The sequence below is a fragment of the Sciurus carolinensis genome, chromosome 11, assembly GCF_902686445.1.
Source record: "Sciurus carolinensis chromosome 11, mSciCar1.2, whole genome shotgun sequence".
NCBI classification, from domain to species: domain Eukaryota; kingdom Metazoa; phylum Chordata; class Mammalia; order Rodentia; family Sciuridae; genus Sciurus; species Sciurus carolinensis.
The window spans coordinates 122,589,417-122,661,505 of record NC_062223.1 but is presented as its reverse complement, the minus strand read 5'-3'; the positions used below and the strand labels follow the sequence as shown (position 1 = coordinate 122,661,505).

General features: G+C 36.3%; 6 protein-coding genes and 1 pseudogene across 6 annotated transcripts; 4 read left to right on the top strand and 3 right to left on the bottom strand.

Annotated features, from left to right (window-relative positions):
• Positions 1–2,467: 2,467 nt before the first annotated feature.
• Positions 2,468–3,433, top strand: LOC124960158 (olfactory receptor 10G6). The gene has a single exon (XM_047518730.1). The coding sequence runs from the start codon at positions 2,498–2,500 to the stop codon at positions 3,431–3,433; it is 936 nt and encodes a 311-aa protein (XP_047374686.1). The 5' UTR covers positions 2,468–2,497.
• Positions 3,434–16,481: 13,048 nt separating this feature from the next.
• LOC124959677 (olfactory receptor 10S1) lies at positions 16,482–17,471 on the top strand. The gene has a single exon (XM_047518026.1). It carries the CDS (start codon positions 16,503–16,505, stop codon positions 17,469–17,471), a length of 969 nt encoding a protein of 322 aa, XP_047373982.1. The 5' UTR covers positions 16,482–16,502.
• Positions 17,472–32,691: 15,220 nt separating this feature from the next.
• LOC124958816 (olfactory receptor 147-like) lies at positions 32,692–33,624 on the bottom strand. Its single transcript, XM_047517304.1, has one exon. It carries the CDS (start codon positions 33,622–33,624, stop codon positions 32,692–32,694), a length of 933 nt encoding a protein of 310 aa, XP_047373260.1.
• Positions 33,625–46,435: 12,811 nt separating this feature from the next.
• On the top strand, positions 46,436–47,431 carry LOC124959676 (olfactory receptor 6T1). The gene has a single exon (XM_047518025.1). It carries the CDS (start codon positions 46,436–46,438, stop codon positions 47,429–47,431), a length of 996 nt encoding a protein of 331 aa, XP_047373981.1.
• A 4,976-nt stretch (positions 47,432–52,407) lies between these two features.
• On the bottom strand, positions 52,408–53,352 carry LOC124960278 (olfactory receptor 4D5). The gene has a single exon (XM_047518987.1). The coding sequence runs from the start codon at positions 53,350–53,352 to the stop codon at positions 52,408–52,410; it is 945 nt and encodes a 314-aa protein (XP_047374943.1).
• Positions 53,353–54,284: 932 nt separating this feature from the next.
• LOC124959675 (heterogeneous nuclear ribonucleoprotein H-like) lies at positions 54,285–68,133 on the top strand (annotated as a pseudogene).
• A 753-nt stretch (positions 68,134–68,886) lies between these two features.
• On the bottom strand, positions 68,887–69,822 carry LOC124959744 (olfactory receptor 8D4). Its single transcript, XM_047518094.1, has one exon. The coding sequence runs from the start codon at positions 69,820–69,822 to the stop codon at positions 68,887–68,889; it is 936 nt and encodes a 311-aa protein (XP_047374050.1).
• Positions 69,823–72,089: the final 2,267 nt, after the last annotated feature.

Below are 72,089 nucleotides of genomic sequence, written 5' to 3'. Positions count from 1 at the left end.
ATATTCACACAGAGGGAAACTCATTTGTTCAATACTATGTGTGGCTCTTTCTGTGAAATGTATGCCATGAAATTGAAATGAAAAGAAAAAATAAAACAAAGACCTTTTGCAACTTAAGGCCTAATGGGAAAATAGCCACACACGTGCAAGTTGAAACATGCTTTCTATAAGCCTGTTACAAACACGAACACTCAGTACCATGGTAAAATTGAATTTTATCATGTATGAACATATAGAAAAGAACATCGGGACGTAAGGTCTGGTGCCATGCACTATTCAGGCAGACACTGGAGGTTTTGGAACCCATGCCCCATGGATATGGGTAGGATACTGTATTTAGTTTGGGAGAAAGAAGGAAAGACCCATGCACAGAGCTTCCCAAATCGGAAAGAAGTAAAATCACACTAAACTTAAAATCAGTTAATGAAGAAATGTCTGTTCTGTTGATTTCTTTCAGTTTGATCTATGATTTGCATACCAGGCAGCTAGCTTACAGAACACAAGAGTTCAAATCAAATTTCCTAGTCTAAATGTGCCCAATGTGCAGAATATATATTGAACCTAATACATTTAGAATCTCTGACATTTTAGCTAGAAATATCTATTTTCAAAAGTTCTATATAAAAATGCTCATCTTATTTAAAATCATTCTTGATAGTGAAGCAGTATAAAATTCCAGCCCCAAAGCACCTGATTGTATTTTCATTATTTCTGAATTACTTCAGTCCATCTCTCCATCCACTATCCATCTATCTGTCTGTCTATCCACACAGTAGGGAAGTATACTGTGTCTTTACCACAGCATCTAAAGTCTTAGTGGGCTAAAAAAAATTCTACCCCTTCTACTTCTACTTGGAAATGCAAATTTCCCTTTTTGGTCTGTATCTACATTTGTATGTAGAACACTAATAGTGACTACTACTTCATAGGATTGTTGTGAGGATTAAATATTTACAGTAGTACTCAATAAACATAAAATATAATTTTCTATCAAATATGTGTTGCAGTCCTATATTATCAGGCAAATTCAGCCTTCACATGGGTGCCTCAACTTTTTTTTTTTTTCCGGGTACTAGGGATCGAACCCAGGGCCTTGTGCTTACAAGGCAAGCACTCTACCGACTGAGCTATCTCCCCAGCCCTTTGGGTGCCTCAATTCTGAAGTAAGTATCTGAAAAGTGGCAGAGCTCTGCACAGTGAGGGGTCATGTGGAGTATTCTTCCTAGTGCCATTTTCTCTCCTCCAATATTTGCTCTCATAGTCTCTTTACAAACTGGCAGCAAACATCCAAATGGCATGTCCCTTTCATAGAGGCTCCGAGGCAACTCAGAATCACTCAGAAGACTTCAAAGGGTGTGACATGATACAGGACTGGCCAACTGAACTGGCCAATGGAACCATGGTGGCAACCATGTCTACCATCTGGCTACTTTCTATCCTGCACCGTAGATCTCCATGGATCTCCATGAATCTGTCATTTTACCATCTCAATACTCTTTAGTGCCACAGAGACTACTTTTCTAGTGACAAGTTGACTAGGTAGGTTCTGAGTGATTTGGGGGACTTAGCACTTTCTGTGTTAAATTGAGATGAGGATGGTAAACAGAAACAGCTGATAACACTAAATAAGTGTTTACTGCAAAGAAATTGAATAATCTCCCAAAATATAGTTGTAAAATCCATTTTGAAACATGAGGTAATGCTTAGTGATTTCCTAGGTGCTTACTTGATTACCAACTTGCAATGGTACAACATTGCCCAAGTGGATAGTCCAAGCTTGCCAGCATGGCCTGTGGGAACAGAAGTCTTCAAATCTAATGTGACCTACTTTAGTAGTCTCTCAGAACTCCATTCCACAAACCAGGCTCTAATAAGATATGCCTCTACTACTTCCTAATACATCAGCATCTTTAATCTGGAATGGCCTATTTCTCTAATATCTAAAAAGTTCCTATTTATCATTCAGATGCCACTCAGCTGATGCCTGCTCAGTAAAGTTTTACTTTTCTTTTCCCCAGGTTGTCATTCTTTGCATGATAATAATATACCTTATAAATCATGAAGAACTGTTCTCCTCTCTTCCTTCCTCTCTCTCTCTCTCTCTCTCTCTCTCTCTCTCTCTCTCTCTCTATCTATCTCGATCTCTCTCTCTCTTTTCTCTCAAAAAAGTCAAGACAAATAAAATTTGGGGGCCATGGTTGACCATAACAGAAAATTTGAAAAGTGAAACTGTGGATAATGAGGTACTACTGTAAATAACTGTTCTCTGGAACCTAGCAAACACCCATAAACAAGAGCTGGGAGAGTGAGAGAAGGAAAAAAATGATGAAAAGCAAGGAAGCAAGAGGAAGAGCAAGAGCTAGCTAGAAAGAAAAGAGAGATTCTCTTGTGACTGTTTAAAAATGACACAGTGTAGATATGCCATGCTTAGAGATTTTACAGGAATATTAAGTCTTTCTTCCTGCTACTACTTTTGGCAGATGTGAACAGCAAAGAAATGCAAAGTGGAAACCAGACATCTGTGTTGCACTTCATTTTGGTGGGCCTGCACCACCCACCACACCTGGGGGTACCACTCTTCCTTGCTTTCCTTGTCATCTACATACTCACTGTGTCTGGCAATGGGCTCATCATCCTCACCGTCTTGGTGGATGTCCGGCTCCACCGCCCCATGTACTGGTTCCTATGTCACCTCTCCTTCTTGGACATGACCATTTCCTCTGCCATTGTCCCCAAGATGCTGGCTGGCTTTCTCTTGGATAGTAGGGCTATCTCCTTTGGGGGCTGCGTAATCCAACTCTTCTCTTTCCATTTCCTGGGCTGCACTGAATGCTTCCTTTACACACTCATGGCTTATGACAGGTTCCTGGCCATTTGCAAGCCTTTACACTATGCTACCATCATGACCCGGAGTGTCTGCAACTACCTGGCTTTTGGCACCTGGCTGGGAGGGACCATCCATTCACTTTTCCAAACAAGTTTCATATTCCGGCTGCCCTTCTGTGGCCCAAACCGAGTTGATTACTTCTTCTGTGACATCCCTGCCATGCTGCGTCTAGCCTGTGCTGACACCACCATCAATGAGCTGGTCACCTTTGTGGACATTGGCTTCCTGGCCCTCACATGCTTTATGCTTATTCTCACATCCTATGGCTACATTGTGGCTGCCATCCTGCGAATCCGGTCAGCAGACGGGCGTCTCAATGCCTTCTCCACCTGTGCCGCCCACCTCACTGTGGTCATTGTTTACTATGTGCCCTGCACCTTCATTTACCTGCGGCCTGGCTCACAGGAACCCCTGGATGGGGTGGTAGCTGTCTTCTACACAGTCATCACTCCCCTGCTCAACCCCATCATCTACACACTCCGCAACAAAGAGATGAAGGCGGCCTTACGGAGGCTGGGAGGCCTCAAGGAAATACAGCCTCACTGACTTCACCCAGCACAGACAGGGGCAGACACAGAAGCTCAAGGCAAGGATTAGACACCAAGTATTTGGGAAGATGTACAACAGAATGAGAAAGAAGGATCCATGCAGAGAGTAAAGGATGCCTAGGTAGGGAGGCGAAAGCTGGGAAGTTCCACATTGTGACCTGTTTTCAAACATGACTTTGTAAGTCTTCCTTCAGTATCACTGAAAACTAATTAAAGACACTTAGCAAAGGTAGCAGCTTGTAGGAAAGATCCAAGATAAGAAAACTTCAACACAAAAGCTCCATCTCTCTGTGGCATCCATCACCATGCACATGATTGCTTCTAATCCCTGTGTTGATACAAATAATCTCCATGCAAACCATTTGATTTGATCTTGACAACTCTGTGAAGTAGGTATTATTGTTCTACATTATTATTCTCATGAAACTGTGGGGAAATTGAAATTCAATGAAGTAAGTCAATTTTTCAGATTTTCTTCTCTCTTCCTTTTACCTTGTCATAGAAGATGAACATGGACTTGAACTTGAGGGAGCAATTTCACCTTAATATGAGGGAGTCTTTACGTGTGTACTGTGCCATGAACTGAGTACCTCTAATCTACTAAGCTTGAACAAAGCTCCACTGTGGTAAAATTGATATAGATATATCAAGGATAAACTTCCTTGCTCTGCAAATATAAACCAGGTCTCCCTGCACTTCCAGGGATGTTAATGAAGCAGATCATCTGAGATGGTAGGCTAGTATACATGCTGTCACACTCCTGCATTTTTTACACAGCTTTTGGGTACAAGTGCAAGGTGGGATGCCATGGGTTGCATATCTGGTTACAAGTAAATGATCAAACTCCTCTGAAGTTCACCTAGACTCCTTTCTTCTAAGAATGTTGTCAGCCTCTTAGTGTTAATCCTTCACTCCTACGACCCCCTAAGTGCTGGAGATGCTTTTGTTGATGTTCCAAAAGTTCATGGGCAAATACAGCCCAAGAGAATCACTATCTTCTCCAGACCCAATTTCATTTATTAAAAAACTGTAACAGAGGAGTACTGATTGCTATGCACCAGAAACTTTCTAAGAAGAAATGTGGATTGTTAGGAGTTCCCTTTCTGTCCATTTTAACAACAGAAATGCAAGTGTAACCAGAAAAATATTCAAGAACAGTCAATTCAACTCAACTTAGCACAAATGTATTCAGTATAACCCCAAATAAGTGACATTGTAGTACATTCCAAATAAATTTCTAATCTTAAGGGGGAAAAATGCATTTACATATGAAGCAAAGAGATGAAGTACAGAACCAAAAATTGAATAAGACTCTATTAGAATAAATAAGTGCCCAGTAAATATTGTTCTGGAAAAGAAAAGAGAGAAAGATATCATTAGGCCTGGAATTTATCATGCTGGTTACCTGGAAAAATGTAAGATAATAAATGAAAGACACTGTGTGGTTTGTAAGTCTTGTTAAGACCTTCACAGGAGACAAGCACATAGAATTCTTCAATTGATCAGAACATAAGCCTCTAGGGATAATCTTAAATGAATGCTCTAGAGAAGCCTAATTAACTGTCTTAGGAAGAGCAGCCCAAGACTATTAAAACTCTTTTTGACAAACATACACAACCACAGCACCACCGGCCCCTAAACACTCTGTGATACAAAGTGAGGCAGAATGTAGAGAGTAAAGCCCAGAGAGCCAGAACAGAGTCTGCCTGGAAGTCAGATACAAGAAAACATGAGAACCTCTCTTGTCATCAGAGCCAGTGACAGACACATCACACACAAAATGAAGTCACATAGAAAATTTCTTACTTGGTTGTTTTGTAGTCAACAAAAAAATTAAAATATGTTATTATTTTATAAGTAAAACTACTATGTAAAAACACCAAGCAAAAACTTTATTTTATTGTCTATCTACAGTTATTTACTAACAACAGAGCTAGTAGGTGAACTCATCTCTGAGTATTTGAACTTTCCACCAGCAAGAACTGCACAGTGATATTTTCTTATGCAACTTCATCTCTTTAGAGAATATTGTGTTTTCAATTTGTTTTAAGATCATCTAGCCTCAAGAATGAGAAAACTACACAGGAGAGAAAAAGTAGTGTTGGCCTATATGGATATTTCTCCATTCTTAAAAATACAGAAAAGAACCTGCTACTGTTTATAGTTCCAGTAGTAAAGTGTTTGGGCTTCTTTCGATCCTCTGGATTCAGATTTCAAAATTTGCACATATACATTAATATACATCCATATTCACTATTAACAAATTTTTAAGTAGCTATACCTTTATTTTTAAATAACCACTAGGGCTCTTTCCCCTCTCTTTTCTACTCACATTCATATTATTCCTAGTTACTTTCTTACTCTTACTCAGATTAATTTCAGAATATTTTGTCAAGTAGTGAACTAACAAAATCATTTCTGGTATCTTGAGTTCACATTAATTTTAGAAATTTAATCAACATTAAATTCAATTTTCCTATTATTGAACATGGTACCCCTGATTCCTGGTTCAAGTTCTGCTAGGCACACTTCACCTTAACCTTTGATAATAAATTATTTCATCATGACTGGAAAATCACTCTGCCTAAGTTGTATCTAATCTGCTCAAGTAATTTTGTACTGATTTTTAAATTCTAGCCCTTAGAAAGAACCCTGATTATCCTTATTTTTAAATTCCTAGGGAACACTTCAACTCCCCTTAGTCTCCTTAGGATTATTTTCTTTTTCTGTAAATTTAAGTTCTAGCAAGATGATCTAAGTTATTTTAAATTCCAAAGCTCTAAAATTGTCCCTTTCCCACTATGTTTAAGAAGGAGTGTGATAAATGCTCTCAGGTATGAGTGTAATGGAGAAAAATGTTCTTGGGAAGAAGATAAGAAAAGAGGTATCACAGCAAAATATCAAATTTTGTCAAGGTTAGTAGTCATTAGCCAGAATTTCTTCATCCACTGTTTATATGCTGTATGTTAGTGGTAAAATGTAGTGAGCATGATTTGTTTAAAAAAATTATTTATATTTGCATTTATTGTACATTTTGACTTTATTTCACTGTGTTCAAAGGACCAGGTTAGAACTAATTGTTGGAAGTTTAAGTACCCTAAACATGTAAAGGATATTTTAACATATGAACTATCCTATGTTGGCATAGGCTTTTCTATGACATAAAAATACTTTCCTACAGAAAGTGTCATGGAAAAACCAGTGGTTGGAGTAAAAGGTTGAGAAAGACGTGAGAGTTTATGCTACATTGCTTGCTGTTCAGGGTTTGTGGCTATTACTATGAGGATAACCCCTGTGTAATTTCATTTACATTTTAAAGATGTGGAATTGAGGTACATGTGTGTGTGTATATATATACACTGTCAATTATATCAACTATATCAATTATAAAAATTGTTCAATTAATTATTTTTAAATCATTTGCAGATGAGGAAACTGTAAATTTACAAATTTACTCAGATTTCAAGGTAACCTATCAGGTTACTCAGCTCAAATGAAGCCAGATTTAAACAGAGTATCCAGGTCTTACCCTCACTTTACCACATCGGGGTACCTGGAAATCACAAAAGGTAATCCCTTCATTAGTGAGTTCATCTCCTTAACCAGAGGATTGCAAGCTGTACTTTTTGTGGTTTTGAGTTTTACTGACATAAAATTTACTCCTTCTGTGCATACATTTTGATAATTTTTAACAAATCACACCAATTGTGAAACTATCCCCACACTCCAGTGTCAGAACATTTCTATCACCTTGTGCCTACTTTCTGTCAGGCCATATCCCCTCTCTGGTCCCCAGCATCCACTTATTTGTTTCATCTTTATCTAATTTTTGTACATGTAATCACAATAAAACGTGTCCTTTTTTTTTTTTTAATCTTTCACTTGCCATGTTTTTCAGGTTCACCCAGAGTGTAATCTGTCAGTACTCCATTGTTTTCTAAACTACATAGCATTTCATAATATGCATTTATCACACTTTGTTTTTTCATTGACCTGTTGAATTGTTTCTGTGCTTTGTCTAGTCTGGGTAATGCTAAGAATATTTATGTACAATCTTATGTGTAAACATATATTTTCTATTCTCTTAAATATATACTTAGGAGTGAAATGTCATATGCAACTCTATGTTTACATTTGGAGGAATTGCCATTTTTCACAGTAGCAGTACCATAATAATTCTCAGCAGCCATGCATTTCTCTACACCCTTGCCAACACTTGTTATTTTCCCTTTTTATTATAGCCTTCCTCGTGGATTTGAAGTGGTATCTTCTTGTGGTTGTATTTGTACTTATCTTATGACTATAATATTGAACACCTTTTCATGGGCTTATTTAGTAATTCAAATATTTTATTTGATACAATGGCTATTCAAACCTTTGCCCATTGTTAAGCTGTGTTATTCTCTGTGTATCCTGCATACAATTCCTTTATTATATATATGACTTGAAAATATTTCCTTCCAGACTATAAGTTTTGTCATTTCAATATGAAACTCTTTAAAATCAGGATAATCACTGTATGGGTATAACTTTTCTAAATACCACACTCAACAAAAGTTTAGTGATACTTGACCTTAAAGGAAATCCTGGAAAATAAGAGAAAGATAAAAAAAATTTAGAAGATGTTATGGTTTTGATCTGTGTGAAACACAGCAAAAATATTCAGAGGTGACATGATTGGGTTATGACAATATGACCTAACCAGTGGATTGATCCACTGATAGGAATTAACTGGGTGTTAACTATGTGCAGGTAGAGACTGGCTGGAGGAGGCAGGTGTGGAGAGCGGTGACTTGGATCATGGTCTCTAACTGCCTTACTGCAGGAGGCTTTCTTTGATGGTGCTGGGAACTTCCTGTGCAAAGTGCAGGTCAAGGCTACCCAGTTGATGTGGTGATGCACAACTTGAGGAGGTTCAGCACAAGGCACAGAGCTATCAATCTCAACCCTAAGTCCAGACACCAGCTGCTGGGTATACAGAATTAAGAGCACAAGTAGATAATTATAATTGTGTGCAGGTTCTTCAAACTTCAAGCCTGCCTGCTTTGAAGAAACCTTCTCACAGAAACCCTTTTGATGATAAAACCTTTATAATAAACATGCTGAGCTGGCTCTGGGTCATTGTTCCTCCATCAGAGGACAATGTTTCACGTGGCCCAGGTTTCTTTCTTTAAGTGTCTGTTTGTCTTTCTTAATCCGCCATTGCAGGTTTCTACTTAATAGCCAGCCAGCAGGTTACTGGTGGCATGCCTTTGGGATTTATGCTTTGTCCCTGGTGAATGGAGCTCTCTCTCTCTCTGCTTCTTGGTGTCATATCCTGAGCTGCTTTTTCCTGCCCACACTCTTCCACTGTGATGTTCTGCCTTGCCTGAGGACCAGAGCAATGGAGCTGGTCATCTGTGGACTGAGACCTCTGAAACTATGAATCCCAAATAAACTGTTCCTCCACTGAAACTGTTCTTGTCGGATCTTTTGGTCACAGCAGCAAGGCAGTTGACTAAAACAGAAGACAAGTCACTGTGAATAAATACAGGGAAGAAAGTACCACAATAGAATGAATTGGACATAACTTTCCTAGGTTCATAAGTGAATACTTGACCATTGTAACTCTACAACATGTACAACTGCAAGAAAGGGAAGTTATGATTCACGTATGTATAATACGTCAAAATACATTCTACTGTCATTCATAACTAAAAAGTACAAATAAGAAAAAGAAAAAAATTAAATAAAAAATGTAAAAGAAAGTACCAGAATAACTCAACAACCCATCACAATCATTTTTTTGGCATTACAAGATAGTTAATATTCCTACAGAGAGATCACTTGTAGATAAGTTTTATTTACAGAATTTAGGAGAGGGCTCTGTAATTGTCAATTAGCTCAAATTAGTTGACAGTATTTTTCCAGTCTACTATATTTTACTGATTTTTCCCATATTTTATGACTTCTTTTTGGGTTTTGTTTGTTTGTTTTTGTTTGTTTATTTGTTTGTTTTAGTACTGGGAATTGAGCCCAGGAATAGTTTACCATGGAGTTACATCCTAGACCTTTTTATTATTTATTTTGAACAGGATCTAGTTGCTGAGGTGTCCTTGCAGAGGCTGACTTTGAACTTGCAATTTTCTTACCTCAACTTCCCAAGTTGCTGGGATTCCAGGTGAGCACCACCAGGCTCAGCCGCTTTTCCTATATTTTCTCTTACTTTCTGAAACATGAGTGTTGAATTCCTTCTATTGTGTTATAATAGCAATGAATTGTTTCTGCTTTCAGTTATCCATCAAAGTCTTTTATTTCAACTTCATTTTTATAAGATGTTTTAACTGGACATGTAATTACAGGTTGACAATATTTGTTTTCATTTCTTGCTTTAAAGATCTTGATCCAGTGTCTTTAAGGGTTTCAAGATTTCTGATGAGGAGTCTCATGTCATTCTTATCTTTTTTCCTTGGGCATAATGATTGTTTTCTTTTCCTCTGTGTGCTTTTCAGATTTTCCTCTACCAATGATTTTTAGCATTTTGATTGTGGCATGCTTTAGTGTGGTTTTCTTTACGTTTATGTCACTTGGCGCTTATTGAATTTTTCTTTTATTGAACTTCTCTTGTCCATGGTTGATGATTTTACAAATACTTGGAAAAGTTTAGGCCACAATTTCTTCAAATGTTATTTCTACCTACCCCAGTCTTCCGCAGAATCCAACTGCATTATTAGTAAACCACTTAAAATTGTTCTACAGGTACTTAAGACTCTGTTCTTCTTTGTCATTTTTTTCTATATTCTTCAATTTTGATAATTTCTTCCATTACTTCTTCAAGTTCACTCATCTTTTCTTCTATAATGTCTATTATTAATCCTATTCAACATCTTTTTCATTTCAGTTATTATATGTCTTTCCGTAAGGTTTTTATGACAGGTATGGATCAATTTTTATTCATGACTTGATAGGTGGGTGTCTAATTCATTAACCTTTGAGGGTTCTCCAGGTGTCACGGCACGCTGCAACTAGGTAACCGCTTCTAAGTTCAGCAATCTTACAATTTACCTCATTTGTCTCCATTCTGTCAGGAAACATGTCCCTGTACTTTATTTTGTTCAATGGTTGAAAATAGTTGATTTATAGATTTTTGCCTAGCTTTCTACACTTTTATAGTAGGGGACCACATGCTTTAGCAGTCAATTTTTATGGACAAAGTTGGTATTTAATTTTTGAAAGTTGGTTTCATATTCAAAATGTTTGTCGAGCTATCTTATTATAGTTATTTGCTTGGAGGTGCTCTTTATTTTTTTCCTTTAAACTCGGTATTTGGAATAAAAAAGAAAAATGTGAAATAAATATTTTACAATTGTCCTTTTTAATCTCTATTTTAAAGGAACATTAATTATTCTGCATGAAGAGAAAACTGTCTCACTAAACTTGTAGATATTTGATTCATTCAGACAGTACTACAAGATATAATGACAAAGAAATGGACGTTAAACAAAGAGTTTTGATAATCTGATTAAACAAGTAAAAGCAAGATTTCACAAGATTAAATTTCACTGTTGCTGGTGCTATAATCAAAATACCAGATTTCCTTCTCTCTTTCATTCACTATAAAGAATAAATGTTAGCCAACTGACTCTATATTGTAAAGATAAAAGCACCTGTCATGTACCTTTAAACAATAGTCTTGATAAAATTTCTGGATCTTAATTTTCTTTCACAGTAAAATAACCTTATTTCATTATATATTTGTTTATTACTCTTAATGTATATGATAAACATACATCGAGGCATTTATATTTACAATTTGGTTGTCTTCTATGTTACGTAAGACAAGTAATATTTATATGTTCTATAAAAAATTATAATATAGAAAGAATTTTCCTGAAATTTCTCAAATCAGCTGCTGATTTTTAGAATTAAGATATGTCTCTGGTTTGTTTTTTATCTAAAAGCAAAACAAATCTTTTATCTTCCATATAACCATTTTCTCTTTTTCCTAGCTTATCATTTGGTTAGAAAGCTCAGAAATACTGAGTAGGATGAATTTAAATAGCAATGCTTATTTTTTCTCTGCCTCAAAAGTGACTTAAATTTTCACTATTAAATATTATATTCCTAGAATGGTTGTGCTAGTTATTCTTTCTCATGTTTTCCTAAAATTCCTTTCTATTATTATTATACTGATACTTTTCTTATAATGAATTTTGAATTTTATTTCATACTTTTCTGAACTTATTGAATATTTTCTCTTCAAATTAATGTCTTAATGTAGTGAATTAAAAGATTTTATAACATTAAAATATTGTTTTATCAATATAATTTCAAGCTATCACAAGTATTTGCTTCCATTATGTGCAGCTATATTCATAAAAATAATTTATAATTTCTTTCATGTACTATCTTTTTTTTAATTAATATAAGTTTATGCTAACTTAATGGATGAGCTTTTAAAAATACAACCTCTAAAATATTTTACAAAGTCAATTCTAAGATAGATACCAGTAAAACTTTTGCTTTAAATATAAATATAAATTCATCAGACCTCTGGCAAAAGAATTAAAGTTGGCAACAGGCATGCAGTGGAGCATTCAAAGTGACCAATGCACAAAGCAAACCATTCATGGAACAACATGTTTCACAAAATTTAGTGAAAGAAAATATAATTGGATAATTTTATATTCAGTTAATGAGTCCTTTAAAGAAGAAGACCATGTGATAGCAATGCTCAACACATTAAAACTTTACAGAATTCTTCATTTGTCAGCCCTCTGGAGGAATCTGCCAAAGAATGAACTTCAGTCAATCAAAAAATGATGAGGAGAACTTCAGCATAAAGACAGATAGTGAATAGTTTAATTTACAAAAGTATACACCCAACTGAAACAATTACAGGAAGAAAATTCAAGACTAATGTACAAATATCATATGTTCTGATGAAGTGGAAATAATTCAAGTAAAAAAAGAGAGAAAAGAGCCAGGTATGGTGTCATATACCCGTAATCCCAGAGACTCCAGAGGCTGAGGCAGGAGGATTGCAAGTTCAAAGCCAGCCTCAGCAACTTAGCAAGGACCTAAACAACTTAGCAAGATACTGCCTCAAAGTACAATATAAAAAAAGACTGGAGATGTAGCTCACTGGTTAAATGCCTCTGGGTTCAATAATTCCAGGTATAAAAAAAGAGAGAGAAAGAAGAGTGAAAGAGAAGGCAAAAAATAGAATAAGCTTATTGTTGCACAGTACAAATACACATTAGTGGATACCATAAATAGTAATAAATCTGGCAGCAAAGAACAAAATGATAAAAAGGAGACTAAACCAAATAAACACAGTACAAATAAAATCACAAAGCAGTATCATAAATGTCAATTCAACTTTACCAAATAAAATATTTGCAAGCACAATCTAAAATCACATTAAGAAAATAATATACCATGACCAAGTAAAATATGTTATAGGCATACAAAATTGGAGTAATATCACTTAATGTATTAATATTATATGTTATGCCAGTAGATTAAAGAAAAAAATCCTAGTTATCTTCATAGACACTTAAAAATTCTTTAACAAAATTCAACACCCATTCATGATAAAAATTATTCAAAAGAAAATAAGACATGAAAATATTTAATATATTAAATTTAATATGACATCTGAATATGTATTAAAATAACTTCTATTTTACTTAAGAGGAAGACACTGCAGACATTTCCCTCTGTTAAAATCTAACTGTTATAGAAGCATGAATTAATGCAATTAGATAAGAGAAATAAGTTCAGGGAATAAAAGTGGGTAAATAAGAACTAGAACTATCTCTATATGCAAATAATATAAAAACATGCTTGCCTCTAGGCTTTGGCTATTGTGAATAATTCTACTATATACTCTAAGTGTTTGTATGAACCTAACTTTTCTTTTCTCATGTATAGATTCCTAGGAGTGGAAATGCTAAGTCACATGGTAAATTTATTTTTAACTTTTTAGGAAACTGCCAAACTGTTTTCAAAGCAGGTTACCCATTTTTTCATTTCTATTAGCAGTGCATGGTGATTTCAGTTTCTCCACATCCAATAACATTTGTTAGTCTTTATCATTTTTTATCATACCTGCTCCTGTGGTTATAAAATGTGCACATGTAAACTTTGTTGGATGAAATATCAGAGATAAATACATATAGCAGATACAAACAACATTGTAATATATTGGCAATGTGGTATGGACTGTGTTATGAAGGATGGATTAGTCATTTACTGAGCTTGTCCAAGCAGAGGGCACAACATTTTTATCAGACACATCAGAGCAATTATCACTGCATATAATAAATGACTGGATATGAAGAAGTGACAGATTCTGTGCTATGTGCCCCACTCTATCCTAAAGAAAATAATTGCTACACTAATGAGAACCAATGATAGTATCCACATTTTAAATTTAAGGAAAGTAGGAACAGAGAAATCAATCATTATTACTTTATCTTTCAGCTAATTAACTGTTAGCCACAGACTGAAGCTTAAATTCATAGAAACTCAAATAAACCTGGCTCCTTCTACTTCTACTGTTCTATTTCAAAAGTGCTAATGAGAAAGTAAAGAAAATGCAAGTTTCTTTCCCTGTGTTCTTCCTAGGGAGACAGGACACATGCACATAGACCACTACAACAGTCCAAGAAAAACATAATTAGGTGTTTATTAATAATTATAAAGATTGCCATTAGTCTTCAGGAATTAATAAATCAACATGAGGAAAAATATTTATAAAAGGCTCCCCTAGAAATGCAAATCAAAACTACCCTAAGAGTTCATCTCACCCCAATTAGAATGGCGATTATCAAGAACACAAGCAACAATAAGTGTTGGCAAGGATGTGGGGAAAAAGGTACACTCATACATTGCTGGTGGGGTTGCAAATTAGTGCAGCCACTCTGGAAAGCAGTATGGAGATTCCTCAGAAAGCTTGGAATGGAACCACCATTTGACCCAGCTATCCCACTCCTTGGCCTACACCCAAAGGACTCAAAATCAGCATACTACAGAGATACAGCCACATCAATGTTCATTGCTGCTCAGTTCACCATATTCAGATTGTGGAACCAACCTAGATGTCCTTCAATTGATGAATGGATAAAGAAACTGTGGCATATATACACAATGGAATATTACTCCGCCATAAAGAATGATAAAATTATGGCATTTGCAAGCAAATGAATGAAATTGGAGAATATCATGCTAAGTGAGATAAGCCAATCTCAAAAAACTAAAGGATGAATGATCTCGCTGATAAGCGAATGAGGACATATAATGGGGGGTGGGAGGGGTTAGCGTTAGGGTTAGGGTTAGGTTTAGGATTAGGGTTAAGGAGGGTGGTAAGAATGGAGGAAGGAAGTACTGTATAGAGGGAAAAGAGGAGTGGGAGGGGTGGGGGGAAGGGAAAAAAATAACAGAATGAATCAAACAACATTACCCTGTGTAAATTTATGATTACACAAATGATATGCCTTGACTCCATGTACAAATAGAGAAACAACATGTATCCCATTTGTTTACAATAAAAAAAAAGAAAAAGAAAAAAATCAAAAAATCAATCAATCAATAAATAAATAAAAGGCTCCCTAGGAATTAAGTTTCAAAATGAACCCTAGAGAGAACATTTGGCAAGGCAGATACCAAAAGTATTCCATTTATGTTTGTAAATGGACTGTTGTAAAGGGGATCAGGGAGAGATTATGGCACATAGAGGAGAAGATGAAAGAGCAAATAGCATTCTTGGGTAGGAGAAGTTTCTTTAGAGGACTACAGGAGATATTTTGTGACAATGGAATGAGCTTATAAGTATTTTCAAATATCACAAAAAGATGCACTCTATGTTACAGGCAGTGCAGATCAATAAACATGAAAGCTATATTAAGTATGTTGTTTTCAGAAAACTGACTAAGAAGTAGACTACAAAATCATTTAATATATTGGGGATTAAGTAAAAGATTGCACATAAAATGCCATTGTGAAAATCTAGGTATAAAATAAACAAAGGCAGCCAGGCATGGTGACACACACTTGTAATCTCAGACACTTGAAAGGCTGAAGGACAAGGATGGCAAGTTCAAGGCCAACATGGACAACTGAGCAAGTACCTGTCTCAGAATAAAAAATAAAAAAATAAAAAGGGCTAGGGATATAGCTCAGTGTTAGAGCACCCCTGGGTTCAATCCCCAGCACCAAATAAAAAAATAAACAAACGAATATGGGCTGTGCTAGGTAAAATTCATGAGAACTGAAGACAATGGGAGGAGGAGTTTAAAGAAAAATTTCACATACTACAATGTCTAATTAGGCTTAGGAGGTAAAGAATGAAATGAATCAAAGAGATATCTTAAATTTCTGGTCCAATGGAAAGGAACAACAAGAAAGGAATAGGAAAACAATTCCCAAGATTTCAGACAAAACTTTACAGGAAGAGTATGAAATGTTCTGAACAAATTGCTCTGTAATTATTCAGTCTACACTCCAGGGTTTCATTATCATACACTTGAGAGTTGTGGGCAACTGAAATTCCAAAGAACTCCCTCTGTGTGAGGATTGGGTGGGGATGCTATATTCCTAGCTGATGCAATAGCACTCAACATCTAACCAAAGTTCTCCCACGGATGAGATGAAACTCCCAGATGACAAACAGTGATAAGAATCTGCCTGTGCACTTCAAAAGCATGACAGAGTAAATTAGGAGGGCAGAGGCATATTCTAGAATATGTGCAATAAAATATATACTCGATGAAAGCAGGACTTATACTCCTTTTTTATATAGCCAAAATTTAGGGAGTACTTTTCTGAAAATAATCTTTACAGTCCTTTATGTGCTTCATAAGGAGTTCAAATTATGCTTTGAAATATTTATTCTGAAAGAATGGGCAATAAGAAAACAGAAGAATAAGGCAAAACCTGAACCAGATTCTATCTTTCTCACTTATGGAACAAACCACCATGTTATGGCCCAATGGATAATGATATTAGGGGGAAAGTAAACAACTATTGACCCTGTTAACTCAGTTTTGCTGCAGAGGTTAAGTACCCATTCTGTATGTGAGAAGATGGCGGTGAAGACAGAATATCCCAACCAGACTGTGGTGAGCCACTTCTTCCTGGAGGGTCTGATATACACAGCTGAACATCCTAGCCTCTTCTTTCTCCTCTTCCTACTCATCTACAGCGTCACCATGATGGGCAATCTCCTCATTCTCATAACAGTTGGCTCTGATCCTCAGCTCAGTTCCCCTATGTATCACTTCCTGGGCCACCTCTCCTTTCTGGATGCATGTTTGTCTACAGTGACGGTGCCCAAGGTCATGGCTGGCCTGCTGACTCTGGATGGAAAGCTGATCTCCTTTGAGGGTTGCACTGTACAGCTTTACTGCTTCCATTTCCTGGCCAGCACTGAGTGTTTCCTGTACACAGTCATGGCCTATGACCGTTACCTGGCCATCTGTCAACCCCTGCACTACCCAGTGGCCATGAACAGGCGGATGTGCGCAGGGCTGTCTGGGATCACTTGGGCCACAGGTGCTATGCACTCCGCAATCCATACCTCTCTTACCTTCCACCTGCCATACTGTGGGCCTCACCACATAGCCTATTTCTTCTGTGACATTCCCCCTGTGCTGCAGCTGGCCTGTGCAGACACCACCATTAATGAGCTTGTTATGCTTGCCAACATTGGCATAGTGGCTGCAGGCTGCCTGATCCTCATTGTCCTATCCTACGTCTTCATCGTGGCGGCTGTGCTGCGCATGCGCACCGCCGAGGGCCGGCAGCGGGCCTTCTCCACCTGCACCGCGCACCTCACAGTGGTGCTCCTGTACTACACGCCGCCTGTCTGCATCTACCTGCAGCCTAGCTCCAGCGGGGTGGGAGCTGGGGCGCCTGCTGTCTTCTACACAATAGTCACTCCCATGCTCAACCCTTTCATTTACACTCTACGGAACAAAGAGGTGAAGCGGGCTCTGCGGAGACTCTTGTGCTGTGGTTCCCGGGAGTCTCTAGCAAGCAGCCCACCCCACTAAGCTGAGCTGTCTCGCCCCAGACTTGCTGACCAGGAAAACAGTTATTCAAGTCTCAAAATGAACAGAGAAGCTCATTCGAACTGAAGTCAGAATAACCGAGTTTCTGTCAGCCGCGTTTCCCTGCTTTGGTCAAGTAGCCTGTTTCCATGTCTCTGTCACAAACTCGTCATCCATCAAATGAAAGAACTGGAGTAGTTGATGTTTAGACTATCCCAAACTCTAAGCTGCTTGACTCAAAGGTACGTGAATACACATTAAAGAACGTAGAATACACATTAAGGAATCCTGAAAATAAAAATATCATGCAGCTTAAGAGACCACATTTTTTAGAATGATAAAATACAACTGCAAGGAGAAAAATGATTTGCCCAAGGTCATTTAGAAAGTGCCATTATCTTATTTCTCCCACTCCTCATAGTAAGATAACTAAGATCATACTGATTAGTAGAAATAATATAGCCTTGCAGGTGACAAATTTAATGCAAAGTTCTAATTAAAGCAATTTGCTATATAAGTAGGAGAAGTTGTGTTCTTAGAATGAGTGAATGTCCTTCAATTACTCTGGGATAAAAGAAGTCTTGACTGCCAAGCTGAAGAACTTATTATTCACCAGGCATTGTGCCTCTTTTTTAAAAAATGCATTTCCTTTTCATCTGTAGAAGTGCCCTCATCCTGAAAAGCCGCTTTTTAAATGCTAAATCATGGAGAAAATGAAAGAAGACAGGGGAAATATGGTAAAAAGAGATCATTCTGTAGAACAACTAGAATAAGCTATTATAAAATCCTAGACATAAGAAAAAAAATCATTGTTACATTCAGTGATGACAGTATCTTGAGTGACAGGCATCCATCTCCAATGAATGGTGCTTTAAGAGGGAAATACAGAACTGTTGGAACAGGAATAGAAACTATTATCATCCTTGACATACACAGTCTCAAGGCACTGTGTTAGTTGCCTTATCTATATTTTTGCTTGTATTTACATTTTCCAAATGGAGTCATCAAGACCCACAATGGTCAAGTGTGTACAATAATCATGCAAATAATACTAGTTGAAGCCAGAATTTCAACTCAAATCCGTATGACTTCAAAGACCACACGTTTCAGTTATAAGATAGTATCTTAGAGACAAATCCTGTACTCGTTGTTTGCCCAATCATATGAAAGTTTTCAAGATCAGTTTAGGCTATTAATCAAAGCGGATTCTCTTTGAAATAAGCATCCTATGACCTTTGAATAGTGCCCTAGTGCTCTGTAAATGTGATGTCTGAACCCACATTTTTGAAAGAAAAAAAGAAATTGCAGTTCAGATGCAGTATTCACCTAGAATGCAGAACTTGTCTCCCCTCTTCTAGTTATGGAACTATCTGAAGGAAGAACAGAAGTAACTCATAACTTGGGTAAACTCATCAATCCTGTCAGAGTAGCCTTCAAGCACAGGTGCAACATAGTAGAGAGTCAAATATAGAATAGGAGATGATGCTAAAGCAAACTGCGGTCCTGCTCTACACCATTCCTCAATCTTGCCAAATGGCTGCCTCCTAGAAATGAAAAGGTAGACGAAGGGAAAAGATGTGAATATGCAAATCCATCTTATATTACTCTCTTCTCAAGTTCAGTCTTAACCACCCTGATATATGTCTGTCCAGTAATCCTTCACTGTCTTGAATTCTGCTCCTCCGCCATTCATATCTACCTCTCTGGCAGCATGACAGTCCCATTATTTTGGTTGGTATAAGCCTTAATAATGGCACTAAGTGATATTCTGCCTTATTTAATTATTAAATATTTATGACTAGATTGTAAGAACCTTAAGAGCTAAGACTCCTTATAACTGTTACATGTTCCAAATGAAGATATAAAATGTTTATATTTGTTCAATTTAGTATTCAGAATCCAGGAATAAAACAAAGCACAAATCCACTCTTCCTAACAGTTTCCAAGTAAGAATATTTATAGGAGAAAAAGAAATTATTAACCTTATTTTTTTCTCCTTTCAGATATTTCTTTGTGTTTGATTGGTACATTTAAGAGACTTGGTTTAACTATACAATTACAAATTCACTTGAAATTTGAAGGGAAAGGGGACCAAATAATTAATTAAAATGAAAAACATATTTGACAAAAGGAAGATAACAACATAAGTTTATCATTTTCCCAACCTCCCCACAAGTAAACAGTACCAGAACTGATGTTATAAACATATATTCATGTCTATGCTAGATAGATTTCAAATGGACAGGAATTAAAAGCATTATTTAAATAGGACAGTTTTCAGGGAAGGATTTTCTATGAGATGACTAACCATTCTTACTGTTAGTCATTGATGCAGTAACATTTGCCCAGAAATATTGTAGAACTATATAAACTTTAGAATCAAATGTTGTAGAATGAGTTTCACCACTCTTTAGCTAAGGATGATTGTCTCTGAGATAAGGATTCCCACTCTTTGAATTGCTGAATTTAGAACATCCTCCATTATACACATACTCAAAAATTTATCAAATTATAAAATATTGAGACAATTCATTTTTCCCAGTGATAACAACTTCTGCCACCCCAATATCACCCACCTCTGCCTCGTTCTTGATCTTAGGGGAAATAACTTAAATTTTCATAATTAAGTGTGATGTTAGCAGTAGGATTTTCCTACATGCCATTTATCCATTTCTTTCTATTCTTATTTTTTGATACTTCTATCATGAGTGGATGCTGAATATTGTCCAATACTTTTTCTTCATCTACTGAAATGATCATGTATTTTTTAAACCTGCTAATATGGTGAGCTACACTATTTGATTTTCAATGCTAAACCAATCTGCATTTCTTAAATAAATCCCAGTCATTCAGCGTATGTTATCCTTTTATGTAGTGGTGAATCTGACATGCTAAATGTTTGTTCACTGTTTTGTGTATGCGTTCTTGATGGATATTGGTTTACAGGTGTCATTTATTGCAAACTTTTGTCTACTTTCTGTATCAGAATAATACTGACCCTCTACTGAGATGTAAGTATTCTAAGCTGATCAATTATCTAGAAAAGGCATTATTTCTTTCCTTAATCATCTGATAAAAATCAGTAGTGTGCAACATCTCTAGTAATAAGAGAAATGCAAATCAAAACCACCCTAAGATTCCATCTCACCCCAATTAGAATGGCGATTATCAAGAATACAAGCAACAACAGGTGTTGGCGAGGATGTGGGGAAAAAGGTAAACTCATACATTGCTGGTGGGGTTGCAAATTAGTGCAGCCACTCTGGAAAGCAGTATGGAGATTCCTCAGAAAGCTTGGAATGGAACTACCATTTGACCCAGCTATCCCACTCCTTGGCCTATACCCAAAGGACTTAAAATCAGCATACTACAGAGATACAGCCACATCAATGTTCATCGCTGCTCAATTCACCATAGCCAAATTGTGGAACCAACCTAGATGCCCTTCAGTTGATGAATGGATAAAGAAACTGTGGCATATATACACAATGGAATATTACTCAGCCATAAAGAATGATAAAATTATGACATCTGCAGGCAAATGGATGAAATTGGAGAATACCATGCTAAGTGAGATAAGCCAATCTCAAAAAACCAAAGGAAGAATAATCTCGCTGATAAGTGGATGATGACACATAATGGGGGGGTGGGAGGGGTTAGTTTTAGGGTTAGAGTTAGGGTTAGGGAGGGGGGCAAGAATGGGGGAAGGAAGGACTGTATAGAGGGAAAAGAGGGGTGGGAGGGGTGGGGGGAAGGGAAAAAATAACAGAATGAATCAACCAACATTACCCTATGTAAATTTATGATTACACAAATGGTATGTCTTTACTCCATGTACAAACAGAGAAACAACATGTATCCCATTTGTTTACAATAAAAAAAAATTAAAATTAAAATTAAAAAAAGAAATAAAAATGTGCAAAATATAAAAAAAATCAGTAGTGTGATTGATGTCACACACTGTATGTAGTTCTATTTCCACAATTGTTAACAATTCCACAATACATTGTTATATTTCTTGATCTGAGTAAGTAATTATTTTCAAAAAGATACTAAAGCTGGGCACAGTGGCATGGTAATCTCCTATAATCTCAGAAACTCAGGAGACCCAGGACAATTACAAGTTTGAGGCCAGCCTCAGCAACTTAGCAAGGCCCTAAGCAACAGAGCGAGACTCTATCCCAAAATAAAAAATAAAAAGAACTGAGGATTTAGCTCCATGGTAGAGCACCCCAGATACCAAGTCCTGAATACCAAATAAATAAAGTGAAAGTGGATTTGTATTTACCCATCTTGTTACCATTTCTAGCTTTCTTTATTTCTTCATGTAGACAAAGGTTTGAATCTAACATTATTTTTCAAAGTCTTAAGAGGTTTCTTATAACACTTCTGGCACTGAAAGTCTGATGGTGATGAATTCCTTTGACTGCTACTTCTGGAAAATTCTTAACTTTATGTAATTTGTCTTAAACTTTTATCTTTTGATACATGTAGACTCATAAGCAGTTTAACAAATTATATGAAAACAATGTCATCAACATGGCAGAATAAGAGTTTAAGTAACATCTACTCATCCTATTACAGAAACATCAATTTGAACAATTATTCACACATAAATATATATTCATAATAGCTAAGGAATCCAGGTGACAACACCTAGGTGGACCAAAGAACTAAGAAGAGTGTGGTAAGAACAATTTTACACTTCACACATCGCTCCTCCCCTAAACCTAGACTACCCAGTCAGGAGACAAATAGGTACCATCTTCATGGGCTAGAAGAGTGACATTAGCACCACACGTTGCTGTGAGTCCTAGCACCATACCTGTCCCCAAGAAACCTTGGTCTCAGACTAGCATCTAAGACTCCAGGCTCCAGCTAGCAGAGTGAAGGATGATCAAGATCAGAGGATAAATAAATGAAACAGAGACTAGAAAAATAATAGAAAAGATCAATTAAACTAAGAGTTATGGTTTTTTAAGATATAAAAAAAATTCAACAAAATTTTAGCTGGACTTACTAAGAAAAAATGGAAAATGTATGAAGTTATAAATGAACAAGAATATATAAATGGTACTGTAGAAATAGAAAGCATCATAGGAGATTACTATGAAAATTATGCCTCAACCAATTGGATATCCTAGAAGAAATTCATAAATTTCTAGAAACATACAAACTATTAACAAGGAAACATGAAGAAATAGAAAAGTTGAGCAGACAAATAAAGTAAGGAGAGTGGATCAGTAATAAAAAGTTCTCTATCAAAGAAAAATCCAGAACCTAATGGCTTCAATGGTGAATTACACCAAACATTTAAAAAAGAATTAATGGCAATCTATAATATTTGGCTAGAAAGAAAGAAATAGAAGTATATTGTTTTAAATTCTATACCAAAGTGGCATGTTATTTGCATATAAACTGGGATAAGTTGAAGATGTTTATTTTAAACCTGTTAGATTCACCTTTCTCAATGGGGAAAGATAACAGGAGGCTTTTGTTTTTTAAACAAATCACTTGGAATGGGAATCTTCTCTACCTGTCTGGGTTCTTGTGTAATTTCTTCTTTAGATCAAATGTATACAGAGGCATTGCTTTATTAAAAAGGTATTCATATCTCCATATAATAGATTTCTGAAGCATTAATATTTGAATCAAAATATGTATGCCATTTAAATTCTGAAAAATACTCCTAAATTGTTCTCTATAATTTTGTTTAAAAAACAAAAGCCTCCTGTTATCGTTCCCCATCGAGAAAGGTGAATTTAACAGGTTTAAAATAAACATCTTCAACTTATCCCGGTCTGTATGCAAATGACATGCCACTTTGGTATAGAATTTAAAACAATGTGCTTCTATTTCTTTCTTTCTAACCAAAATTTATAGATTTTATATTTTACAGATTTTTTCCTTTATATGATCAATTATCTTCTTAAGAGTATGATAATAAAATCGTTTTTATACTCAAAAAAAGAAATTAAAGCAGATACAAATAACTTTAAAAATATTTTATGTATATGGTTTGGAGACTAAACATTGTTAAATGTTCATACTTCCCAAAGCAAGCTATAGATTGAGTGCAAACCCTATTGTTATGGTTTAGCTATAAGATGTCCTCCCAATAAGCTCATGTAATATACAACATAGGAATTTTCAGAGGTGAAATGATTACATTATAAGAGATGTAACTTAATCAGAGCACTGATCATTTAGTAGATTAATAATTTGAATGGATTGCTAGGTGGTGGTAACTACAGGCAGACGGGGGAATTGCTAGAGTAAGTAGGTCACTGGGGAATGCCCTTTGTTGATTATATCTTTTCCCTGAAGAGTTTCTCTTTCCCTCTTTCTTCCCCCTCTCCTCCTCCTCTTCCTCTTCCTCCTCCTTCTCCTTATGTTCCTTCTTCCTTCTTCCTTCTTCCTTCTTCAGCTTCTCCTTTTCCTTCTCTTCCTAGCCTTGAACCCAAAGCAAGGGAGTCAGTGGACCATGGACCAGAACCTCCAAACCACAATCCAAAATAAACTTTTCCTTCTCTAAGTTGTACCTGCCAGATATTTTGGTCATAGGGATGAAAAACTGACTAACACAGAAATTGGTACTGAAAAGCGGGATCGTTGCTGTGACTAACCTGAACATGTGGTTCAGAAGCCTTTGGAACTGGTTTGCAGGAGGAATTTGGAAAAGTTTGTAAGTGCAGGCTCCAGAAGACTTAGAATGCTGTAAGCAAAGCTAAATGGGCAATTCTGGTTGAAGCTCAGACTAGTATGTAGTACAGGCTGTGCTCAGGTTTCAGATGAAAAAGAGGACTCATTTGAGAATTGGACTAGAGACCAGTAGTGTTATATCCTGATGAAGAATGTGTCTACATTTTGCCTGTGTCCTGATACTTGGTGTGAGGTTAATTTTAAAAGTGTTGAACTAATTAATCTGGAAAAGGAAATTTCAAGATACCACAGCATTCAGGAAGTGGCATGGGTATTGCTTGTAGCTTTTAGCCAAGCTAATGTGGTGATCAGGGGAAGAAAGCAGAGAATAAAAATTATTTAAACTTGCAGTTTGGCCAGAAAAGCATGTATAAAACAGGGACCAAGGAAGATGTGGTTGCTAAAGAGATTAGCTCCACTAAAGAAAAACTAAATACTTTGCACAGAGACTATAGGAAAGATGCTTTGATGACATCTCAAGAATCAGCAAGACCACATCCATTGCACATTCAAGGAAACAAAAGAGAAAACTCATTTGAGAAGAAAACCTGGGTATGCCAGCTAACACAATGGTATCTGAAAAGTTGTTTCCCTAGGATTCATTCTCTGTGCTCAGCCATTCAGGCATTCAGAGGCTACTTCAGTCATGGTCCAAGGAAGCCCATCTGCTGGTTAAAGGGTGGCAGTACTTGGCATTTTCTATGTGGTACTGGTTCTTCTGGAATGGAGAATGCTGGATTTGGGGATCATGGAAGATTCCACTGAGATTTTAAAGGAAAGACTGGGAGTCCAGGCAAAATGTAGGAGGGTTGAAATTCTGAAAAGCAGCCCCCAAGAGGGTGATGAGTGCAACTGAGAAGGAATCCAAAGTTGGAACAGAAACCCCAGGGATTAAGAAATGTCAGTACCGTGGAAAGTCTGCTGAGGAAAGGTGCAGACTGCAGAAAAATCCAGACTAAAAGAGAGGCCACATGGGCTTTAACCACCAAGGAAAGCCTGAAAATGCCCTTGGAGATCACATCTCACTGCCATATGCCCCAGATACTGTATGTGGAGCTACAGGACCTAATGTATTCCCTGCTGGGTTTTGGTTTTACTTTGGTTCCATCCCTTCTTTCTTTGCCCCTATTCCTCCCTTTTGGAATAAAAATCTTTATTCTGTGCCATTGTATATTGCATGTACGAAACTTGCTTTTGGTTTTTATAAAGATCCACATCCAAGAGTTTGCCTTTAATTTCAGAGGAAACTTGAGACTTGGACTTCTGAGAGGTGCTGGAACTGTTAAGATTATATAGACTCTTTGAGATGGACTGAATCTATTTTGCATTGTGAGATGGACATGAGCTTTTGGGAGCTAGGGCTAGAATGTTATAGTTTGAATGAGATGGATTACAAACCTATAATAATTGAGACATTATGGTTTTACATAAAATGGACTTATAGATAAATGAAATAAAACAGAGAAGCCCAGACACTAACCCCTTTAATATATGGTCAAATGACCCTCAATAAGGGTGCCAAGAATACAGAATGGGGTGAGGATAGTCTCTTTAATACATAGTGTTGGAAAAAACTGCATGTCCACATGCAGAAGAATGAAATCATACTCACATCACACATAAAAATTGACTCATAGTGGATTAAAGATCTCAAATTAATACTCAGAACTATAAACTTTTAAAATAAAACCTAGGTTAAAGTGCCTTGAAATTTGTTTTGGCAATAAGTTCCTGGAAAAGACCCCAAAAATACTGCCAACAGAAGTGAAAATGGAGCTGTGGTTTGGGTGTATCTCCCAGAAGTTCATGTGAAGCTTAGCCTTCAGTGTGGAGATACTGAAAGGTGATAGAATCTTTAAAAAGTGGGGCCTGGTGGAAAGTAATTAGGTAATTCTTTAAGATGGATTGATGTACTTTTCAAGGGGTCTCAGTTCTCAAAAAACAAGTTGTTGCAGGGTTTCTTCCATGTCCATCATGGGTGAGGGAAAGGATTTTTGTTGGAGGGATGAACCAGCTGCAGATTAATCACTAAGAAACTTATTTAATAGAATAACCACAGAATACAATTATCTTTTTTAAATAAAAAGGGACCTGATCCATGCTAAGATCTGGTTCTAATAAAGATGAAGGAGCCCACCTTCCCTTTATTTATAGTCATACAGGTAAAGGGGGACCAAGGAGGAGCTTCTGTGAGGATCAGGATGGGGTAGAGTTAAGGAAGTCATCTGTTTTAGCAGGTCATTCCAGTAGGACCAGCAAATTTCTAGTGGGTGAGCCTTTACATACTTCAGATGATCTGGAACAATCTCTCAATGATTGCCAGTTCCTGAAAGCCAGATTTCCATGTCTGACAACTCACAAAGCCTGGTTTTAGTTGCCAGTCATAAATGGCTCCCCACAAGTTGTTATAAAGTGAGGCTACCCAGGTACTTAGCCTCTTCTGCACATGACTCTTTCCCTTCTTTACCATGCAGTGGCACAGTCAAGGAGTCCTTCACAGTCAAGGCTAAACAGATAGGACTGCCTTCTCTTGGACTTTTGGTCTCCAAAACTATGAGTTAAATAAACCTCTTTTCTTTATAAGATGGGATCTCAGGTATTTTTTTATAACAACAGAAACTGGACTGAGACAAATAGGCAATTGGGACTACATCAAACTAAAAAACTTCTGTACAGTAAAAGAAATTATAGCAGAAGCTATCTGTCAACCATATATCTGATAAAAGGTAAATATCCAAAATACACAGGGAATTCCTACAACTCAATAACAAATAAAATAAAATAATCCAATTCAAAAATGAACAAAGGATCCAAATAGACATTTCCCCATAAAGACAAACATATAACCAACAGGTATAGATAGGTGCTCAATATAATTGTCATAATGTAGTTTACAGTAAGAAATATATATTTGTTCTTCATCTTCAGTTCTTGGCACAGAGCACCCAAAACCCTTGGAATCTCCAAAGTGTTAAGTGTTTTGTATGTACTAATGAGAATATAGATGACTAGAATTCCTGGATATCCTCAAGATGCAGACTGGTTGACCTTATGCAACCTCTAATCACTGGGAAATACAAGTCAAAACCATAACAAAATATCACTTCATACCTCTTTTATGAAAAAGAAAAACAATAGCAATTGACAAGAATGTGGAGAAAAGATATCCTTGTCTACTGTTGGTGGGAATATAAAATAAATGCAGCTACTATGGAAAACAGTATACATTTTCTCAAAAAACTAAAGTGCAAGCATTGAATACATATAAAAAGTTAAAAATAGAACTACCATCAGAACTACCAGTCCCACTTGTGAGTATATATCCAAAAGAATTAAAAGCAGAACCTGAAAGAGATACCAGCACTCCCATGTTTACTGCAGCACTACTCATTGCAGCCAAGACAGGGAAGCCTCCTCAGTGTCCATCAGTGGTCACTATATGAAGAAAATGTGGTATACACATACATTAGAATATCATTCAGACTTAAAAGTGAATGATCCTGGAGAACCTTATGATGAGTGAAATAAGAAAAAACAGGGTGACAAATGCTGCATAATCTCACAAGTGGAATCTTAAAAAAAAAATAGTCTAACTCAGTTAAAGAAGCAAAATGGTTGCTGTGGGGAGAGAAGGAAAGGACAGTGGTCAAAGTTTACAAAATTCAAGTTATTCATGAGGTTATGGAGATCTATTACAGTTAAAGTTTTTAAGAGGATAGGATTTTTTCCACCCTGTATCAAGGATTAAACCCAAGGGTACTCTAACACTGAGCTACATTCCCACCCCTTTTTATATTTTATTTTGAAACAGGGTCTCATTAAGTTGCCCAGGCTGGCCTTGAACCTTCCCACATAGCTGGGATTGCAGGCTTGTGCCACCACACCCCACTAATTGTGTGTTTGTGTGTGTGTGTGCTGAGAATTGAATCCAGGGCAACTGTTCTATCACTAAGCTACACCCCTGGTCCTAAAAGTAGATTTTATAAAAAAAACTAATTAATTAGCTAACTAAATGGCAATTGAAGCCTTTGGCAATAATGTACATATTCATGGAATTGATTTTAGTGATAGTTACACAGGTGTATAAGTATACACTACCAAACTCATCAAAGTGTATATATTAGACATGTACAACTCTTTATATATTAATCACACCTCAATAAACTATCAAATATTCAACAAAGTATTAAACATTCAATAAAGGATAAAATTTCTTTTAATGTGCTCATTTGAACTCAACACAGCTTAAGAGAAGAATCGGTGAACTTGAAGATAAGTTCACAGAAACTTCCCAAATTCTAAATGAAAAAGAAAAATAATAAAAACATAGCCATGCATTCAATAACTTTGAAACAATTTTGAAAGTGTAAAATGTGCATAGCTAGAATGATTTCCTTCTTTATTGCAGAGTGTGTTAAACTCTATAAATGTGCTACAATGCTTTTCCATTGTCCTGTAGATAAACATTTGGATTATTTCCAGTTTTTCTATTGCAAATAAACCTGCAGTGGAAACTTGTGCACAAGTCTTCGTATTGATGTGGATTTTTCCCCATAGGCAAGCACCTAGAAGTAGACTATCAGTGTCATATGTTAAATGTATATTTAATTAGTTTTTTTTAAAGTCTTCAAAGTTGTTTACCAAAGTGTTTTTCATTTTATATTGCAAACAGCAGTATGGGAAAGGTCAGTTCCCCACAACCATGCTCATTGAGCCATTTTAGTCATGAAAATGACCATAGTGAGCCTTTATTTATACATTCTAATAGATGTATAATGGGTTCTCTTCAGGTTTAATTTGCTTTGCTAATAACTAGTAATATGGATAGTTTTTCATGTGTTATGTGCCATTCATTTTGTGATATCTTGTTTTGGTTTTAATTTTTACATCTCTAATGGCTAATGATATTGAATATTTTTTCTCATTCAATATTTTCTTCAACGCTTTTGTTTTGGTGTATGTCTTCTTCAGTGAACTGTGTCTTCATATCTTTTGCCCATTTTTTAACAAGATTTGTTATGTTTAGACTGCAGAGTTTTGAGGAATTTTTTTCTTATATTCTAGACACATTCCAGAAAATCCTTTATTGAATATATTGTTAGCTAATATTTTCTCCCAGTCTGTTGCTTGTCTTCTTTATCCTAAAATAAGGTCTTTCATAGAGCAAAAGTTTTTTTAATTTGGATAAAGTCTACTTTGTGAGATTTTCCCATTTCTGGATCATGCTTTTGTTGTCAAATCTAAAACTTTACCTAGCCTTATATCTTAAAATTTTTAGCCTACTTTTTCTAAGAGTTCTATAGAATATGCTTTATATATGTCTGTAACCCATTTTGGTTTAATTTTTGATAAGGTGACTTAGAATGTGGTTAATTTTTTTGGTTATAGATGTCCTATCACTCTAGTACCATTTATTTAAAAGATTCTTTTTCTTCCATTGAATAACTTTTGCACCTTTTCCAAAACTCAAGCTCATTGGAACTCAACACAGCACAAGAGAAGAATCTATTTCTGTGGGTCTATTTTAGGGTTTTCTATTCCCTCCCATTCAACAATGTATCTACCCTGAACTCATACAATGTAGTCATGACCACATTAACTATATAGTTTTGGAAATCAACCAGAATGGTATTTTACTATTTTATTCTCTTTGTTTTTCAAGTCTATTTGCTATTCTAGTACTTCGCTTTTCTACATAAAGTTGTAGAAAAACTTATACAAAAAATTCTACCGAGATTTTGATAGAAATTTTTTATCCTACACATTAATTTGAGGATAATTAATATCTTTACAGTGTTAAGTCTTTCAGTCTGTGAAAATGATGTGTCTCCACTTATTTAAAACATCTTGTGCATCTTTCATAAGTATCATGCAATTTTTGGCATGCTAACCCTGCTCATGTTTTATTCAATTTACACCTAGGTAGTTAATTTTTTTGTTCCTCCTTATTTTGTTTTATTTCCTCATATTTTTTATTTGTGCTTATAGTTGCACATTATGGTGGAATTAATTTTTTAGTGATTCTAATTGATATTGTTTTAATTTCAGTATCCATGGGTTTATTGGTAGCTTAGTACTCCCAACAACTTGGAAGAATTTCAAAATATTTACAGCAAGTGAAGGAAACCAGACAAAAAAAATTGCATATGATAAGATTTCATTTCTATATTATACCAGAAAACGCAAAATAATTGACAATGACAGAAAACTGGCTAGCATTATTTTAGGAACAAGACAGGGAGATGGACAGGGTGGGAAAGGAAGGTCATCCAGATGCACAGGGATGATTTGGGAGCAGATTAGATCATGAGGAAAGGGTTCTCAAGAATGAATTAAGGCTGATTCTGAAAAACCTGAGGCTGTGCGCTCCCTCTCTGGTTCTCCTGCCCCTGTGCTCTTTCCCCAAGTGACGACACAGTAGGAAGGTCCTTGTCAGATGCTAGCACCCTATGAGGGATGGAGGCTGGTGCCCTGACTATCCAGGTACCTCCCCATAAGTCCCATTTCCCACTACTGTTACACTGCAGATTGAATTTGGAAGATATATTCAAATCAGAGAAGTCATCTATGAACCAGGAAGCAAGCCTTATCAAAAATCCTTACCAAATGTGTCTTTTCCTTGACCTTAGACTTCCTGGACTTTAAAACTGTAAGACATAAAAGGCTGTTGTTTGTGATTTTTCTGTTAGAGCAGCCTGAAGGAATTATTTGAATGTGATGATGGTTTCACAAGTGTATGCATATGCCAAAACATCAATATGCACACTTTAATTTTGTGCAGTTTACTTCATGTTTATATTCCTCCAATAAGAAACCATAGTGGAGACTTAATTCGACTTACATAACTGAAATGAACAGGTACTTAATGAGGCAGTACTATCAAACATCAGTGAGAGGAGGAAAACAATATAAATTCATGAAATATATCAACTTTTCAAAAGTTTCAGATTTTGAAAAATAAAACAAATGGATCTATTTAATTTGGATTTCCTATAATTCACTGAACACCTCAAATGTATATTTTCACTTTACTTTTATTTTAAAGAGCAAATTATATGGACATGCTACACATTTGTAACCCCCATTTCACAGATGTGAAATCTCAGGTTCACACAGAGGTTAGTGCCTGCTCAGTTTACACACAAATACCTGAGACAGGAAAAGCCTCAGTCTCTTTAAATACTACGTACTTTCAACTGCACTTTACCACCTCTAGAACAAAGGCACCCAGGTGCAATTTAAGAGAATAATTTAGTTGGGCATGGTAGTGCATGCCTGTAATCCCAGTGGCTCTGAAGGCTGAGGCAGGAGGATCACAAGTTTAAAGCCAGTCTCAACAACTTAGTAAGACCCTAAGCATAATTTGGTGAGACTCTGTCTCAAAATAAAAAGGATTGAGCATATGGCTCAATGGTTAAGCACCCCTGGGTTTAATCTCCGGTACCAAAAAATAAAAATTAGAGAGAATTTAAATTTCCACAAACAGGTTAAAAACAATGGCTATTTTCTTCTTTTTAAAGTAAAAAGCCCCTGAAACTCTTAGAAACATAATAGGATACTGAAAATATTATCAGTGAAACTTTATGATAAGATTTTAAGGCCAATATTACATATTACATATATTATCCTGAAAGCAAAGTTGAGGTTTATGAATCAAAGTGCATTGTTATTTTTCTAAGCAATAGCTGCATTCTTTGCCTTGCCCCAGGGAAAGAGTAACAGGATGAGGACCAGAGCCTTTCCATGCAAAGGGGCCAGATCTGCCTGCATGTGCAGGATGACCCACAGGAGGAGAACCCTGAAATTATGACCCTGGCAGCTTACAAGATTAAATAAACACATTCCCAGTACACATTAACCTCTGAGACAAAGGAAGAATGAAAATAATAGAGAGTACATGCAGACTGATAATTAAGTAGAGTTTAAAGTCTATTTGAGAAAAGGACAAAAATTCCTCCGGTATTATTAACAAAAACCTTTCTGATAAATTTCCCAATGAAAACATAGCATGTCCTTGTACCCACATTCTTGCCTGAGATGAAATCCAGTGCAGCCTCTCTTTATTCTCGCTACTCTAAATGATTATTTCAGTTTCCTGCCCTTAAGAACTAAGAACCCAAGAAAATTTTTGGCCTCTCTTTACCACATTGCCTTGAGAAGGAACCAGAGACCAAAATAAGACAAGCACCCCCATACATCTCCTCTTTAGAAAAACAATGGAATATCTCAAAATAAAATCCCCTATAACTTGTAACAGAAATTTGTTAAGTGAATGAGTAGATGATTGACTGACAAAGTCAATATCTCCATGACACAGCTTCACAGGAATTCTAGATGTGTCCTAGTCAGAAATCTCACAACTTCGCCATTTCTGGATTTAAAATCATGTAACTTTCTCTACTCATTTACCCTGTTATTTAAATATATTACATTTTATTGTGATTTTTACCTTTTTCTTCATAGTATTATATATAATGCACCCTTACTAAGATTTGCCACTTATAACCAACATAAATTCTACTTAGACAAGCACCTTTTTCTTCAAAGTCTTGCCCAATGCAACTTGAACATCTTTATTCCTCAAACTGTATATGAAAGGATTCATCATTGGTCCCACAATGGTATAAAACACTGTGGATACTTTATCTTGATCCCCAGATACACCAGGAGAAGACTTAAAATATATGAATGCTGATGATCCAAAGAAAAGAGAAACAGTCATTATGTGGGAGCTGCAGGTACTAAAGGCTTTGGCTCTGCCCTTGGTAGAATGGATGCCAAGGATGTTGGACAGGATCAAAGTGTAAGAAATAAAGATGGTGAGACTAGGCACTATTATATTGACACCCACCACGATGAAAACAACCAGCTCATTGATGGAGGTGCTTGTACAGGACAGCTGCAGAAGAGGAGGTATGTCACACATGTAGTGATTGATGACATTTGCATCACAGAAACTGAGTCTCAGCATGCATCCAGTGTGGGCCATGGCACCCACAAGCCCCATTGCATACCCACCTACCATCAGCATGAGGCAGACCTGATGGGACATGGTGACCCTGTAAAGCAGAGGTTTACAGATGGCCACATATCTATCATAGGCCATTGATGTCAAAATACAGCATTCATCAATAACAAAGAAGCAGAAGAAAAAGAGCTGAGTCATGCACTCTGCATAAGAGATGATGTTCTGTTTTATAAAACTCATCAGCATTCGGGGGATTATGACAGAGGAGTAGCAGAGATCAATGAAGGAAAGGTTGAAGAGGAAGTAGTACATGGGAGTGTGCAGGTGAGGATTCAGAACAATCAGAACAATCAAGCCCAGGTTCCCCACCACAGAGACCACATAGATGGCTAAGAAGAGGAGGAAGAGAGGCAGCTGGAGCTCTGGCTGTTGTGTTAAACCCAGCAGGATAAACTGGGTCACTGAAGAGCCATTGCCTGAGGCCATTCCTCCCTGGGACCTGTCTGAGAGAAAAGGAGAAATAGTAACATTAAAATGAGAAGCCAGCTGTCTCTACCAGACCCAGTATAAGAAGATTGAGATTCAGATGAGGAGATGAACTCAAGCTCACTGCTTTGTCATTTTGTTGTTGTTGTTGTTTTACTTTGTAAGCTTGAGAGAATGTATACAGATGAATATATTTTAATTTAATAACGGTTTAATTTAATACAACTGCCATGATTACAAGATTGTTCTTTTTGCCTTTTTTTTTTTTTTTATAATTTATCTAGTTATACATGACAGTAGAATGTACCTTGACACATCATGGAGTATAACTTCTCCTTTTCTGGTTGTACATGATGTAGAACACCACCAGTTGTATAGTCATATATGCACACAGGGTAATAATATCCAAAACATGCATAGACAGAAATTTCTGAGGGGATAAGGTTGAGGAAGCCAATAACTACCTCTTGACTCTATAGCATCTCCAGTCCATTTCTGCAGTGACCACCTCCTCCAGTCTCAGGGTCAGTGGTGATCTCAGCAGAGAGAGATGAGGCTTTACAAGGATTCGTTGCACTCACAGAGGAGGTTGAAGAAGACTAGCAGGATAGGTAGAATCCAGCACTCACCCGTCTGCATCAGGACTTCATAAAAGTTAATATTTCTTGTTAATTCTTCTTCCCTAATCTCATGGAGGGGCAAATAACTCTGATTAACTGTAAGGATGAACAGTCCAGAACAAACATCTGCTCTATTGTTGTCATTATTATTTTTGTTTGGGGTGAGTTTTGGATCGAGAGAGCCAGAGCACAGCCCTTAGCCTCTGACTGTTTGAGAAACCATGAGGCACAAATCATGATTTCTAGTGGCTGCTAGAGTGTCCTCTCCATCCAATGGGGTGGTAGATAGCATCTACTGATGCCAAAAGAACCACCTACTTATATGACCCCAGGGGTTCTTATGAGTAAGAAAATCCTAGGGACCTGATTAAATATTGGAAGACTTATTTTCTCCAGAGATCAACACTTACAGCTAAAAGGAATTTTCTACCCTGCATTTCAACCTAGTTCATGATAATAACATTGGCTTATTGGAGCTGCACCATTTTATATGTTTTGGTTTCCTACCAAATGGCCACATCTCCAACAGAAAAGCAAAATGACCTTTCCTATATCTATAGTATCTAGTGCCATAAAATCCCCACAGCACCTGTGAAATGCCATACTATTTTTTGTTTCTATCTTCTATCTTCTCACAGTACATAAGCACACATTCATGTACCCACATACATTTGGATCTAAGCTTCAAAATTGCAGAGATACTGTGTCTTTTCTTCAGTGCTATTTCTGCATCACCTTAGAGCCAAACCTGACATATATAATAAGTACTCAACACATATTTGCATAATAAAAAGTTGAGTAGATGGGAATCTCTTCCCTATGTTTCCTGGAACCTATACTGGATTCTACCCGGAATTCTTGCTCCATAGGTAAAGGGTTATATAGTGTCAAAGCTGTTATTTGTACACAAGAATTCTGGACAGGAAAAACATCAGTAAGATATGCAAAGGCCACTTCTGGAGTTTTAAAGGTCATCTAGGAGCACTCCAGGTTCAAGTTACTGAGATTACAGAAAGACTGCAGTCTCCCTCCTCCCTGGATGTCACCCTGGGGACTTACTTAGGCTCTCTGTGAGGTGCCAATGTCTCTCCCCACAGAATGGCAGCATATACTCAAATCAGAGGTTGTCTGGAACAATGCAGGACAGGAAGTTCTCAAATGCCAAAATCAAGATTCCATTCACTATGATTGGTTCATTAGCCATTCAAGATTTTACTTTTTTATTTATTTTGGCATAGAAATCACCACAGTGAAGGCCTACATAGATAAATATGGTTGCACTGGCAGGCAGGCCTGCAGTTAGAGAAACGGAGGTAAGGTGAGCCACAGGAGGCAATTACAACAATGAACAATTGTTTTTAATGCTCTGAATTAACAGGTTCCAAGAAATAAATAAAAAAAAATGCAAACAACATTGCCAGGGAAGAGTCAACAGAACTTCTTACTAAGGGGATGGAAATAGAACCCCCCCCCAAATTAAAAATTCCTAAGATACAAGCCTCAGTATTTGGGTATATCAGGTTGTTACAAATAGAACACAGAAAGATAGAAATATTGGCAAAAATTAAACATTCATATTTGAAAACAGTGTGATTGAGTTGCCAATTGGATATTCAAGTAGAGCTATAATAATAGGCAAAAGCCCAAATAAGTTGTAATTGTGAACAAAGTAAAATCAGGAAACCCCCCAATTATTCTTAGAATTATGCAAATCTCAACCATTACTAAAAGATGAACTTATTATTCTCAGACCCCTCAAAATCATTAGCAGACCCAAACTTCCTGAAAGTGAATTTGAAATGTATCCCACAAGACACATTCTTTAGACTACAGCAGTGATGAAGACTATAGTGATTTCATTAAAATGTGTGTTTTCTATAGAAATGTAAAGAACTCTCATTTAGGTAATGCAAGAACAGGATATGCTCCAAGTTTATATTATACCAAATAACATTCCAAGAAGAGTTGATACCAGGACTCTAAGCCAGAAATTAAAATGAAGCTCATTATTTTAACTTGAATGTAATAGGTAGAAATATGAGAAGATGCAAAATGAACACAGAGAAATTCTGACTTGATTTTTACATTGCATGATTATAATTTCTTTCCCTTCTTTTATGCATAATGGTCACATGGGCCTAATTCAGTTGTAACAGAATGTGTCCATCTATTAATTGGGCTATTTGGTTTGTTGTTTTGTGGTTTGGTTTGATTTGATTTTTGTTTTTGTTTTTGTTTGTTCTTCATTTTGGTGCTTAGTTTTTCGAGTTCTTTATATATTTTGGATATTAATCCATTTTCAAAGGAGTTGCTGACAAAGATTTTCTCCCATTCTGTAGTCTCTCTCCTTGTGCCCTTGTTTCCTTTGCTATGCGGAAGTTTTCTGATTTAATGTGATTCTTGGTTTTATTTCTTGATCCTTAGAGATCTTGATAAGAAAGTTGGTGTCTGCATCAATATAGTGGAGTGGTCATTCGGGTTGCACTCCTTGTTCTTTTTTTTTTTTTTTTTTTTTTTTTTTTTTTCGGTACTGGGAATTGAACCAGAGGCATTTTACCACTGAACCACATCCCCAGCCCTTTTTATTTTCTATTTTGAGATGGGGTCTCCCTAAGTCCTCATGGCTTTACTAAGTTGCTGAGGCTGGCCTTAAACTTGTGATCCTCTTGGCACATGCCACCACACCTGGCTTGTGCCTCTGTCTTGAATCCCCCTGGATCCACTATTCCCTATAACTGATTCAGGATCATGAATTGCTAAGTGCACCTCAGGTCACACAGTAAGCATTACTTACTGTGAAAATATCTGCTTGGGATTCTCAGATTCCCAGATGCAAAAGATTCAGCATAGACTCCTCAAGCTGGATCTTCAACCTATTTTTTCACCTAGAACTTGAGAAACTCCAAGCGCCTTTTAAACCCCAGCTCTCTGAGCAGTCTTTGTATCAGCTTGGTAGAGACTGCCTTCCACAGGAGTCTGTGTGCCAAATTTGTCCGGTGTTGCTCTCTCGCTTTGTGTTGCCTCTCCCTTTGAGTGACATAACACTACTGCCACTTCACTCACTACACTAGAATCTCTGGGCTTCTCTCAGCCTCTGACAAATACTGATTTATAATGGTTTTCTTCAGATGCCCACCTTGTTATGAAGCTCTACTCCTGTCATTTCAATTCCAAACAGCAAAGCAAGTAGGAAGTGCCTCCTTCCTCTAATCCACCATCTTGCCTAAAATTGCACACTTTTTGATCATTCTTGATTCTTGTTTATGTACCTCAAGTCTGGTATATTCTAATTTAGCAAAGCCAGTGGTAACTTAAACTTTATTTTACATGATATTATCATAAAGATGCAGAATAGGAAAGCATGCCTTTTAACTAAATGGATTTTTAATTTGCAGGTTTATGTCACACTGGGCTAACCTACTACAGATTAAAATATTAAAATATTTTAAAGGTAAATTCATAACTCAGGTTATGTATTATAAAATGGTTTTTTTAAATAAAAATAAACTATCAAATACTCGGATGAGTGTGATTAATTTTTTGCAATTGCAGCAAGGTTATTGACACTAATTAAAATTAAAGAACATTTTTATTACAAGAATTCTTCAAGTTGCCCTTCTGATAGCCATGCCCCTGTTCCTTGTGTCTCCAGTCCTCCTGGCAACGTCTGCATTCCTGTACATTTTTCACTCAAAATTATATAAATGGAAGTATACAGGAGATAATCTGCTCTACTCCTCTTGTTTCTTCTAAAAGGAAAAGTCAGGATTATGCATCTTCCATCACTCCCACAAGCCACATCTGTCCTGAGAGCCTCTTGCTTATTTTCTGTATGTTTGTGCACCTGCTCCCAAACCAGCAGTCGAGCAGACAACTAAGATCCACCCTTACTGTTATAACCCGTGTGAATTTGTGGAGGCCATACACAGGCATGCATGGTGTACTGTATGCATGAACTGGAGGCAGCACATAGGCACTGGGGATGTGCACTGACTAGTCCAGGGGTCCACAGGCAAGGTTTGTGGGTTGTACCCCTGGTGAGTCCATGAGCCAGTTAGTAATATTTGTTGCAGGCTGTTGATGTCTAGGGTCTGATTTATGTGAGCCCCTGCCTCTTCTTACTACTCCTAGACAACTAGCCACAGTGACTCCCTCAGTGTTCTGGGTTAGGTGAGACCAAATTGGACCTCTAGGGACGTTTCCTGGAAGTCTGGAGAAGCCAGGAGTTCACTTTGCTCTGTCTTTCTCCTCTGGGAAAAATCACAAATCAAGGGAGCTCCTTTCAGCACTGACCCATCTTGGGGAAGGTATGACAGGGATGCAATGAAACTTTTCTTCCATTCTCTTCAATCTGTCCACTCCTGAATTTATTTTTTAATCCATGGCTCCCAAAAATGATTCTCCTCTCTGGGTGGTTACCAAAATTGGTCCCTCTGTGGGGTAGATAAGGGCTGGAGTTCCCTATTCTGTCAGCCCGTAGATATCACCATTCATTCTTATAGTTGCCTGAGATTTTAGCAATCTGATAGACGTTTAGCATAATTTCTGGGTTTTTTTTTTTTCATAGATGCTAGTAATTCTGAGACTGTTACGGGACAATCAGTAAACCATTCTTTTTACATGTATACCTTACTTAGGTAACAAAGGCAAATTTTAATGTCAATGGGGAAAAGACAAGCAGCACTCTACAATAGCACTTACACATACCAATACATGATCTCTTCTTTAGGAGGATAATCAGTTTCCAGAAAAGGGTCCAGAAGGATATATATTTCACATACACAGATTCTCATTTTGGGCAACTTACCATAGAATAATTTAATGTTTTAAAGTAGTTTCTAGGGCAATTTAGATAACCCATAGATAGATTTCCGTTTCCCCTAACCCATTTCCATTAACCCATTAAATAGACTTTTTTAAAAGATAGCAATGATACCAATTCCCCCTCAAACTGATCATTGTTCTAAGATAAAATATTGTTCATGCTCAGGATGACTATAGATATAACCTGATGTGACATTGAACAATTCTTTAGGATCCATTTCTTGTTTCTTCTCTTGTTTCTATGAGATAAGTCTTTGGAATACATTAGAATGGCAAAATATCCTCTAGTTAAGGAAATTATTTATTATAGTTCACAGAAGTCCATCTTAATTGAGATTTGCATTAGTTAGGATTCATTGAAGGAAAGAGAAACTATTCTAGGAATTTTAAGCAAGAAAAATTAAAGGGAATTAAGTACTTACAAAATCACCAACTACACTTAGAAAATGTATTCTAGACTAGGACTCCAGCATTGTCTTCCAGCAGTGCATATAGTTGGCCCAATAGAGCAATAAAAGATAGAAAATTTTGTTCAAGGTGCCCACTCTAGTATTCAACACTCTAGGGTACACTGTAGCTCCTGAAAATCAGAGCAAGACAGGGTCCTCCCTGACTCCCGTTTTCCATATTAACTGTGTTTAGCTTATATTAAATTCACCATCCTATCTTATTTAAGGAAGCAAGATAAAAGAATCCTAGAATGTTAGGAAATTTTTCTCTAGACAGATAATTCTGATCAGTGTAAAATTATCCCTTATCTTTTTATGTTTTAAACCACAATGAAATATACACACTTTTATCACATAAACCCCTAAGATTAGCATAGCAAAGAGAAAATCATACAAATAAATATGCAAGTAAAGAGCAAAAGGATTTGTTATTTACATAAATTTGAAACCAAACAAAAGTAGATACTGGGTATATACAAATTCAGAAAAATTGTAAAAACAGATGGGACAAATACATACCAACTTCAGGATTGTGGTTCCCTTTAGGAAGAAAGAAGGAAGAAGAATGAAATGGTCTACATATGGGAGGGAGAAGATACTCAAAGGCTGCATGTTTCAAGAAAAATATGAGTATGTTTGTTTATGTGAATAAAGTGTAACTTTTGCCATTATGAAGCAAAGAATCCTGATCTTTTTTAAAAAGATGGTAATATCTTAATGAAATGAAAATGAGAGAGAGAGAAAGGTATAGGCTCCTAACAGTTCAGTGTGTTTTAATGAGCTCTAAGTTCAACATTTGTTGGGGGAGGTAAGAGTAGAAAGAGAATTGGAAAAGTAGATACTTTGAGTTTATATAATTGATGTAAATGAGAAGATAATTTTATTTTTTCTACTTGGTAATGAGCATCAAATGCTTTTTTTTTTCAAATTTGTATTAATCACCTGGGTACGAACTGTACAAAATGCATGCTCTTAAAAGTTCTGTGAAATCCATTTTACAGATAAGAAAATTGAAGCTTAGAATATTTAAGTGACTTACTTATCCAAGTTTATACAAGTATGTTATAAGTAATATATGACTCAGTTTTCTATGCTATATGTTATTAAGACTGATCCCACCTTTTGACCCAATTATCCCACTCCTTTGTTTTACACAAAATACAAAATTAGTATACTACAGTAACACAGCCACATCAATGTTTATAGTAGCTCAATTCACAATATCTAGATTGTGGAACCAACCTAGATGCCCTTCAACAGATGAATGGATAAAGAAACTGTGGTAAATATACACAATGGAATATTATTCAATCATAAAGAAGAACAATAGTATGGCATTTGTGAATAAATGGATGGAGTTGGGGGATATCATGCTAAGTGAAATAAGCCAATCCCAAAAAACCAAAGGCTGAATGTTTTCCCTGATAAGAGGATGATGACATATAATGGGGGTAGGGGGTTGGAGAGTAAGAGAAGAATGGAGGAACTTCAGATTACGTAGAGAGAAATGAGAGGGAGGAGGGGGGTATGAAAAGTGGTGGAATGAGACAGACATCATTATCCTATGTAGATGTATGATTACACGAATGGTATGAATCAACATCGTGCACAACCATAGAAACAAAAAGATGTACCTCATTTGTGTACAATGAATCAAAATGCAGTCTGTAAAAATAAAAAAATAAAAAAGACTGATCACACATGTATTATTATGGTTTAGATATTAAACGTCCCCCCAGAGTTCATGTGTGAGACAATGCAACAAAGTTTAGAGGTGAAATAATTCAGACTATGAGAGTTAACCTAATCAGTGTATCAATCCCCTCATAGGGATTACCTGGATGGTCATTATAGGCAGAGTATGATTGGAGGAGGTGGGTCATTGGGTGAGTGCCTTTGAGGTATATATTTTGTATGTGGTAAGTGGATTCTCTCTTGGCTTCCTGCTGTGATGTCTTGAGCCACTTTCCTCTGCCACACTCTTCTGCCAGGATGGAACTCAGAATCCATGAGCCCCAAAATAAACTTTTTCTGCTCTAACATTGTTCTTGTCAGGTTTTTTAGTCACAGCAGAAAAAAAAAAAAAAAAAAGCTGACTAAAACTTACATACTTAAATTTCATCATTTCATTACACAGTCAAAATAACCAAGGCCTCACTAAGTCCCTCACAAGTTTAAGAGAATTTCCCAAAGTTTGAATTCAATAACAAATTTTCTTCTATTCTTATACCTAAGAAATAACTTAGTCTTTTGTTTGAAAAGGTGTAAATGCCACTCTATAACAAATCTCAAATCTCAAACACCTCTTCCTCTAAATCCTTGAAGGACTAATTACATTGCTATTTTTGGTATGCTTTGTCCAACGTTGTTTCCTTTTGAGATTAATCTTCGAAGCAACTTTAAGTCAATTTTAATTGCTTGGATGTGGAAAGAAATAATTATGCAAAGTTGTAGTCACTTCTCTTTCAACACTGTAAAGGAGTTTTTGCCTGGAGATCCCTTGGTGCAAGAAACCTTCTATGTGTGCTCTACTAATCATAAATAGAATCCATATAGTTTGCCTGAGTGCACATTCTTCAAACAGATCCAGGAAAGGTGCCTATGAAATGCAGTACTGGAACAGGTAGAAGAACCAACTAATCAACCTCCTGTCTCAAGAAAATTTGTATGCCTGAAACTTAGTCTTACTCCTGACTTAGATCTTTAATCATTGGGATTAAGGAGTTCTCTTTATATATACTTTAAGACATACATATTTGGGCTACTGAAAAAGATGGTACATTTTATTGTACACAGCTTATACAATTTTTGTTTACTGACAGGAGATAGGGATATGAACTCTCCATCTCTTTGGTTGTTGGGTTCTACACAGATCAACACTTGAGTCCATGAAGTACAGGATTACATTATGCAGAGACCTGGTTTTCATCTTTTGAGTACTGAGAAAATGAGCCTACAACTTTCTGTTTTATTCGGGGCTGAAGTATCAAGTTTCCAGCTTTCAGAAAACCTTAAAGTACTCACAAGTTTCATGTGAAGATCCAATTTTACATGCAGAGGAATAACTGGTGATTTATTATAACTGAGAGCACAAAAGTATCCTTTCCAGAACAGCATAATTTCAGGGAAATTTTTCCACAGTTGTAGTGCTGGTCATTTTATCTTAAAACTTTTAAGACTTAAATGTTCATATACAGATATTTTTAAATATTCATATGTTTTAAAATAATATTAATTATATTATTTTACAGTTCCTTAAAGTATATTATGTAATGGTTGTGATATGACACTACTAGTAGCAATGGGAAAGATCCAAAGATAAAGTTTAAATTACTTATGTCTCAAGGGTCAACTCAGTTTATTCTCTGAGCCTGTAAGCCCATTGGATTAAATCATTCTTTTTGAACAAATAGTATGTTCTTCTTGCTATCATTAAGCAGAATGGACTTATGTAATAACTATGAGTGTGTTTTAAACAGTAGTTTGAGAATCTTATTTTCCTATCGAAAAACTAGAAAAACAGTTGGTGATTTTCTACTTTAAAATTAAAAGGCTCACTTGCTTTTTTTGGTGGGGGGTTATCTGTTTGTCTGTTTGTTGTCTTTTGTTTTTTCATACTGTGGTCAAACTCTGGTGGGTGCTCTACCACTGAGCTATTTCTCCAGCCCTTTTTATTTTTTGTTTTGAGCAGAGTCTAAGTCAACCAGACTGGCCTCAAATTTACAACCTTCTTGCTTCAGCCTCTTGGAGTCCCTGGGATACAGACATGTGCTCTCATACCCAGCCTTCCCTCCCCTTCTTGATGTGGAAAAATTCATCCTTAAATGCCCAGTTAAATGTCACCAACCCTATGAAGTATTTCATATTGTCTCCAAACTGTGTACCTTCCTTTACTCTGCCCCCATAAGACTTTGGGTTTACTCTTATCATGGCCTTTATTGAGTTCTGATGCATTTATCATTTGCATAGATCTAATCCTTATTACACTATTCAACTTTGTACCTTCAATACCTAGTAGAACCTGGCACACAGCAGGTGTTCCATCTCACCTTTATGGAGATATTTAGCTAGCCCCTGAAAAAAATAATCTCTGCAAACCCATGGAAATACTGGAGCGTGAGACAGCCATCCATAATGTTATGAGAATTCAAAGACCTGAATTTACTGCTGCTCTGGGGTGTCTGTAAAGAATCACCACATGAGGAAGTCGATGTTTTTAGTTTAGAAAATGAGGCTTCATATAGCTGAGCTCTTCTGTATCTTCACCTCCTGTTTGACACATTTCTTTACCCTAATAACACTTAAACCTGTTCTACATTATTCTTTCTTTCCGAAACCAGTATTCTTCAAACTTTAAGATAATAAGAACTCAAAGAAATTGTTAAAAATCTACATTCCTGGGTCCTAAACCTAGAGAATGATTGTATGTTTATGGGTAGAAACTAGAAATCAATATTTCTAAGAAACAAACTGGGAGATTCTGATGTAGGTTTCCCATGAGCTCAGGAAAAATTCGATGACACTTGATTAATAGGGTGTTAATTTGATACAAACTTCAAGACACCAGAAGCATATCAAAAAGAGGAAAGGGAAACCAAGTCATGGTGTTATCAATAGGTCAGGAAGACTTTGAGAGAAGCATGAGAGGGCACTGACTGGGAGATAACAAGGTTAGCACACATCACTTAGCCAAAGAGAGAGGTCAGAACGCAAATGGTCTCTGAGGATGAGGAGAGCAACAAAGGGTCTGATAAGCACAGGTTTACGATGAACCCTGCCAGGAGAGTTTCTTCCAGGAGGGTTTTAATGGTCCATCAAACATAGGGTAAGAAGCAAAATTCCATGAGGGAATATTTACTGAGTATTGATAAAAATAGGTAGGTACTTCTTGGATTTCAGATCTATAAAGAATTAGTGATTAGAAATAAAGCATTGTTGATACTTCATCTCTGTGTCCAGACAGAATGCCGTCCCTTTCTATGTAATATATTTCACATAGCCTGTGACAGAACCTAAAGGACAAGGACAAAAAAATTCCTATGATCTAGTTAGGGAAGGCTATCCATCTTCTGGGAGTGGAGAGAGCATATTTGGGATGTAACCACTACCTGTCTTTGCTCTGGAGGAGGATCTGGAAGGTGTTTTCTCTTTTTCAGGATCAAATCTTCAAACTGCTCAGTTAATTCCTCTGTGCAGAATTCCTATCATCAGTTGACAAACGAAGTAAGGTAACAGAATTCGGTATTAAATTTGTTTTATTGCTGCTCTGATGCGACTGTACAGTTATTTGTATTATATAAAATATCCCTCATATAAGACAATGGTTTTAGGTTAAAAATGCAAGCTCTGAATACAGAATAAAATTATAATCAATAATTCCACTACTGACTAGTGTAAGTACTTACTCCTTGTCTGTAGAATGGAGATAATAATAATACCTGCCTTGTGTAGTTGCTAAGAGATTTAACAAAGAAAGAATAGCCACAGTAGCACATGTCCCTTATTTGAAGTGATTGTTACCCTACAATACTGCTCAAGCATCCTTCTCTGTGTTTTGTTAAGGTATTTCTTTGATTTTAGACATACAGTCTCCAGCAGAATGAAGTTTTATAATTCGCTAGTTAGTTAAGACCCAGGACTTGTTTCTGCCAAAACTGATACCAAGAGAACCTTCCCTGAGTCCTCTCTCCTTCATTCTTGAAGGATTACTTACCTCAGTCAATGTTCTTTGTTAAGGTAGCTTCAGACACAATGAGAAAATGTCTGGTTCTCATCTTTAACATTTGTAGCCTGGACTAATAGATGATCCTGGATTAAACTTTGTCAAAACTCTTGACACTTCATTCCTTGTCAAATAGTAATTTGATAACTACTTCCATTATCTTTCTATTAGAATATTTTACAACATTTTCCCTATTGATAGGCAAGAATTACACAATTCTGAGTATTTAGAGAAGTATCTTGGAACCAAGATGTCTTATGAAACCCAATCCTTCAAAACATTAGATGAATGTCACAAGACACCTAAAACACAAGGACAAAATAAATATATCTCCAAATTAAGGCAAGAAATTGAGGAGACAAGTTGATACATCCTATCTCCTTTGATACCATTCCCTCCTTCTCCCTGTTTTATGCAACTTGAATGTTAGAAGAGCTGCATTTGAGGTTAGAACATTTTAAACCAGAAAGAGAGGTTTCTTCCAGACAAAAGTATGAGGGTTGGGAGGAGAAAAATAACACTTATGGATGGAATTGGAGCTTTGTACTGTCCAATCCTATATGGTTTCCCAGCTGATTAATGAAGATAAAATCTCCAAGGACACAAAAGCCTAATTTTTAAAAATTTTTGTTATTTTATGTTAATCCAAGACACATTAGGACTTTAAGTACTAAAAGAGGTCTTGGTATAAGTAAACCTTTGCTCATGGGTGCATTTCCTCTATAAGGTTTTCTCTGATCCCTCTATTCCTGCAGATTCCTCCAAGGACACACTACCTAGGCATGTGATTCTCTGCTTAAGTACAAGTGTGTTGGAATCTCAGAGGCTGCCTGGGAAACTCTGTCTCTACTACTGCTCCCTTTTAGCTCATAGAAGAGTCACTTAAACGTCTTTAGACATCCTTTTATTACTTGAGAATAATAAAATTTAATGTTAAGGGTGACTGAAGAGGAGATACTGCTCATAAATTTCCACATACATAACTGGTGTTCAGAATCATCCATGTTATTATTACTAATGGCCTGCTATCATAATTGGTTTGCTTTTGCAAACCACTTAGAAATATAAACCAATACATTATCAGAATATAAGAGAGCATTAAGTACTCAGTACTATTTTATTTATTGATAAAATGATGATTGGAGCTATAAACTATTTTATGAGTTGTGTTTCATTTCCCAAGCAGGTGACTGGAGATGAGCCCTAAAAACTGGACCCAGGTAACAGGATTTGTCCTACTGGGCTTCCCCAGTAGCCACATCCTGCAGATCTCGTTATTTCTGGGGTTGATGGTGACATACATTGTAACAGTCACAGGCAACCTGCTGATCATAGTGCTCGGTTGGATGGACCACCGTCTACACACACAGATGTACTTCTTCCTACGGAACCTATCCTTCCTGGAGCTGCTACTGGTGTCTGTTGTGGTTCCCAAGATGCTTGACGTCCTCCTCACGGGGGATCATACCATCTCATTTGTCAGCTGCATCGTCCAGTCCTATCTCTATTTCCTCTTAGGCACCACTGACTTCTTCCTCTTAGCGGTCATGTCTCTGGATCGTTACCTGGCAATCTGCCTACCTCTGCACTATGAGACTCTGATGAGTGGTTATGTCTGTTCCCAGTTGGTACTGGCCTCCTGGTTAGCTGGGTTCCTCTGGGTACTTTTCCCCACCATTCTCATGGCCAGCCTGCCTTTCTGTGGCCCCAACAGGATTGACCACTTTTTCTGTGACAGTTGGCCCTTGCTGAGGCTCTCTTGTGGGGACACCCACCTGCTGGAGCTGGTGGCTTTCCTGCTCTCTTCATTGGTGCTACTGGGTTCACTGGCCTTGACCTCAGTTTCCTATGCCTTTATCCTGGCCACTGTCCTCAGGGCCCCCACAGTTGCTGAGAGAAGGAAAGCATTCTCCACCTGTGCCTCACATCTTACAGTGGTGGTCATCTTCTATGGCAGCTCCATCTTTCTCTACATCCGTTTGTCAGAGGCTCAATCCACGCTGCTCAGCAAAGGTGTCTCCGTCCTAAATTCTATCATCGCACCTCTCCTGAACCCGTTTATCTTCAGCCTTCGCAATGACAAGGTGAAGCAGGTGCTGAGAGATGCCCTGAGGCAGCACGGGTCCGCTGCTTCCAGGAAACCATGTGGGTCACAGGTCAAAGTAAATGTCCCTATTAAATTGGGAAATTAAATATATATTGGAAATATCTTTAATGTGTTAGAATTTTAAAATACTTAGGCAACACACTACACCTTTCTCAACTAGGAAAACAAGAGTCTCAATGAATATGCCATGTAAAATGTAAGAGTTAAGTCTCATCATTCTGCCTATAGTCCCCCTAGTGTCTCCACATCCCCACAGAGAAGGCAAATCCAATTGGTCAAATTTCAGAATTCTGATTAAGACACATTCCCTCTGAGGTGGAATATTCGAATTTGAAAGCATGCGTCAGTGTGTGGTCTCCATGCAGGGAGGCAGGTTCTCTTCCACATGTATGCCGAAGAACCCCTGTCACTGCTTCAGTCCCATGTATCACACTGCCAATTAGGGTAAGCTAAAAGATAAAAAATTCAACTTAGTGTTTAGAGGTAAGAAGCCAGGTGAACACTCTGTACTAGAACAGGGACTACAAACAATTTCACCAGAACCTCTGCTTTGAGAAATCTAGTTCTGTCTACAATAATAAATGGTTCTTTGATTCTGGTAAAAATAAGCCAGATTAAAAAAGGAGCCACCAGTGTTTCCTACAGCACAAGCTGCAGGTACAAAGACTCAGAGGTGCTCCAAGCATATTCAGGAAACTCAAAGTACAATATGATCACATATGAGGCAAAGAGAAGGAAGACATGGAGAAGGAAAGGTGAGCGGGACCCAGTCAAAGCAGCTCTGTTGCTAAAGTTTTAAGAAGCACCGATTAGTAAAAATGGTCCATGCACTTGCCTGCCCTGTGCATCTCTAGAACCCTAAATTAGATAAGAGAAATTGTTTTTGACTCTAGGGATCTATGATTCTGTATGATCTGAAGGAATTATAAATTATATCTAGGTCTCTTAAAACACACTTCACAGACAGATAATGGTAACAAGTACATCACTGGCATTACATTTAAGTATACAAATTCCTTTCTTTCTTGTTTTTCCTTGGCTTCCCCATGTGTAAATTCAATAGCATATCTTTTAATATTGGGGGGATCATATATCTTTTTGAGAATTTCAAGAAATTCATAACCTCTTTCCTCCAAAAAAAATTATATAGAGACATAAAACTTTAGCATAGCATTTCAAGTTGTTTATGGAACACTTAAACTCACTTCTGGAACCCTGAGTTAGATAAGAGAAATTACATTTGGCTCTAGAAATCTATAATTTTATATAACTTTTAAAGTACTGCAGATTATATCTAGGTCTGTTCAAACACACTTCACTCTTAGATTCTGATAGCAAGTGCCATCATTAGTATTATGTTAGTAGTAATATGGATGTATAAATATAAGATAGGTAGGTAGATAAATAATAGATAAAAGTATATCTGGATAAGGAGAGTGATAGAAAGATGTGGAATCTGACCCTACACATATTAAGTATGAAAAACTGAGGCACAGTGAGTAGACTTTATTGACTACTACAAGAAAGACTTTATGTTTCACCATACCTAAAGCAAGTTAATTTGAAGAACCATAACACTCTGAACATAGTTGGCTCTTAAGTTGCATGTGCCAGGGCATGGACAGATAGCCTGTTCCCCGATTCACCTACTATCTACTATCCTAAATTCTAATCACTACCAGTGCCCATTGGTCCACTTGAGATATAGTGATCTATTTTGAAAAGAGGCTAAGTAATTATTTTTATAAGAACAATAATAGGAAGGTAACAGCCTTTTGGACATTGAACTGCCACTTTTGGTGTATGAATTAAATCAAATCATCTTGGAAAATGAGATTTCACTTTCAGAATAAAGAAAGAATAAACAGACAAACTAAGCTCTGTCAAGCAGCTTTAAAATCCTATCATTTCTGTACTGGTTTTGGTTGGTTCAATAATAAATATATGAACTTTTTTAAAAAAACTATCATTTCAAAGATTATAAATCTCTTTAGATTCTTCAGCATCCTAAATTTCATTGCAAGCAAAAGGAGCTAAATACCCTTTTAGTTCAAACAGGCACTAACACTGAACTAAAGTCATTTTGTTAAATTTATAATCGTCTCTGTGCTTTTCCATAACTTCTCTTCAGACACATTGATTGTATAGTCTACAAGAACTATTTGGTAGTCCAAAGGGAAAATATTTTTTACACAATAAGCCAAAGCATTTAAATCGCCTCCTTAAATCATGTATTCATTAAGCTTTATACTCCAAAAATTTCACCATAAAGTCCAGAAAGAGAGAGAACAGGAACAAAGAAGACATCAATAATTTTTGAGACTTGCAATATTTATATCAAGAAAATAGTCATGAAATCTGTTTGTTTGACTGAGAAAGAATTTTCTACTTCCTTTTAATGTCAATTTAACACAATAAGGGTCAAAACCTGAATAACTTACTGAACATACACTTCTACCTAAAGAAGATCCTGGTAAAACAAGAAGAGAAAGAGGAAATGATAGAAGGAAATAAAGGAATACAGGGTCAGGGGAGTGAACGATCAGAGTTCTTCCTGATGCTCCTTTGCTGCCTCTGGGGCTACACAGAGGAGAATACCAAGGTCAGGAGACCTCTTCTTGCACCACAGAGAGACTTCTTGAATGACTTCACCCCATAGGCTGTCCACCAAATGAGCTGGTACGTGGTACTGTTAAAGTCGTCTTAAGAGAAGCAGGATGGTGAGAAAAGGAAGGGCCAGCCTGGGTCTCCGTGAGATGTGGATGGAATACATCACTCTACCTGCCCCCAGGCAGGGTACAGATGTAGTCTGGTGAACCACATCAGTGCGTGTGTCATGGAGGTCACGGTGACAAGGGTGAGATGATTGAGCCCTATAGAATAAAACCATGGCCAGGAAATGATGGAGAAAGTCAAGAGACTCATTGTGGGTCTGTAACCTAAACCAAAGCTCAGGTGAGTCTGTTGGAACTGGAGCATCACCCAACCCTGACAAAACAGAGAAACCCAACTGCAAGCATTGTCAGGGAGAGGTGTTAGCATCCAGGGCCAACACAGAGACAGAATTATTCTCAGGTCCAGTTGTGAATCCAAAAGGCAGCTCAGGTCTGAGGGCAGATGGCAGAATTCTAAAAACTGTTTTATTTTGTAAAGAAAATGATCACCTACTTAAAAGAACTATTTGATTTTATACATAGAAATAAATGTACTAGATGTTCCTAATTTTCCTCAATTGCCCAGTCAAGTAATCCTTGGAAAGAAAATAATATCAATAATTAAAAATCAAGAAATTACATTTTATTTGTGCATATGATTTTGTATAAGTGAATATGTTCTACTACAAGTTCATGGGACAGTGAAAAGAATTTGACTCAACTAAATTTTATGGGAAGAAAACTCTGACTTAGATCTTGTGACTCTAAAATTCCCTTCCCACTAATGTGCACTCTCTTTAAACAGATGAAGTGTTTACTCTGTCATCTGCTATCCTTCAATATCCCAACTCCCTTTTCTCTTAGACCTTTCCTATTTTGAGACTGACCCATGCTCTAATCCCTGTATCTAAACATTCCTTCTCAGCAGGCTGTTATTGTGGGAAGCAACTTTGCTTATACTGGCTTATTAAAACGTAAGTGATGAACAATGACATAATGCTAAGACTTATTAACTTGAATGCCACATTCTTCCCATCCCACATCCATGGGGGGTATCACAGATTGATTGATTATATCAGTCAAAAAGCTAAATAAGCAAAACCTTGCTTTGTTATATTTTTTAAAAGATTTTTATGTATGAGTGTGGGGATAAAAAGGTATAGACCTCACAATTCAGGTAAGACTTGATTGACAACTTTGTAAAAGCATATATAGCAATCTGAATCAAGAAGGGAATAAGATATTAGAAAAGGGGATAGAGAAGATGAAAAAGGTCCATAATCAACTTTCTATAACTTCTTAAGTTGAAATAGAGACCACTCTCTATTTAAGAACTAGAGAATGAAATACTATCAAAGCAGTCAACTGTGCTTCTGCAAAGCCTAAAAAGTAGCTGAATTTAAGAGTGAGTTTTTGAGCAAGGGTATGGGAAAAACCTATTCACCAACACAAGTCTTCTGGATGTTTGTCCCCTCAAGAAAATTCTCCCTTGATTCTCTAGCCCTCCTTCCCCAATTCCACATTTTTCATGTGTCCAATTCTCCATGAATTACCCCCTGCATATTCCAATATCCAATCTGCCTGAATCTCACAACCACACTGGACCTAGTCCAATTTAAAATTCCAATTCTATCCTTGATGTGAGTCTAAAATTCACAAAGAGATATTAACTTTTAGAAGCACTAAGAAGTTTAGCTATTATCTATAATTTGGGCCTCAAAGTTATGTAGACCTACCTTGGATTCCAGAAACAAGTTCTGTGGCCTTCAATAAGTCATTAAATTCTCTAACCTGCAATTGACTCATCTTTGAAAAGGAGGATGATACCGACCCTCATAAGAATGTTGGGAGAATTAAAAAAGATGATAAATATAAATCACTTGATATAATGCCTTACATAGTAAGCTCTTACCAAATGCCATTTAGATGATGATAGTGATGATGATGATGAAAAGGAAGACTATGACAATAACTATAAAGATGATGGCAACAACAACAACCTTGAGAAACTATGAGGAAAAAATTAATATCCCATCCTATCTCCAAGAAGATGAAAAGCGTTTCAAGCTCCTCAAATATATTTTGTGTCCAGGAAGTGATATCAGGAAAGACACCAACTTTATCACCTCCACGCATACTGCAGCTGGAACTTTCTTAGCAAGGACAGCAGGCTCATCTAGAAAGGTGCTCTCTGAACCATACGGTACTTCTGTATGGAGCTTGAGACTTTTCCTCTAGATGACATCCCACATTTTAGATTGGCTAAAAGTCATGTCACCAGAAATTGGTTCTAAACAATAGACAAGCAAGAGGAAAGGAGCTTTATCTACTTTATGTGTTCTCTCAAGCAGGTTGGTACACCAAAGCATTTCTCAGATTCTCAGAACTGTCTCTGCTAACCTGGGAGTCAATGCTTTGGGGGACCAATAAAATTCTTCTGCCTCCTCCACAGTTTCTTCATGGCCATAATCACCTCTTTGTTTCTCAGGGTATAAATGGCAGGGTTCAACATGGGAGTGACCATTGTGTACAGCACAGAGACTGCCTTGTCCATAGGGAATGTCCGAAAAGGTCTTGCATAGATGTAGATGCAAGGCACAAATATCAAGGTCACCACAGCAATGTGAGAGGCACAGGTGGACAGAGCCTTGCCGCGGTCATCCCGAGAGTGACTTCGAAGCATCACTAGCAGGGCTGTGTAGGATCCTAGCAGCACCAGAAAACACATCAGGGTGACCAAGCCATTGTTAGACACCATGAGAAGCTCTAAGACAAAGGTGTCAGTGCAGGCCAATTTGATCAGCTGAGGCACATCACAATAAAAGTTGTCCAGCTTGTCAGGCCCACAGAATGGCAGTTGGATAGTCAGTGCAACCTGTACAATGGAGTGGATGAAGCCCCCCACCCAGGAGGCTGCCATGAAGAGCCCACACACTGTCTGATTCATAATGAGTGTGTAACGCAGGGGCTGGGAAATGGCCACGTAGCGGTCATATGCCATGACAGTCAACAGGAAGATCTTGATGCCTCCAATGAAGTGGAAGAAGAAGAGCTGAGTCAGGCAGGCAGAAAAGGAAATGGTGGGATTTCCTGAGAGCAGGTCAACCAGCATCCTGGGTGCTGTGATAGAGGAGTAGCAAAAGTCCAAGAAAGAAAGATTGCCTAAGAGAAAATACATGGTTGTGTGCAGCCGTGGATCAGAGGTCACTATGGCCACAATGAGGAGATTTCCAGTGACAGTCATAAGATACACAGCTGAGAAGAAAATGAAGAAGAGGAACCGAAGCTCCCATACCTGAGAAAGTCCCAGTAGAACAAATGCTGTCACTTGGGAATGATTTGATGGATTCATCTGCTTGGTGTGACCCCAGATATGAACCTGTTAAAGGAAATGGACATATTCATCAAGGGATCTGCAAACTTCTCTGAAATAATTTTCTCTGCCCACTCTGATCAATTATTGTTTCATTTACCATAGGAAGAATATCAATAACATGAGCAGTGCTATTGGACACCCACCTTGCAAAAGAGAAAGCTTCCTTTCTTATGACTCTGGAAAAACCCAGAGAAACTCTAAGTTCCTAGGAAAATATAAAAGAGGGATCTATAATATTAAGCTCCTCCAAAAAGTTTGAGTACCAATATCACTTTCAGAAACATAACCCAAAGAATACTTTCCTACTCACACAGGAAACAAGAGGAAGCTTTGAATATTCATTAAAATTTAAAACTCACCATTCCAAGATAGTGCCACATGCTCTAAGAATACTCAGAAATTAACCTTACAAGGTATGTCTAAGACCTATGTAAGAAAAATCTAAAATTGTACAAACTTACTTATTGATTTAGTCAAATGTCATGTTTTAAATAAAAGCAAATCATGAAGCCCACATAAATATTTTTGCTTCAGTTCTCTCCAATAAATTAATTTATCAACTTTATTAAGGTATAGTTGACAATGAATAATAAGGCTTACATTTAAGCAGTAAAAAAAATAATTTGCAAGAGGCACACACAGTGAAGCATTGATCATAATCAAACCAACTAATAAACCCATCACCTCAAGCCCTTATAATTTTTTGACATGTGGTTAGAGCACTTTATATCTGCCATTCCAGCAAATTTTAACTGTACGATATGGTATTGTTAACCCTATTCATGTGGTTGTACATTAGCTCTCCATAATTTATGTATTTACATTTCTGAAACTGTGTACCTCCATAAGCATCTACCCGTATCCTACTCCCCAGCCCCTGGTCAGCACTCTTATCTGTTCTTATGACTATGACATTTTTAGATTCAACATTAAAGGTAAGTTTTGCAAAATTTATCTTTCTGTATCTGGCTTATTTCATTTAGTGTAATATCCTCCAGATTCCTCCAAGTTGTCACAAATGGAAAAATTTTCTTCTTTTCTAAGGTTGAATATTTTGTTGTATATATGTATAATATTCTGTTTCTCTCTCTCTCTCTCTCTCTCTCTCTCTCTCTCTCTCTCACACACACACACACACACACACACACACACAAAACACACCTCTCATATTTACTTTCTCTATTTTTCCACTAATGGACATTTAGACTGCTTCCATACTTCCATACTTGAAGTAAAATGCTGAAATTAACATGACTAAGAGTTGCTTTTTTGGGAAAATAAACAAAATCAAACTAAGAAAAAAGATGAAAAAATCAGAAACAAAGGAGGAAACATTCCAATGGATGTCTCAAAAATGAAAAGGATTATAAGGCACTATTATGAATAACCACATACCAAGCAAATGAATAATTTAGAAGAAATGGATAAATTCCTAAATTATGCAACCTTCAAAATCAAATCAAAAAGAAAGACTGAACATATCAATAACAAGGAGAATGCAAAAGTAAAATTCTCCTAATGATGAAACCCCCAGGAACAGATGGCTTCACTGATGAATTAAACTGAAACTCAAAGAATAATTAACATCAAGCCTTCATAAACTATTCTAAAAAACAGGCGAGGGAACATTTCCAAACTTCTTCTATGAGACCAGCATTACTCTGATGCTAAAGCCAGACAATGACACTACAGCTAATATCTCTGATTAACAGAGAGGCAAAAATTCTCAGTAAAATACTAGCAAACAGAATTCAACATCCCATTAACAGGTCATATGCCATGATCAAGAGGACTATATTGTATACTTAGTTTGACAAAATTTCCATAATCTACTAGAATTTTCTTTAAATTTTCCTTGATGATGAGAATTTATTTATTTTGTCCATTAACAAATAAGGTTGCAATTACCCTATTTTATTCATCATTGCCTGAACCTCTTAGAATCTGTTAGATATCTAAAAGTGAAACTGCTGTGTCAAAAAGTATGCTTATCTAAATTTTGAGTAGGAACTGCCAAGTTTCTTTCCAAAGGACACCACTGACATTTGCAAAATGTTTGAAAGTTACCATTGTTCTCATACTTTCTCAATGCTGGTTATTAGCCTTTTAAAATTTTTGTCTTTATAATAATTAATTTTAAAATTAATATATTATTGTTTTAGATAAGTTACACATTCTGGACTGCTTTCTCAGTTGAGCATCTTTTCATTGTTAATTGGTACTTCTGTGAATTATTTGTACGTGTACTTCATGGGTATTGTGGGGGGGGTTGCTGTTCCTATTGATTTGCAGAAGTCCATTATATCAGTGTTAATCCTAGGTTTATCATACGGCTTTGTATCCCTTGCATTGCACAGAATGTATAGGTAATATCTTGTGAAGATGTTTAGAGGTCTTCTGAAGGACTCAACTGTTACAAGAGTGGGGACATCTAGAGAGGCAGGTGGCATCAGAGAGAGGATGGACTGAGGCAGTTCTACATTTTACTCCATGTGCTTCCACAATCTCCAATTATTTAGCTTTTGCTGAACTGAATTCATTTATTACTTGTGTAATTAAAAATGTAATTAATAAAATGAAGCCTTCATTTTCTCTTCACGGTGATCTATCCAACATGTACAGCTCCGATTGTTCCCTTCTCCAGGCTGGGCTAGTTTAAGAATAGAGAAGTTCGGGGCTGCGGTTGTAGCAGTTGGAGAGTACCTGCCTAGCATATATGAGGCACCGGGTTTGTTCCTCAGCACCACGTAAAAATAAATAAAATAAAGGTGTTATGTCCCTCTACAACTAAAAATAATTTAAAAATAGAATAGAGAAGTTTGATAAATAAGTAGCACTTCCAGAAACACTGTCAGTTAGTGGTATTCTAATCTAGAACCCAGGACTTCTGATTCTTAGTCTTTTTCCAAAAGAAATTATATAATGTGATAAGAAATTCAAATACTTTAATTTTTAATCAAATAATTGAGTGTTTGCCTATCCCACCACCCTATAATATCTTAAATGCAGTCTCTCTTATTTATTTTTTCAAACAAGAATCTTTTTTTGCATGGGGGACGGGGTACCAGGAATTGGACTTAGGGGCACTCAAACACTGAGCCATATCCCCAGCCCTATTTTTGTATTTTATTTAGAGACAGGGCCTCACTGAGTTGCTTAGTGCCTTGTCATTGCTGAGGCTGACTTTGAACTTGTAATCCTCCTGTTGGGATATTTCCCGAACTGCTGGGATTATAAGTGTGGACCACTGTGACCAGCTCAAACAAGAATATTAAGTGCACAATACACATAATAAGAAATCAGTAAATATGTGCTAAATGAATGAATGAGTGAAGTAGAATCTCTGGCATTGGTGGCTATCCACAAAGAAAGTATACTGTTGTGTTCCTGTTCTGTGACCCTTGTATCAATACACTCACCTAGTAGAACTTGCTTCTTTACCTCTGAGCTGAGTCACAAATCAAATGCACTTATTAGAAACTTACTGAAAGTATCATGGGCTGGGATTGTGGCTCAGTGGTAGAGCACTTGCCTCACACATGTGAGGCACTGGGTTCAATCCTCAGCACCATATAAATAAAATAAAGATACTGCATCCATCTACAAATAAAAATATTTTTAAAAAAGAAAATTATTGAAAGTATCAATTAAAGGTAGTTCAGAATTTAACCTATCAATTCATTCATTCAGTCCTCTAACCAGACCTAATAATCACAGTCTATGGAAAGAGTGCAAATGGACACCAATATTAATATAAACTTATTTATTTGGTACCAGGGATTGAACCCAAGGTTAGGGTTAGATGCTCTGAGTCTAATCTGCAAAATGTGACTATTAATGCCTACCTTGCAGTTTTCAAAAATATAAAATATCCTTTAAGGTTAGGTTAAGCATGAAATCCAATAATTATAAAAAGCATTTAGCCTGATGTCTTCTTTATTTAGAAGAATTCTTGGTAACAATATCTTAAATTGGAATATATTTATGACTATATCTTGAGATTTGGAAAGAATATTTAATTGTCAGAAATAGGGTGGGAAAAGTGAATTTCAAAGGGAAGGGCTAGATTAAGAAAATATGTGGAGATTTGACAGTGAAGGATATGTATGTATGGGTAAGATCAAAATGTTCATTTGTAAATAGAAACGTGGGTAAGAGTCAATATTGGAAAAGTAGACAAAGGACAGATTGTGTTCTCAACATTAAATGTTAGACTAAGGAGTCCCTTATTTAGGTAGAGTTTCTGAGCAAGGGAGTCAGGAAATCAAACCTATACATTAGTACCTCCTGGGTGTGGGACTTGAATTTAAGCAATGATTTAAGTAATTATTTAAAACTATGGTATAATCCTTCATTTGTAAAACTATAAAGTTTAAACCTTTTGTTGAATCACTATTTAAATGAACATGTATTTCCATTTAGAGAGGAAACAGTCTAATTTTAATCTTATTCTTTAACCTGAAAGTGGACAGATCTTAACAGGAAAAGTGGTCTGTATTATAAAGTTGCTCAGAACCAAGGCCCAGAGAAGTTCAACAACACACTGAGTCCTCAAGGTCAGTTAGTAGCACAGCCAGAACTACACTCCAGTGTGTTCTTCCAAATAGTAATTTCAGACTCCAAATGAATGAAATAATGCTTAAGACAGGTGAAACAGCTGATAGTCACTCACCTGGAGCTTCCCATGTAAAATATCCCTGTAGCAATAATGCATACAATTTAAGTCAAAATTTTTAAAGCTGCAAAGATTCCATCAGGTCCTTGAGAAGGGTTAGGGAATTGAAGTTGGTGAGCTCCAGTGCAAAGGGATTATTGACAACAGCAGGAGGTAAATGCCAGGCAAGGGGCAGGCAAACCTCCGGTGCTCTCCTAAGCCAAGTGTCACTGGGGACCACACCAGGGAAAAGGACATGGAGGGGCAATGACCCAAGTTAGCCATCCCTGTAGGACAAATTAGCCATTCTCCCTCATCACCTTATCACAGCCCAAATATTAAAATTTTAGTTACCTGTCTCCAAAATTCATTGTTTTTTTTTAAATCTTTCTCTTATGTTCTCTCATATAACCATACCAAACTATTATATGGATTAATTTTAAATGCAGAAAAGAAAGAAGCATCCAACCAACTACTTCAAAAACACCTCAATTTGATTTTGTTGTTCTGTGCTAATTTTATTTTTCCTTCGGTGCTAGGGATCAAACCAAGGATCTCACACATAATAAGCATTCTGTCTCCGAGCTATGCCCCCAACCCCTCCTAATTGTTTTCTCACAGTTATTCTTGCTGAAGACTTTAAAGGAATTTAAATAGCTAATTATATTTATACATGCTAATAAAGTAAATTATATGCTACAAATAATCCTTAAACTTTTTAATATCTTAGAAATATTCCTCAGAGACATGCAAATTCTACTGAATGCTTGACATATATTGATTTTAAGAAAATGTATGCAGTTCAGATGTCTTTTTTAATTTTTTTTTTATTTTTACAGACTACATTTTGATTCATTGTACACAAATGGGGTACATCTTTTCATTTTCATGGTTGTACATGATGTACATTCATATCATTCATGGAATCATACATGTACATAGAGTAATAATGTCTGTCTCATTCCCTGATTTTTCATAACCCCCCTTATTTCCTTCTACATAATCTAAAGTTCCTCCATTCTTCTCTCACCCCCACCCCCATTATACATCATCATACACTTATCAGGGAAAACATTTGGCCTTTGGATTTTGGGGATTGGCTTATTTTACTTAGCATGATATTCTCCAATTCCATCCATTTATTTGCAAATGTCATAATATTGTTCTTCTTTATGACTGAATAATATTCCATTGTGTATATATATTACAGTTTCTTTATCCATTCATCTGTTGAAGGACATCTAGCTTTGTTCCACAATCTAGCTATTGTGAATTGAGCTGCTATAAACATTGGTGTGACTGCATTACTTGTAGTATGCTAATTTTAAGTTCTTTGGGTATAAACCAAGGGGTGGGATAACTGAGTCAAAAAATGGGTCGATTCCAAGTTTTCTAAGGATTCTCCACACTGCTTTCCAGAGTGACTGCACCAATTTGCAACTCCACCAGCAATGTTAAAGTGTGCCTTTTTCCCCACATCCACGCCAATATCTATTATTGTTTGTGCTCTTGATAATAGCCATTCTAATTGGAGTAAGATGAAATCTTACCATCAATAAATATTATCTATTTTTCCTTCATTTTTCATTTATTAAAGTTTTAATTTTAATATAATTTTTAATTATTATTATTAAGGATGAACATTTCTTTGGCCTTTTAAAAATTCTTCCATGACCTTCATGTTGGCATTGCTTTCTTATTTATCTAATTTGTGAGTTATTTATTAAGACTAGTAGCTCCTTTTACAGAAAAAGTAAACATATTACTTGTACGTATATGTGAACATACTATAAGTAGGTATGCATGCTTTTAAATGTAAGGTGTATACATTTATAACTTAACACTTAACAGTTATGCAGTTATGTTAACAGTTTAGCAGTCATGAACCAGTTTTTTTGATATAAGTATTATTTCATTTTTTGTTGCTTTTATATTTTAAAAGTCTCATTCCAATATTCATCCTATATCATCTGGATCTTATTCTTGTTTTTCTTCCTTATTTTTATGTTTTTGTTTAAATTGGTAAAATATTTTTTTCTTTTTTTTTTTTTTTTTTTTTTTTTGCGGTGCTGGGGATCGAACCCAGGGCCTTGTGCATGCAAGGCAAGCACTCTACCACCTGAGCTATCTCCCCAGCCCCAAAATATTTTTTTCTAACAAGTTAAATTTCTAAATTATTTTCCAAAACTTAGACTTTTGCCTTTGGTGTATGTGTGTGTGTGTGTGTGTGTGTGTGTGTGTGTGTGTGTGTTTTAATCATATACTGTTTTTCTCTGATATGTAAAGATTTGTTGCAAGAATATTGATATGATTCCATTGATTATTCCATCAATTCTATTACCACTATGACCTAGCTTTACTTGTTTTTAAAGTAAAATATGTAGGTATGTTTCATTTGTTAAAAAATATTAAATATAAATCCAGAAAAATATTAGTTAAAAAGGTGATCACAAATACGTTTTCTTGTGTTTCTCATTCTAATATTAAATATGGTTTTTTCTTGGTTGAGGTAAGATAATTTTATTCCTAGGTTACTAAAGATTTTGGATGGGTTTTTTTGTTTGTTTGGTTGGTTATTTTATTTCAAATCAGAAATTGAAGGAATATCCAGCGCTTATTGATATTATCAATCTTTTCCAATAGGGTCAATTTATATGAAATAAATTTTGATGCATTTCTTAATTAAGCTGATTCTAAACTTTCTAGATGAGATGTTAATGTGCTGCAGCTTTTGTTTGTTTATACAATATCTTTGTATCCATAGGTTTGGGTCCAAGACTCCCTCAGATACCAAAATCTGTGAATGTTCAACTCCCTTATTTTAAATCATCTCTAATTACTTAAAATATCCAACACAATGTAAATTTGATGTAATTGAACAATGCAGTTGTCATACTGCATTGTTCAGGGAGTAAAACAAGGGGCAAAAAATTTATGAATATTGGATACAGACAAAACCATTTAGGCCTAACTATAGTTTTGATTCACAATTGGTTGAATTCACAGGTGCATAGTCCGTGGACATGGAAGGCCTCAGTTTTAGGACTTTCACATCTCTCTTAATTGCTGAACTCAGTCCCAACCTTTGCTTTGCATGCTTAATGGTAGGCTAAGAGAGGAGGATTGGACCTCATCAGTAGGGGATTCCTTTCAAGTTTTTCTGTTCTGGAAAGTTTACTACTTGATACTCTTTTACAGAATTTCCCTGTGACAATTAACAGGCTTGGAGCTTATTCTGAAAAGAATTCCTTGTAACTATAAAAATTTTATTTACTTGTACATTAAATTTTTTTCTAGGCAATACAAAATTTCTTTAAAATTAATCCATTTCACTAAGATTTTTAGTTATTATAGAGAGGTGGTTATGTAAGTTGTTAATTTTTTAAAACCTTTTATCATATTTCATTTCCTACCTTGTAAAAAAGATTTTTTCATGAATGAATCATCAATTTTGTCAAATGAATGATTATATGACTTTTAAAATTTAATTATTTGTTTTCTTAAAATTTTGTCAATTTTGTAGGTCTTCTTTGGAGCTAATTCATTTTCTAGATAACTCTATTGTTTTCTATTCCTTGTGTCAGCCTCACTCTAATCTTATTTCCTTTTTTCTGATATTGAGTTGGTTGTTCTGTTTTTAGTTCCTTAGGTATAAAGTTAGGTATCCTTCCTCTTTCTAACATACATAATTAAGTTATGTTCTTCCGTGCATAGTTTTTACTGTATCTCACAGCTTTGGTATGTCATGCTTTTGTTTTCCCTTCATCTCAAAGTATTTTTTCATTTCTTTTATTTCTTTCTTTGACCCATCAGGTACTTAGGAGCATGCTATTTAATTTCTACATGTATGTGAATTTTCCAGTTTTTCTTTTGTTATTCAGTTTTAGTTTTATTCCATTGTGGTTGACACTTTGAATACTTTAAGCTTTCTGACTTACTGAAATTTGTGACTTAACCTGTAGTCTATCCTGGAGAATGTTCCAGGTGCACTAAGAAAAATATGTGTGTTCTGCTGTTGATGGGTTGAGTGTTTCTAGGTGTTAGGTTGAATGTCCCTAGGTGTCTGTTAGACCTAGTGGATTTATAATGACATTCAATTCCTTTATCTTTGTATGGACCTGTTTTAATTTTTCTATTATTAAAATTTAGATAGTCAATCTCTGTTTATTATTAGAGAACTGTCTGTGTTTCTGTTCACATTTATTATTGTCTGCCTCATGTATTCTGTAACTCTGCTATTCGGTTTGTAATTGTTATGTTCTTGATAAATTGACCCTTCCGCTCAATATATTACTTTCTTTTTTGTGTCCTACAAGATTTTGATTTAAAGTCTACATTGTCTCATCAGTATAGATGGAAGGACTTCAACCCCAGATGAAAGGACTTCAGCCATTTTTTCATTTTGTTTCCTTCATCTTCTAGCTTTTTTGCCACTCATTCTGAGGATGACTCATCTTTGTGTTTTACTGTGTTGCTACAGTTTGGAACTTAAATGATCTTAAGTGTCACCCAGCAAAGACCCAGATACTAAAGACTTGGTTGGAGCCTGTGGCACTATTTGAAGGTGGTAGAACCCTTAGTAGGTGGGGTCTAGTGGGAGAAAGTAGGTCACTGGGGGCAGGGCTTTGAGAGGGATATTGGGACCCTGGTCCCTTCCTTTCTGTTTCCTGGCTGCTGTGAAGTCAGCAGCTTTGTTTCACCACCCGCCCCTCACCTTGATTCCCCTTCACCACAAGCCTCAGAACAGCAGAGCCAACTGGCTGTGGACTGAAATCTCTGAAATCACGATCCAAAATAAATCTTTCCTTCTTTAAGTTGACTTCCTCAGGTATTTTATCACAATGATGGATTTTATTTAACATCTCAAATTTATAGCAAGTTCGGTTAAATTGATACTGATTTATCTTCAAAAGTATGCACTTTACTCCCATATATAGGTCCATCCTTTCTGCTCTTAAGATTTTTGTTTTTGTTTTTGTTTTGGGAAGTCACAAATTGCATCTTTATATGTGCGCCTATTAACACAAATTTACAATTTTTTTATGCATCGTCTTTAAATCATTTAGGAAACAAATACATAATACTTCACTGGAGATCTTTATTTCTTCATTTAGCTTTGCATTAATGTGTTAGGTCTTTTTTTTAATTGATGCATTATGATATATTCACACATGCAGATAACATAATTTGGTTTTAATAATTTGGAATTTCAATTCCTAGTACCTTCCTTTTACTCCACTCCTCCCTCCCCCAATAACCTATCTAACCTATCTCAACTCCACTGGTCACTCTTCTATTTTCAAAAGGTCCTTTTTAAATTTTTTTCTCTCCAGTTTCCACATATGAGAGAGAACATAAAACCTTGACTTTCTAAGTCTGGTTTATTTTGCTTAACATGATACTCTTCAGTTCAATCAATTTTCCTGAAAATGACATACTTTTCACTTCTTTTTATGGTTGAATAAAACTCCATTGTGTGCGTATATGCCACATTTTCTTTACATGTTGATTCGTTGATGGATTTTCTTTACATGTTGATTTGTTGATGGATTTCTAGGCTGGTTCCATTATTTGACTATTGTGAATTTCACTGCTATAAACATGGATATGCTTACATTGCTATAGTATGCTGACTTTCATTCTTTTGGAAAAATATCAAAGAGTAGCATGTATTTGACTTTCTCAGTAGAAATCCTAAATCTCAGGAAATAATACCAAGAATTAGTTAATAGAAAAGCATCAAATTAAAACACTTCTGCACTGTGAAGAAAATAAGAGTATGAAAAGAAAACCTACAGAATGGGAGAAAATCTTTGCCAGCTTTTTTTCTGACAGAGAATATATAGAATAGAAGAAGAACTAAAAACAACTCAACATTAAAAAAAAAAAAAACAAATAACTCAGTAAATGGGCTAATGAACTAATTTCTTCAGAAGAATAAATTCAAATGGCTAACAAATACATGAGAAAATGTTCACATCTTTAGCCAACAGGAAAGTACAAATCAAAACTACACCAAGATTCCATCTTACTCCAATGACAATGGCAGTCATCAAGGATATAAGTCATGATAAATTCTGGCAAAGATGTGAGGGAAAAGGAATTCTTATACACTGTTGGTAGGATTGTAAATTAGTACAAACACTATGAAATCAGTATGGAGACTCTTCAAAAGACTAGGAATGGAACTACTATGTGACCCAACTATACTTCTACTCAAGATCATGTCTTTTCATGGCACCCTAAAGGACTCCCTTTAACATTTCTTTTAGGAAGGTCTACTGGCAACAGATTCCTTGAGGTTTTGTTTATCCAGAAATACTTTAATTTCTCCTCCATTTTTAAAGAACAATTTTGTCAAATAAGAAATTGCAAGTTGATAGTTTTATTTGTTTGTTTTTTCCTCTCAGCACTGTAAATATATAGGCAGTCTTTTCAATACCCTCTGGTTCCCATGTTTTCCAATGAGAAATTGACTGTTGATCTTATTGAGAATCTGTTGTATGTAACCAGTTGCTTCTCTTTTGCTATATTCAAAATTCTCCCTTTGTCTCTTGGTTTTGTTGATTATAATTTTTCTTGGCATCACTTTGTTTATATTTGCCATACTTGGAGTTCATTGAGTCTCTTGGATATGTATATTCATATCTTTCATCAAATTTGGGGAGTTTTTAGGCATAATTGCTTCAAATATTCTTTTTTTAGTAATAATTTCACTTTAATACTATTACAGCATAATTGAAATGAAACACAAAAGATATAACTGACCTGTTTTATACTAATTTGTATAAAAATAATTCTTGTTGATTTTATACAATTTTGAAAAAGAATAAAGAATATTAAATGCTTGATGCATTTGCCTCCAAAAGACAATATTTTTTTCTTTCTCTTTTTTATTTTTTTGATTTTATTTTTACATACTGCATTTTGATTCACTGCACATGAATGGGATACAACTTTTCATTTCTATGGTTGTACACAATGTTGATTCACACCATTCATGTAATCATATACGTACATAGGGTAAGACCCACCATTTGACCCATCCCACTCCTCTTTTTAAACCCAAAGGACTTAAAATCAGCACACCATAGTAATGCAGCCACATCAATGTTTATAGCAGCTCAGTGCATATACCTAGATTGTGGAACCAACCTAGATGCCCTACAATAGATGAATGGTTAAAGAAATTGTGGTATATATATACAATGGAATATTATTCAGTCATAAAGAAGAATAATATTATGGCATTTGCAGATAAATGAATGGAGTTGGAGAATATCATGCTAAGTGAAATAAGCCAATCTCAAAAAACCAAAGGCCGACTTTTCCTCTGATAAGTGGATACTGATACATGAAGGGGGGAGGGGGGGAAGGGAGGTAAGAGAATAATAGAGAAACTTTGGATTGTGTAGAGGCAAATGGGATGAAGGAAGCAGGAGAAGGAAAGATAGTGTCTTTATTCCATCCATGTTTTTCATTTATCACTCTAAGTTAAAATCACATCATTCTTCATCAAGAACATTTCAATGACCTCAAGAGTGTTCTAATTCTGCTCTGGCCAATAGCACATTTTCCCTACCCAATCTGCCCCTCACACATACACATACATAAACACCTATCTACTTTCTAATCAATTACCAAAGATGATCAGATTAGACCTCTCTGTTGAAACATACCACGACTTCTCTGGGTGCGGTACTTAGAATAAGATTTAAGCTCCTCGCCCTTCTTCACTAAGCCTCAGTCATACTGCCTTCTCTCTTTCTTCAATGTGGACAAAGTTCCTTCTAATCTTGAACTCTTGACTTTCAGCCACCGTTCTGTTTTGACACAACCGTAGTTTTTTCTTCACTTAGAGTTCATCTCTAATGTCCCTTCTTCAAAGAACTCTATTGATTATAACCTTTGGTTCCTTGAAAATTATATGACTCATTCTTTCCAAAGCTCTTGTCTATGTCTAGAATTATCACGTTTGCTCATTTATTTATTTCTTTATTATCTACCAATCTTCCCACAACCCCAAAATTAAGGAGAGATCTTGTCTAGCATATTCACTCTAATATTCTAACACTCAGTATCAGGCACATTGTGTTCATAAATTTAATCTGATTAAATGAATTACTATAATAAATGTATCATATTGCTCATACATTGTATTATATTTTTTGATCATGGAAGAGTTTAAAGACATAAAATTTTTAAAAAGTGAATCTGAAAACTCTTATTGGGTCTGGCAGACATGGCTTATGGGATAGAAGTCATGCCCTCCTTACTCCAAAACCTCATTATCTGGTTACTTTTAACCTTTAATGGTGTCACATTCATTCCTTGTAGACACACCGATGTGATTAGGGTAATAAATAATTTGGAATTTGTCTTGTTTCTACTTATCATGATTCCTATCTGGAATCTATAAAGAGTAACAACCAATTGATGGTCTATGCTATTTTTAATCAATGCAATTTAACAAATAGTTTGCTGCATTCTTTCTTTTTTGGTTTTATTTTTGTTTTTTAATTTCTACAAACAGACCACTTGCATATCATTTCAGAGCATTTATTCTGGGTAATTTAGAATGTGTTTTTCCCAGTGACCATTCTCAATTTTGGCCTATATGAACTTTTTCTTCTATAATCAGTATATTTCAACCTCTTTTTTAGGTTGACAAGTTCATTCTTAAAGATCATAAACTTTTTCATTATGCTTAAGTCAAAACATCCTGTGGTGGAGATTAAAGACACATAGTTTATAGCATGCAGAGAGAACAGCAACTCAAAAGAAATGAACAGAATGCAGTGAAATCAGCATATATATTGATCAAAAAGAAAAAAACACTATTTATATGAGACTATAAATATCATTTCCTCATTCACATATGCTAAGTTGGGTTTTTGAATCACCAGATGCCCAATATGCTCAATGAGATCATAATAACTTGATTCTTTGCTGAATCTTCATCATAGAATTCCACCTCCTTATAGCATCATTGACTTTTACAAGCCCTTTATAAAAAATGAACAAGAAAATTTTTCCACATTTACTACAAAATGTTTGTGATGATTTTCATCATAGTGTTCAATGTTTTCCATACAAATTTCTATAAGAAAAAAATGTCTTTTTGCACTTTGGTGTAGTTCATCTCTTCAGGTGATTATGTAGTACACCATGTTTTTTTTTTTTTTTCCTTTTTCATTTGGATTTAGGAAGCTAAGGATACAAATTGATATGCAGTTCCAACAATGGTAGTAAACTTTACATTTAAAATATACGTTACTTCTCACTTTCGTACTTGTTTTTTTTATATCTTACTCATCTTACATGTACATATATTCAGCAATCTGAATATACAGATAATTTCATCTCAGCTCAGATTACTTTTAAAGGGTCCAATTAGCACAAGGGGGCACTGTGTACACATGTGGGGATTACCTTACGGAGCTACTGTGAATGACATTTATAATTTTTTTTCGCCGCTCAACCCTGTGGGAGGACCTATGGAGATCAGTCCTGATGGCAGAGTAACTGGTGAAGCAGATGTCAAGTTTGCAACTCAGGAAGATGCCATGGCGGCTATATCAAAAGACAAAGCAAATACGCAACACAGATATGTAGAACTCTTCTTGACTTCCACAATAGGAGCAAGTGGTGGGGCTTATGGTAGTCAAATGATGGGAGACATGGGCTGGTCAAACCAGTCCCGTTATGTTGACCCAGCAAGCCAGCAGCTGAGTGGTGGTTATGGAAGTGGCTATGGTGGCCAGAGCAGCATGAGTGGATACAACCAAGTTTAAAGGAAAACTCCAGTGATTTTCAATGAAACATTGCGTAGATAGCTACGCAGCAAAAACCACAGCTACTACAGCAGTGGAAACTATTCTTCTATTAGCATGAAAGGAATGGGAGGGATGTCTAGCATGTCCAGTATAAGTGGTGGATGAGGAATGTACTCAATCCTGATCTCTGACTCTTGGTCACCTTTCTTTAAAGAAAAAACAAAACTTCAGTTTAACAATTTTTTGCAATCCAAGCTTGTGACTTATGCTTACTCTATGAGTGGGAATCAGGATTATCTGGAAGACTTAAGGTTCAGTATTTTTTAACACAGCAGTATTTCAGGACATAACAGCAAAGTTGAGTAAACTATAAGTGTTCAACTATTTTCAACTTTTCTCAAGTTAGTTGTATTGTAGGATGCACTTAAGTAATAAGGGCATTTAGGTGAAAGCATTTGAATTATATTAAATGTTGCTCTCATGCCATATTACATTGAACACTGGATGCATGTTGAAAGACATGCTTTTTTGTAAAACTCAATGAAGGAGCTGTGTCTACTATTAAAAGTGAAACATCTTAATGGAATATTACTCAGCTTTAAAGAAGAATGAAATTATGGCATTTGCTGGTAAATGAATGGAGTTGGAGGATATCATGCTAAGTTTAGTATGCCAACCCAAAAAAACCAAGACAAAGATTTTCTCTGATATGTAGATGATAATTCACAATGGGAGGGTTAGGGAAGAATAAAATTACTTTATATTCAGTAGAGGGGAGTGAAGGGACGCAACAGGTATGAGGGTAGGAAGGATAGTAGAGAGAAACAGACATTATTACCTCATGTACATGTATGACTGCATGACTGCTGTGATCCTACAATATGTACAATCAGAAAAATGAGAAATTACACTCCATTTATGTATGATCTATCAAAATGTATAAATGCATTCTACTGTCAGGTACAACTAATTAGAACAAAATAAAAATTTTTTTAAAATAAAAAGAACAAAAAAGTGAAACATTTGAGAAAAAAATGCAATTATGAATACACACATATATCTTAATAAAGAGCACATTCATTATGAAGCTATCTTCCTTCTTAAAAGTTTCATCAGCGCATCCTTCACTTCCTTGTTCCTCAGACTGTATATCAGGGGATTCAGCATGGGAATCACCGTGGTGTAAAATACTGAGGACACTTTCTCCTGGATGAAAGAACTGCTAGAAGCAGGTTTGAGATACATAGACATGAGAGACCCATAAAATATAAGAACAGCAGCCAGGTGGGAGCTGCAGGTGCTAAAGGCTTTGGACCTGCCCTCTTTAGAGTGGATGCGGAGGATACTGGTGAGAATAAAAGCATATGAAATGATGATGGTCACACTCGTAGCTACCATGTTAAATCCACCAATGACAAAAATCAAAAGTTCATCAATATAAGTGCTGGAACAGGAGAGTTTAATAAGAGGGACAATGTCACAGAAATAATGTTTAATGACGTTTGATCCACAGAAAGACAACCTTAATATACAACCTCCATGAATCACAGCATCAGTGAAGCCCACTGAGAAGACAGCAGCCACAAGCAGAGAACAGACCCGAGGGGACATGATGACACCGTAGAGTAGCGGGTTGCAGATGGCCACATAGCGATCATAGGCCATGGCTGCCAACATGTAGCACTCAGAAATGACAAAAATGCAGAAAAAAAACAGTTGAGTCATGCATCCAGGATAAGAGATTGCTTTATCCCTGTGTAAAAACCCTGCCAGCATTTTGGGGATAATGACAGAAGAATAGCAGAAATCTAAAAAAGACAAACTACTGAGAAAATAGTACATGGGAGTGTGAAGTTGAGAATTCAACCTAATTATCATGATCATGCCAAGATTTCCCACCGTGGTAACTACATAAATCCCTAAAAAGAGGCAGAAAAGGGGCAGCTGAAGCTCTGGTTGTTCAGTTAATCCTGAAAGAAGAAACTCGGTCACCATGGAATCGTTTCTTATACCCATTCTCCTGGAGAAATCTGTGGAGATGAAAGGGCAAAAGTCAAATTAAACAGGCAGAATCCAGCTTTTTTCCAGTTCCCCAGAGCTAAGGTATTTCTAGCTATGAAAATACTGACTTTGTGTTAGATAAAATAAATCAGAAAGCATCTACCAACCATAGATTTTATGAACCATAAATACACATTTCTGAGTCTCAGATACTTTTAGCAAGGGACAAAATTTTCACACTGGAGTTAGAGACAAGAATGATGTTTAAAGATTGTGGGGGGTGGGTAACAATGTCTAAAGAAAATTAGCAAAAGAGGTACATAAAGAAGAGATGGTACCAAAATACTTTTGCCAATGACAATTGACCAGGACAGAACCCGCTTCCAAGATTTCTATATGGAACATATCTATTGCTAAGATCAATTATGATTTTCTATACCAAGGCCTCCATGGTGGTCAGCAGAATATTAATTCAAGAAAGAATTAATGGGTACTGCACGAAATGAATCACATATTCAAATATTCTGAGTTACACAGTTAAACAGGGTTTTGTAAGTGAAGGATGACTCAGGCCTCCTGAAGGATTACTATATAACATATATTTCCCAACTTACTTAATGACAGAGCATCTGCACACTTCTTTTTAAAGCATATCACAGCACTACTGTGACTTGACATATTATAGGAAAACCATGTCTTCATTTGTGTGTTCTATTTATAATCTAACCATAAATGGATTTCCAGGCAGGAAGTTATTCTTCTTAGATTTCAGTAAGACTAATGACTATAGAATGATTGACTTGCCAAAACTGTTTCTGCCTTCTGAACCTCCAGCCACCATCTGGGCTAAGCCCTCCTTTCTCACCAAGGCCACTCAGTAAAACATAATGCCCACAGCCCAGATACTTGTGTTTCCACTTGGAGGCTTCCACATAGCACTTCCTGTCTCTACCTCTTCCTGTTCTCAGAAAAGGCAGAGATGGTACCATCTGGGATTGTCTGCTCTGAGCTCAAGTATGGCTTTGTCTCTGAAAAATCTGATCACATTTAATGATGAGCTGCTCACAGAGTCCTTTCTGGTCTTGTATTTGCCCAAAGGTTATGAGCTTTCTTCACATATCTGGGTCACAAATTTTTCAACCTGCCCAGCCCAGGATGTTCCTCTTTCCCTGGCTCTTCAAGAAGATGTTCTTACTGGGGCACAATGGTGCTGCCTGTAATACCAGTGTCTCAGGAGGCTAAAGCAGGAGGATCTCAAGTTCGAGGCCAGCCTCAGCAATTTAGTGCAGCCCTTAGCAACTTAGGAAGACTGTGCCGCAAAATAAAAAATATAAGGGTTGAGTGTGTGACTCGGTGATTAAGCACTTCTGGGTTCAATCTCAAGCAACCCAAAAAAAAAACCACCAAAATACCAAATTGAAAAAAAAAAGAAGAAGAAGAAGCTGTTGTTCTTATCTTCTTGCTTCTAATGAATTACTGCCTAATTAGGACAAGGAACACTTCCTTTGACCCCTTGAATTCCAAAGATGCAGAAAACTCTTATTTCCCAGATCCCTCTCTCAGTTTAAAACAAAGAAGCTTCATGACACTGAACAGCTGTTCTCTGAGCAGAATTCCAAAATCTACAAAACACAAGTCTTGGTGTATCTGATCTTCTCTTGTCCTAAGCGATGAAGATAGGGAATCATGTGCAAAAGAGTATATCTGGTTGCCTTGGTCTGAAGTACCCTGGGGTCTTCCTTTCCCATCATCCCTTGCCTGTCATTATGTGCATGTGTAATCTAGTCACAAAGACTACATAAAAAAAAAATGGCAAAAGCCCAAGAAAAGTCATATATTCAGATTTTTGTCTTGAATCTCATGAGTGTTTCCATATATGTCCTTAATCTTTCCCAAGTGTCACAAACACAGTGACCATCCTCAACATCATTTCTATTTGTCCCACATCCCCTAATCCTACAGGACTTTCTATTAAAGTATAATGTCTTTCCTCCTGCCCGTGTTTCTTGTTTTACTCCAGTGTCATGCACACGTCTGCCCCTTTTCAAGGTAATTATGTTTCTCCTTCCTAGGTTTCCAATTTCTCAAAGAATTTCTGTGCTTCCAGTCCTTGCCGCTCAGTATGGTTCATAGACCAGCAGCATCAGCACCAGTTGAGAACTTGTTAGGATTGCAGCACCTCAGGTCCTACCTCACAGCTACTAAATCAAGATCACATTTTTTAACAAGATCCCAACATGATCTGTGCGCACATAACAGTTTGAGAGATGCTATTTTAGATT

Bases quoted from the DNA above. Each gene is read 5' to 3' on its own strand.
- LOC124958816 (XM_047517304.1), bottom strand. From the start codon at position 33,624: ATGGCCTCAGGCAATGGCTCTTCAGTGACCCAGTTTATCCTGCTGGGT.
- LOC124959744 (XM_047518094.1), bottom strand. From the start codon at position 69,822: ATGGGTATAAGAAACGATTCCATGGTGACCGAGTTTCTTCTTTCAGGA.
- LOC124960158 (XM_047518730.1), top strand. From the start codon at position 2,498: ATGCAAAGTGGAAACCAGACATCTGTGTTGCACTTCATTTTGGTGGGC.
- LOC124959676 (XM_047518025.1), top strand. From the start codon at position 46,436: ATGAGCCCTAAAAACTGGACCCAGGTAACAGGATTTGTCCTACTGGGC.
- LOC124959677 (XM_047518026.1), top strand. From the start codon at position 16,503: ATGGCGGTGAAGACAGAATATCCCAACCAGACTGTGGTGAGCCACTTC.
- LOC124960278 (XM_047518987.1), bottom strand. From the start codon at position 53,352: ATGAATCCATCAAATCATTCCCAAGTGACAGCATTTGTTCTACTGGGA.